Source organism: Diceros bicornis, chromosome 1 (assembly GCF_020826845.1).
Source record: "Diceros bicornis minor isolate mBicDic1 chromosome 1, mDicBic1.mat.cur, whole genome shotgun sequence".
Taxonomy (NCBI): Eukaryota; Metazoa; Chordata; class Mammalia; order Perissodactyla; family Rhinocerotidae; genus Diceros; species Diceros bicornis.
In genome coordinates this window covers 71,365,681-71,437,769 of record NC_080740.1, presented here as the reverse complement: position 1 = coordinate 71,437,769, position 72,089 = coordinate 71,365,681, and the positions used below count along the sequence as shown (strand labels likewise).

Below are 72,089 nucleotides of genomic sequence, written 5' to 3'. Positions count from 1 at the left end.
TACTCTACATCAAGAATCTAGGAAGCCTAGTAAGAAATAAGCAGCTTCAAAAGAATAGCATAACTTATTGGTTTATTGTATTGGGTGCCATAAAGGATTTTGTTTGAGAGGAAAAGGGAGTTTCTCAGATTTAGAAAAATTTGAAAACCGCCCTTCTAGATAATACCTCAGGCCCTTCCATTTCTAACCTACAATTATCCCATTTCCACTCAAGGACTCCAAGCTCTCCTTTCCCTATACCTTCCATGCTTGTAAAATAAATAGATAAATATATCTACAATGGAGCTCTGAGTCTTATTTACATAGATCTGTATATCCTTCAAAATGGAAATATAATAATAAATTATGCAGATTTCTATACTTTCATATCTTTCTTGATCTTTATGACAGACTTGTGAATTGTGTATGATAGACTATTTATCTTCCTTACCTCAAATTGGCGTTTGAGAAAACTGTAATGCTGAGGTTTGTCCAAAATCTCATAGTACATTACAGTTAAGCCAAGGTCAGACCCAATTCCTAATCTTGTAATCTTTGCACTGGTTGAGGATGGCAAATGAATGACACTCCTCCCTCTCTAACCCATGGTAGGCATTACTAATCAACCACTGCCCTCCTTCCCACTGTGCCTAGAGGCAACTTTATTTAGAAGCCACCACCAATCAATGGCAGGTTGAAACCTATTCGCGTTCACTTCACTAACCAAGTTCCCTCTGTAAATTAGGAAGCCTCTGGTGAAAAGCAATACAGAGTGAAACTGCTGCATACAACAGGAGAATGAGTATTAGAGGAATACAAGGAAGGTGAGCTAAGAGGACAGGAGACGGGATGAATTTTGAATTTTACATTCTATAGTTGCCTGAAAGTCATAAGACTTGGGTTTAATTTTCCTCTAGTTGCCGTAGGAAGCAGGGATGAATCATTGGTGCCACCATGAAATATTCAACTGTTACATGCAAATGGTTGTTAATTACATTCCCTGCTTTCATTAAAGAGGTAAGCGACTATTTCAACCTCTGTCTGGGTGACCGGTGTGTACATATTCTGCCCCTAATCCCTCCACGAAAACATTTAAATGGTGCTTTTTACAATCAACCCAGCTTTAAATGCAGCAGCTTTAGAGGTGATGTGCTAACTCGGAAACATCTTACATAAACTCAAATGATCCTCAGTTATGGGAAAGTAAACGTAGGTGCATCTCTTAGAATCTTTCTTCTTTCTTGGGTGATTCATTCTCATTCTTCATTTAGCAAAACTGCTAAATAATAATAAAACTGATAACATACTTGAGGAGGTGAGTCATTCAACACCAACAGATCATTTCCTCTTAGAATGCACTGACTGCATCTTTCGTATTTTTTCCCAATAAATAGCTTTAAAAGGAGGTGCTTCTTAAATTAGCACTTAGCAGAAATAAAAACCTATTTATTATTTGCTAAATAACTGGAACAAAAATAGAAATATGAGTGTATCCAAGGATTGATGACTTTCCCAGAATTCCAACCTAAACAAAGGTTGTTGAGATCATCTGTGTCTGAGAATATCCTCCTTTTGAGTTGTGCAAAGAAGTTCTCCCAAAAAAATTCTGTCAACTGGAAATAAACATTTTCACTGGCACTGCCTAATCCCTGTGCCTAAACTGAGCAGATGGGCCATCGAGGTGGGTCTACAACTCGAGATCGCTGAGTCTTTTCCTATTTAATTGAACTTTGAAAGCAGATTGTATTCTCAGGCACCTGTGGCCAGTTGGCATTTGAGAATTTGCCCATCTTGTTTGATGGATGTCATCCAAGCTGGAGGTCACCTACTGCAGCTTTTATTACGACCTCCTTCCCCCAGATTATCCTTGAAAGCACGTGTCTGGTACATCCTGGACATCAGCAAGCCTTGCATTTTAACTCTTCTGGTCAATCCTCAAACTCAAGTTTCTCTAACTCAGCCATAACAGCTACCATTTATTAACCACTATTATATGCTTAGCACTGCCCAAGAGCTTTATGGATGTCATCTCATAAGAACCCTCAGTATGAGGTAGGTGCTAAGGTCATCTCCGGTTTCCAGTTGAGGAAACCGGGCCTGGGAGAGATCAAATGATGGCTCCCAGATCACCTGGCTACTAAGTGATAAAGCCTGGATTAAAAGCCAGGATCCAGAGCCTTTGCACTAATACTCATGTAATACTCTGTGTAACCTTGTCTTGTAGCCAATGACATTTCATTCAGACACTCAAGGAAATGATAGAGATAGTGGATTGTCATGGTCCTTCATACACCCACGTGTTGTGTTGAGCCAGGATCTAAAACATCAAGGAGATGACTTTCTTACTATTACCAACAAAGGCTTAAAATGAAAATGTCATGGGCATTTATTTTGGCGACCCAGCAGATAAAATTCTTTTCTGTGTCTGGGGAATTCTCTCCACCTTAAACATCTTGTTAGGAGGCAGAGCCCAAAAATGTGATGCTTGCCTTCTCAGCCTGCCTTGAAGTTAGGGCATGAGACATGGCCTAGGCCATTTGCTCAGATGGTCCCACCCAGGACTTTGAAACAGCAGCTAGAGATGCAGAGAAGTGGGGACTGAAGAATCCATTCCGAGGGCAGGTGATGAAAAAAAATACCCCATTCCCAAGGGAAGCAGGGTCAGTGGTGTCCAGTGTACTAGCCACAGCCATACAGCTGTGGTGTCCAGGGTCAGTGCAGCAGCCATGGGGACCTTGCTGGTCTAGTTCTGTGGCTAGGGTTTGTCTGCAATTCTAGCCTTGGCCCTGGCTGCCCAGTTCCCCAACCTTTCAGGCCGTCCTAGAGGTTGCCCTGTGCTCTTTCAGCACATTCTTCTCTACTTGTAACAGTTAGTTTCTGTTGCTTGCTCTGCCTAGACCAGAGAGGCAGAAGTCTAGGATCACAAATGTCTCTGTTCTCCATAATTTCTTGCCAATCACTTCACTAAAGGGGGCAGGGGAGGGATGGGAGAATCTAATTTTATAATAAAGCCCAGAATCTGGAATTTCTGCACCCACAGATGAGATTATCTATCTAGGAGTAAAGGTCAACTCTGAAATAATTCGTTTGTACGTGGCCACTGCCACTAAATTTACCAGACCTGCAGATGCCCCAAACAGTTCAAGTGTCTTCTTGGAAGCATGGAGCTTGATCCCAGCAAAGACCATGGGGTTTGCAGAAATACGAAGTATCTGGGGGAGCAAGATAATGTGTCTCCAGATTAAAGGGAAAATATTTGACTAATACTAAACAAGGCGAGGAAATTTCATAGATGAAGAAGGCTTTTGTGAAAGAAAACATTCTTCAAACATCAAGTGAATAAAAGCTGAAGTAAGCAAGGGGCCTACGTCCCTGTGCTTTATTCTCGATGGATCTTTGCACTTTCAAAGCTGCATGCCTTCATGGAGAGGGTTTTAAACGTGCACATGCTAGAACATAATGTTTAAATGTTTTCTACCCAAAAAACTTACCCCTTAAAATTCCCAGCTGCTTATAATTGTGTTTCTGGTAAGGTACACATACTTGTTTCATCGAACTATAATTCATCAAAGGTTTTCTATGTGTTAAGCACTTTGCTAGGTCTAAGAATACAGACATGAATCAGGTCAGTCCTTGTCCCTGAGAACTCTCAGGCTATTTCAGAAATGGCCTCATGAATAGATACTCACAATACAGTGTGACAAGAGCTAACAAAGAGAAATACAGAGTGTGACCAGAACACTGATGATGGAAGAGCTGCCCGGGGAAACCTAGAGAGGCAAGGTATATTTAAACAAACCACAAGGGAAAAAATATTATAAAGTTGACTCTTAACTAACAAGTCATCAACCTTGCTGTTTTACATGCTAAAGGTGCCTACATCCATTTCCTCCATCCTAATAACACTCCGATTTCTTTTTAGGGATTTACCACCACACCGTCATGTATAATGGAGGGAGGGTAATTCCAGGTGCCCACATCCCAATACCAGAGTTTTCGTCTCCCTACTCTCAAAACAGCCAAGAAGCAGACCTGTGGCCTATGCTCAACTGGTTGGACCTGCTTGTGAGACTTTGAGTCTGGAATAAATACTGCAGAGAGAGAAGGAAATGTTGACGGTAGACCAACCAGTAGACAAGCCAGCCTCTTACAGCCATGAAGCCATTGCTGTGGTTCCTACTGTCCAGTCTTCCTGAGTCCTGTTTGGTTCCTGCCCTTTCCCAAACCTGGTCCTCCAGCCTGTCTTGTACTCTGAGAACCTCCTATAGTTTCTCCCTATGGGATCCAACTCCCATAACCTTCCATTAAATTCCCATTTGCTTAAGTAAGTAGCTAGAGTCTTTACAACCAAGGATCCTTTGTAGTGGGACTTCTCATGGCAGGCTGAGAACCAAAGCTCTCCTCAGTCCAGGTCACATCCTCCTTGCCAAAGATCACCAACCATTTTTCCTACCACTGCTACCTTCACACTCCTCTTATCTTTTGTCTTCCCTGTCGAGTGTTCAGCAGCTCAATTTCTCATTTGAAAATCCACAGCCTCAAAACCTAAGGAGTTATTTTACACGGGGATTTGGGGCCATATCTAGGCACTGGTAAAGATGAGCCACCCAAACACCCTCCTAAGCCTTAGAAAACCATTAAATGTAACGTTGCAGGGTTGGCCACATATAGATTACTGAGCTGGAAAATGATGTTAGACCTCAAGTATCCTTGCTTCAGTTTTACAGGTAATTAAGCTGAAAGTGCTGCCAGGGCTTGAGGAATCAATTAAACTGAATGTATGGAATAGAGTGTCCATCTCCACAACTTGTTCAGCAGGGTGTTGGAGGATCACTGTCCAGACAGAGTGGCCGCTGGAGCTTTATGCTCAGTCTCCATGCACAAAACAAATGGACTAAGAGCAGAGACTTATTGCTGAGAATAATAAGCAGCTACTACTACTATTTATCAAGTGTCCAAGAGGGCAGGGACCAAATCTACTTTGTTCATTGATGAATCCCTACAGCCTAACACATTGGAGCAAGTGCTCAGTATGTATTTTTGAATCAATGAACATCAGGCATAGGGCTAAGCACTTCATCTACATTACATCATTTAACTCTCTCAACACTGTAACAGGCATTATTCTCCATCTAGAGCAGATATGAAAATGGAGACTCTGAGAGATTAAGCAACTAGGAAGTAATGGAGTTAGGACTTGAATCCAGGCTCAAGCGACACCAAGGCTTACGTTCTTAAGTGCCATGCTGTGCTGACATGCCCTACACTGCCTAAGCACCAACACCAAGGAGCCAACTGTCCAGTGGAGGAGGCAGATAAGGACAGAACTATTATTGCAGGCAGTTGAGCAAGGATAGGATTGAGGAATGAGCCACAGGCGATGCCCACATGCCCACTGCCACTACCTTAGTTGACAAGTCTCACATGATTGCTCACATGACTGTCTACTGCCACCACCTCCTCACCTATTTCCATTGTTCAGGTTTGTTCACATAATAGCCATTTGTCATACTGCTGGAAGTGGGACCTTCCTACCACACAATTAGGTCATTTCATTCTTCTACCTGAAACCTTTCAGTGGTTTTGACATTGCCCCTAGCAGAGAGTCAAAAGCCTTGTTACTCAAAGTGTGGTCCATGGATCAGCAGCATCGTTATCACCTGGGAGCTTGTTAGAAACGCAGAATCTCAGGTTCCAGACAGACCTTCTGAATTCAAATCTGTATTTTAACATGATCTCCAAGTGACTCACAAAGTTTGAGAAGCATGGATCTAAAGTCTTTAATGAATCCTTCAATGTCATATGACCTGGCTACCTCTACAGCCAAATTTCCAACCTCTTTATACCTCACACTCAAGCCACTCTGAACATCTCCTTGTTCCTTGCATGTGCCAACTCGCTCCATGCTCCAGTCCTTCACATGTGCTGTTTCTTCCCTTCTATCCTACCCTCCTTTCACCTTGGCAACACCTTCCTCATTCCTTCAGCCTTAGCTTAAACATTACTCTTCTGCAGAAGCCATCTGTGCCCATCATCCTCTCACCCAGCCCTAGCTATGTTTGATGCCTCTGTTATGCATGCTCATAGCCCCATGCCAAACCCATTTGCAGTTGTGTGTTAAATTGTAACTCTCTCTACCAAAACAAGGAAAGAGATCCAGTCTGTCTTTGTTTTCATCATATCCCTGGTGCCTAGAGCAGTGCCTGGCATAAAGTAATTAATTAAATCAACCACTCTATTAAAAAACAACGTTCAATTTCCTAATTGTACTGTCATCCAGCCCACATTTCTACCTCTAATCCCCCAAGATTGAAAAAAAGATGCGTGAAACCTATTTAACAGCATTTCTTTCCCTATTGACTTTTGTGAGGAATCAATAGTAGGTGACTGATAGCTGACACCAACACACACACTCATGCATGCTCACCTACACAAAATAACAGCAATTATTCATTCAGATAAAAGGAGAAGGAATTTATACACTCGAATCAAAAGGGCTAGGTGAAGGAGAACTAGAGAAGAAAATTAAGTCCCTGCAACATGTGCTGAGTCATGAAGCTATTGTGGGAAGACCTATGAAGGTTCAAGAAGTAAGAGATGGGAAGGTAAGAAAATATTTAACAGACAGGGTATAAAAAAAAGAAGTGATATGGGTTTACCCAGTGCCATCTGTCTCTGATTTTCTTAAGAGCTCAGTTGGACTCTGAGGAATAAGTGAAAAATTAGAGAATCTTTTTTAAACTTGTGACAAAACCCAGCCAGAGAAATGTTACCTTAAAATGGCAGAGTATGGAAGATTCTTCATACCCATGGTGACAATCTAAATCATCTCTTTTTCCCAATTCCAATAAGGCCCTGTCTTTATACCATTTTGCATAAATCTATGCATGAATTAACATAAAGTTACTGGCACATTTCTATAACAGAAAGTAAAATTAAATTGGATTGTCATCAAATCTCCTAGGAAGGGTCACCAAGGAGGGATGAGAGAAGAGAAGCTAACTAACTTCAAAACTTAACAAAGATTTTACTTTCAGCAACTTCCAAGACACCAGCCCATGCCTTCAGGCTCAAGTCTGATATTGTCTCCCCCCAGCTCTGGGAGGAATGATAAGCACGTGGCCAGCATGCCGCAAGTCCCTCTTCCTCATGCCCATGGCAGGTACCACTAGTGATCTTGTCATTCTTACCAGGATGTGACTCCCAAAAGCTTATCCACAGCATGTGCCAGGCAGCCACCATTAACTGATCGGGACCAGCATCCAAAATGAACCTTCTTTGTCTTTATTCATTGAGAGCATGATGCCCTTCTTAAATGTGGAGCTGATTTTCTCCCTTCTTCCCATGTAACTGCACATTTGGCTCAACTCCCATGATCTATCAACCAAAGATTTTGATTTGAATCAAAGTAACCTTTCCATGCACATCTTTCCATGCACATAGAGGTCTTCTCTGAATCAAGTCAAATGTTAATCCATTTAATACCTTTCTTTTTATTGTGCTTTTAACTTTTTCAAAAGCTTTCTAAATTACATTACTATTTCATTCTCAGAAAATCCCTGTGAGCTAGGTTAAGCAAGTGGTATTATCTCCAACAGAACTAAGGCCCAGAGGGTTGAAATGAATCACAGATAATCATGCAGTGAGTTAAAGAAGAAACTGGGTTGAACATCCAGGTCAGCTAGCTGCCACTCCACACCCTTCATACAACACCATACTGCCTTATAGTCATTTACATCTCCCTAGGGGGATGCTTCCTCCTCTTAGCTCCACTTGAGCTCTACACACACACACATGCATGAGCACATATACACACATACTCAATGCAGACTGGGATACACATATGCACACAGAGAAAACTGCACACAGAAAGAGATACCCTCAGAGAAACAAATGTACCCACACATTCACACACACAGAGACACACATACCTAGAGAAAGAGAGAGAGAGAGAGACATACACAGAGATACAGAGGCATACACTCAGAAAGACACACAGAAAAACATAGACATACAGAGAGACACAAAGAGATGCACACACAGACACATATGCACAGATACACAAAGAAACACACATGGGGACATATATACACACAGCAACCCCCACACAGAAACATACAAACACAGATACAGAGGCACACACATACAGAGACACGCACACACAGAGGTAGACGTACACACACACATTCTAACAACTTTCATTTCATCAGCCCGGGATGGAAAATCCCATTTTCCTGTGGGACTTTACCAGTGTGAGTCATGGAGAACATTGCAACTCCTAACTCTGTTCCATAAAGAACAGGCCTCCCTCTGTGAGCTCAGTGATAAGAGCATGTTAGATGGGAGATTATGGCTCTTAGCATAACTAGCATGTGGCGATCTGTACAGCACTCATCCACTTATTAATCAATCATTCATAACCTAGTTTGTGTTGAGATATTCTCAGAGGCTGTTATGCTTATTATGAGGAATCAGGGATGCATTGTAGCTGTCACATTGCGTTCTGATGACCCCATCTGGGAGCCGAATCCCTACTGTAACTATTACATTTGCCTTAAGAACACGCTATTTGTGCCATCATCTGATTTCCCAAGAACAGAAGCATTTGCTCTTCGTACTAAAAATTGTAATAGATCTCAGTAGAGAGGTAAAGGGAGATAAGGACCAAATATAAGAGGGAGAAAATGTAAGAGTAATAAGAATTCAAACTGTGGTCTTAGGCTATGGAAATAACAAAAGCCATTTTATCTTCTTTCTTCAACACTTCCTAATTAGGCGAGACTCTCCTTATGGAAAGTTTATGCAGACACTGTTGGTCACCTACCCAAATCCATTCTCTGTTGAGGCGGTTCCATGGTGGCAGAGCTCCAGGTTAATGAGCATTTGCCTACCTCCTCCTTATGCTCGAGGCGAGTCATCCAATCTTCAGCCCAAGGAAGGTGTTTGATTGGGCTAAGCTGAGTACAGTTAATTACATTCTTTTTGCCAATGATTGACTTGAGAAAGGGCATATGACCCAATTCTGGCCATGAGATTTGAGGGGAACCCTGTTGGTGGAGCTTCTGGGAAATGTTTTCTTTTTCTAGCTCTGGACATTGACGTGTGAGATCATGATGCATAGAGCTGCTGCCACCTTCTTAACAGTCGTGAGAGGAACTAGTGCACATGCTGAGCAGGGAATGGCAATGCTCATTCAGAATTTTTAAATGGCTGAAAATTCTTTGATACTCCTCCCACAGAGATGGTATCTATGTCCCCTCCCCTGGAATCTGGGAGGGCTTTTGAATACTTCAGTCAACAGAATATGTCAGAAGTGACACTAGGTCATAAAAGGCCATGCAATTTCTGCCTGGTTCTCTTGGAACACTCACTCTTGGCATTCCTCATTCTGAGGAAAGCCCTCCACCATGTAAGACATCTGACTACCCTGAGACCAACATGCTGGAGAAGCAAGTAGATATTCTGGCTGACAGTCTCAGCAAAGGCCAGTCCTCTAGCATCCCAAGGTTCCAGATATGTAAAGTGAAGAAACCATCTCAGAAGTGGAACTTCCAGCCCCTGCTGTCCCAGTTCCATGCCATTTGATGACCTTCAGTTGTTCAAATCACCCCAGCCTTTCAAGGCATCCCAGCTGAGGGCCCAGAGTCATGAAGCAGAAACAAACCACCCCTGCTCTGCCCTGTCAAAAGTCCTGACCCTCAAAATCCATGAGTATGATGAAATAGATTTACACACCACTTATGTTTTTGTTTTTGTTTTGCAGGGAAATATTCACCCTGAGATAACATCTGTTGCCAGTCTTCCTCTTATTTTATTTTTTTCCTCCCCAAAACCCCAGTGCGTTGTTGTATATCCTAGTTGTAAGTCCTTCTAGTTCTTCTGTGTGAGCTGCCACCACAGCATGGCAACTGACAGACAGGTGGTGCAGTTCCGTGACCAGGAAGCGAACCCAGGCCACCAAAGCGGTGAGAGCACCGAACTTTAACCACTAGGCCATCAGGGCTGGCTCTACACACCACTGTGTTTTGAAGTGGTTTGTTTAGGCCGCAAAAGTAACTGGAACACATGACAAAGTAAAAAGATGGAAAAACCTGGCTCCTTGATGGCAACACTGAGTGGCTAAATTAACCAGCCTTGGAGCTGCCTCATCTCTGGGCTTCTGGTTATATGAGTTATGTGAGCTACTTAGTTCCTCTAGTGTTTAAGCCCTTTTGAAGTGGTGTATTAGTTTGCTAGGGCTGCCATAACAAAATACCACAGACTGGGTGTCTTAAACAATAGAAATTTATTTTCTCACAGTTCTACAGGCTGGAAGTCCAAGATCAAGGTGTCAGCAGGGTTAGTTTCTTCTAAGCCCTCTCTCCGCCTTCCTGCTTTGTCCTCATGTGGCCTTTCCCCTATACACACACTTCTCTGGTGTCTCTCTGTGCGTTCAAATTTTTCTTCTTATAAGGACACCAATCTCACTGGAGTAGGGCCCACCCCAATAGCCTCAATTTGACTTAATTGCCTCTTTAAAGACTCAATCTTGAAACATAGTCACGTGAGGAGGTACTGAGGGTTAGGCCTTCAACTTATGAATTTGGGGGGACACAATTCAGACCATAATAGATGGGTTCCTTGCTGCTGAAATCATTCTTAAAGATAAAATGAGAGAAGAAGAAATCAAACTAACTTAAGTAAATGCTAGAATAGCTCAAGAATTAAAGAAAGAGCAACAGGACAGAGCAACTCCAAGAATGTCAGTGGCTAGAACTGAGGGTTCAACACCCAAACACACATTTACTTCTCTCACTGTGACATCTCTGATTCTCTCTAGGGTTTGCCTTCATTCTCTCAAGAGGCACCACACTGGGCATTATCTTTTCACTCTCACACTGAAATACATCAATCTCCCAGTGAATTACGGGAAGTTTGAGAGCAATAAAGCTAGAACTTGCCAACTTCCACACATCTGCTTAGGGAGAGCAGTAGACACTTAGTGCTACATGAAAGGACTAAGCAAGGCTTCTTGGCTTCCTGGAGCTGCCTACCATATGCCTGCCCACCTTTTGTTTCAGCCTAAGACATGCTCACTTTATGATACAAAGAGAAAAATGAACCATGAACTAATCTGGTGAGAACAAAGATATATGGCAGCTTCCCTGTAACTCATGGGAGAAAATGAGTTGAAAACTACTGAAACTGAGGCTTCTGCTATTAATGAGCCTAAAAGCTCACCTCGCATATGGACTTTAAAATAATTCTCTCTCTTAAAAAAAACACAGGGAGCAAACTAAAACCTGAAATGTAAATAAATTATGATGTGTCCACAAAATAAATATTATGCAGTCCTTTAAAAAGAATGCAGCATCTCTATGTGGAAACATCTCTAAGTGCCCTCTAAAGAGAAATGAAAGTGCACAACAATATATATAGCGTGGTACTATGAGAGGAAGGGAGAGGATTATATGTGTCTATATGCTTTTAAATGTATGCATCATCACTGAAAAACTGCCCAATAAACTAGTAATCCTACTTGCTTCCATATAGGGGAATTGGAAGACTGGTGCACAGAGTTAGAAGAGAGATCACTATACACCATTTTGAAAGTAGGTTAGACTCTGCAGAAGAAAATATTCATGAACTTGAAGACATAGCAATAGAAACTATTCAAAATGAAACACAGACATACTATTGGGAAAACAAATGAACAGAGTATCAATGAACCGTGAGACAACTTTAAGCAGCCTAATATACGTGTATTTGGAGTCCCAGAAGGAGGGGGAGAAGAAAAGTTACTTAAAGAAAAAACAACCATAAGTTTCCCAAATATGAGGAAAACAATAAACCCACAGATCCAACAAGTTCAATGAACCCCAAACAAGAACACCAAGGCACATCATAATCAAATTGTCTAAAACTAGTGATAAGGAGAAAAACCTTAAGAGCAGCCAGAGAAAAAAAGACATATTAAGTACAATGGAAGGAAGATAAGAATGACAGCAGAGAGAAAGCCAGAAGACAGTGGAACAATATCATTCAAGCAATGAAAGAAGAAAAGTCACCCTAGAATTCTATACCCAGTAAGACATTTTTTGAAAATAGAGGTGAAATAAAGACTTTTTTAGATATAAAAAAAGCTGAAAGAATTCATCACCAGCGGTCACACACTATAAGAAATGTACAAGGAAGTCCATCAGGCAGAAGGAAGATGGTGCCTGATGGATATCATGATCTACACAAAGGAATGAAAAGTGCTGGGAATGGTAAATATGTGGGTAAATATATAATAATTTGTTATTTTTAAATCACTTTAAAATATTTAAATAATAAAAATAAAGTATGAGGATGCATTTTACTGTAAAAGTATTATGTGAATTCTTATACGACGGCAATACAGAAGTACTTTACTGATCAATCAACTGAAAACACATGCTAAAAAGCAACTGAAATCAGTAAAGTTTTCAATGGATGTTGTTTAATTTTTTTTTCTTTTTTTTTTCCTGCTGAGGAAGATTTGCCCTGAGCTAACATCTGTGCCAACCTTCCTCTATTTTGTATGTGGGTTGCCACCACAGCATGGCTGAAGAGTGATGTAGGTCCACACCCAGGATCCGAACCTGCAAACTGGGGCCACTGAAGTGCAGTGCATGGAACTTGAACCATTTGGCCATGGGGCCAACCCCAGATGTTTTTTAATTTTAATCGTAATATTATCTACATATGTTTAAAAATAGTCATGCATTTATGTTTAAACACATATGTGTAAATACATTTACGTATATCACTTATTCTTGGCGAACATATGGATTTGTGGACTTCTTGCAACAACCTGCTAACTGGAGTGCTCTACAAGCCACAGATAGGGAATCATAGGACTAAAATTCTTTTGTAAAGCAAACAAGAATCCTATGACAGTATAAACATTGATACTTCCCCTCTCATTAGCACCTTGATAATAGTCCATTTTACACACTTGGATTTCTAAAATCTACTCTAGTCATCATATCTACTGTACCATAAAGTAAAGATAAAACTCTGAGATACTGCAAGTTTGGTTCCAGACTGCCGCAATAAAGTGAATGTTGCAATAAAATGAGTCACACGAATTTCTTGGTTTCCTAGTGCACATAACAGTTATGTTTACACTATACTGTAGTCTATTAAGTATCTAATAACATTGTGTCTAAAAAAAACAATGTACATACCTTAATTAAAAATATTTTATTGCTAAAAGTGCTAACCATCATCTGAGCCTTCAGCAAGTTATAATCTTTTACCTGGGCAGGGTCTTGTAAAAAACGTAATATCTGTGAAGCACAATAAAACAACGTATGCTTGTAGAGCCTTGCACATAGCAGGCACTCAATAAATAATTGTCCAACAAATGCATGGCATCTCCAGTATCACCAATTCATGGCAACTATTTTCTGATGGCTACCAAAGAAACCTAAGTTCTGAGTCACAAATATCTGGACTAATATCTAAACTTGAATTTCTCTTCTCACTTATCTCTGCCTTTTCCACTGCATATCTTCAAGCTTTTCATGCCATGTCTCCAATGACTCCCGCCACATTCCCCGAGGCTACACAGCATTGGCAGGACCCACCACAGTAAATAAATCTTCAGAGGGAGACTCAAAAGGATACATTTAAATCACAGAAGAACGCAGGTCGGAGTTGCAATTATGATCAGTGAAGCAGGCCTCGGTGTGTTTTGCATAATTAAAATGACTGCGGGACTGCTCCATATATATCAGCTGGAAAACTACCTCTTTCTGTATGGGCATAAAAATGAGACATGAGCAGCCTGTTGTACCTAGGTGAAAACTTGAAGTTGAAATAACTTGACCATCTCTATACCCTGGTTATGAAGACTATACCCGCCTACCTGTTGACTTTGGCCTTGACAAGTTCAAGGTATTAGAACTGCTATGGTCATAAACCACTCACAGGGTCAAAGATTACGGCCTCGTCAGAATTCTCATTGTCAGACTTCCATAAAACCCAAAGGAGGTTGAAAAAGATCTTGCTTTTCCTCTGGGAAGTTCCCAATGCTTATAACAATTTAGAACATGCCTGCAATAAACAATGGATTCCCATCCAAGCTTTATCTCATTCACACCTATTTTACTTCCTGCCTATCAGTTTTCCTCAGTGGTGCCCCGCTCAGCCCCACCACCTGGCCGGAACTGAAGAAATTCTCACACCATTTGCTCAGTCAGCTTTAGGAGAACAAGGAAATATCCCTACACTGCCGAAAATGTTGGATTAGGCAGAGTGGGAGCAGTCAGCAAGCCTCATTTTCTTAATTTCATATTTGATTGAACATTATTAAAAGAACTCTTAGAGTTATGAAATTCTGTGCTCATATTAGGTTTGGAATGTGGCTAAGGACACATATAAAAGAGTTATTCTGCTCTTCTTTTCTTAGTAATAACATTTAGCACTCAGATATTGCTTCTCATCTCCATTGCTCTTTACAAACATTAACTATACAATTTCACTACGTTAACTGCAAGGGAAGAGCCAGAAACGGCCCTGTAATTTTGTAGTCACTTGGCAGCATTCACTGTCTCTCAAAATGGTATACTACATCCCAGAGTCTATGTTTTAACCTGGTCTAAGTTAGGAAGATATGAAAGGAAGGAAGGAGGGAAAAAGGCCATACTCTAAAATAACAGAGATCTCAGAAACCTACCCAGGATTCCAAGGATATATCCTGGGGGTTTAGACCGTGGACTTGGAACAGTTAGTGAGCTGAATGACATAACTAAATTTTGAATAGTAGTGTTATGTTAGGCATATGACAGTTAGTATTAAAAAACAAAACAAACAGCAAAAGTTTCCAAATTCCTCCTAGCAGAGAAAAGTTCCTCCAAATTAAAAAAATAAAATTGAGTATAGTGAGTATATGGATTTAACATAAACAAAAGGCATACTATCATTGTTGGTAATACTTTTGTAGCTCACCTCTCCCTTGAATCATTTTTTAAGGAAAGACCTTCCAAATAATAAAAGCAGCTACCATTTGTTGAATAAATACTACGTGTGAGGCACCATGTTATAAGTACTTCAAATACACTTATTTGACTCAGTTTCCCCACCTGTAAAATGAAGCAATTTATCCAGAGCAGGGATCAGCAAACTACAGCCCATGGGCTAAATCCAAACACTATTTTTATAACTGAGGCTTTATTAGAACATGGCCATGCCCACCCATTTACAAGGAGTCAATGACTGCTTCCCTGCTAACAGGGCAGAGTTGAGTAGCTGCAAAAAAAAAAAACCACGTGGCCTGCAAAGCTTAAAATATTTACTATATGTTCCTTTACAGAAAAAGTTTGCCATCTCTGATCTAGAAGATGGCCTCAAAGGACACTCGTGCGAATACTAGCATCCTATGCCTCTGACTGGGTGCGAGAACTCATTCTCTACTATGTCATTAGTAGTATCAAACAGCAAAAATGGTATATTGGCCTGAATTTGTCTATGTGTTGTTATGTAGGCTTCTATATCAGTGTCAGTTCTTTAGTTGTTTAGGAACATACTCTTTATGTTTCAAATTCTATAATAATTCACTTATCAGCCTGTTGGTGAGAGCTAACAACTTCAGTTAATCCAATTGTAAACTGTGTGCTGTTGATAACACCCATACCAACTATTAAAAATTATAGGACTCTAATAAACTACACCAATAAAAAAGAACATCAAATTCTGTCACTTCATCTCTTGCTCTCTGAATTCATTGCTTCTTTTCCATTTTCTCTGCCATCACCACTGCCTGTTGCCACTTCAACTCATACTTGAAATATATCCTGAGCAGCATTCAGCACAATCCTAGGCACAAAGTGGGAGTCTACACACCTGCAATCCAAGACTCACCTTTTGAAAGAATCAAAGCTAGGGATGGCAGATTTTTTCTTAAATGTTTTCATTTATTTCCACAACCAGAAACAAAGAAGAGCAACCCTATTTTTTCATATCTTCTCATATTCCTAATTGTCACATGGGGTGTAGGAGGTGACAATTTGATTGAATGCATGATTGGAATGGGAATTTACAAGGCTTTAAGCACCCTTTATCACCATAGTTGTTGTTTTAGAAAGCCCTGGGAATGCCACAAGTTCACAAATAATTTGGTTCCCTATACTAGCTTAGGTTCTGCAAAGAAAGATCATCCTAAAACAGCCAAAGCTGCAGTGTAGAAAGGATGTGAGCACAATGCATTACAGAAGGCTGCCAAGTGAGGGTCAGTATGCATGGGGCACTGTTTCAAAGACATATTTTTTAGCCTCAGTAAAAATCAAGTGCTGGATTTTAGTATTGTTCATGGGAACTTTTTTTCCTATTCCCTTTAAAATATTAATCATTCCTTCAATTGATTGAATCACTAACTTTTCCAGCCAATTTGTTAATAGCCTTCACTGGGTTCACTCTAAAATACTTTAGTACTGGCCCAGTAATCATCTAGATTCAGTTATTAATCACAGCGTAAGTATTATAAGAAAAAGAAATAAACACATCCTCTTTATCTCTTTGAATATCGATTTTTGATAGTATCATCAAAACATCAGTTAAATACCACCCCTACCCTTCTAAGTACAAGATTGGACATTAAAGAGAAATACTGTAAAAAATCCAAATTTAACCCATCTTGAAATCTTTTCATGGAATTAAAGTGATTTTATTCTATACTATTTCTATGCTTATTCTTCCTGAGAGTCTCCAGAAGTCAGCAACTGAACTGAAACAGCTTCTTTAATGAAGTAGTTACAGCCTCTGTCATAGTTCTCATGCTTCTTTTTTTTTTTTTTTTTTTTTTTTTTTGCCAACTGGTCCTGGATTTTTCTTTCTTGGGAGGTTTTGATTACTCATTCAATTTCCTTACTTGTTATTGCTCTGTTCAGATTTTCTATTTCTTCATGATTCAGTCTTAGTAGGTTGTATGTTTCTAGGAACTTAACCATTTCTTCTAAGTTATCCAATTTGTTGGTATATAATTGTTCACAGTAGTCTCTTATGATCCTCTGTATTTCTGTGGTATCAATTGTAATGTCTCCTCTTTCATTTATAATTTGATTTACTTGAGTCCTCTCTCTGTTTCTCTTGGTGAGTCTGCTAAAGATTTGTCAATTTTGTTTATCTTTTCAAAAAACCAACTCTTAGTTTCATTCATCTTTTCTTTCATTTTTCTATTCTCTATTTCATTTATTTCTGCTCTCATCTTTATAATTTCGTTCCTTCTGTTAACTTTGAGCTTAGTTAATTCTTCTTTTTCCAGTTTCTTAAGGTGTAAAGTTAAGCTGTTTATTTGAGATCTTTATTTTTTCTTAATGTAAGCATTTAACGCTATAAACGTGCCTCTTAGAACTGCTTCTGCTGCATCCCATAAGTTTTGGTATGTTGTGTTTTCATTTTCATTTATCTCAAAATACTTTTTGATTTCCCTTTTGATTTCTTCTTTGTCCCATGTGTTGTTCAGGAGTGTGTTGTTTAATTTCCACATATTTGTGAATTTTTCAATTTTCTTCCCGCTATTGATTTCCAGTTTCAGACTATTGTTGTTGGAAAAGATACTTGATATGATTTCAGTCTTCTTGAATTTGTTAAGACTTGTTTTGTGGTCTAAAACATGATCTATGCTAAAGAATATTCCATTTGCACTTAAAAATAATGTGTGTTCTGCTGCCGTGAATGGAATGTTGTGTATATGTCTGTTAGGTCCATTTGGTCTACTGTGTTGTTCAAAACCTGTTTCCTCATTGATTTTCTGTCTGCATCATCTATCCATTATTGAGAGTGAAGTATTAAAGTCCCCTATTGTTATTATATTGCTGTTTATTTCTCCTTTCAGTTTTATTAATATTTGCTTTATATATAAAGGTGCTCTGATGTTGAATATATAAATATTTACAATTATTATATCCTCTTGATGAATTGACCTTGTTGTCATTATATAATGACCTTCTTTGTCTCTTATGACAGTTTTTGATTTAAAATAATTTTGTCTGATAGAAGTATAGTCACCCCTTCTCTCTTTTGGTTACCACTTGCACGGAATATCTTTTTCTATCCCTTCACTTTCAGCCTATGCATGTCCTTAAAACTAAAGTGAGTCTCCTGTTGGCATCATAGAGTTACAGTGTATTTTTTTCATCCATTCAGCCACTCTATGGCTTTTGATTGGAAAACTTAATTCATTTATGTTCAAAGTAGTTATTGATAGGTAAGGACTTATCATTGCCATTTTGTTGATTGTTTTCTGACTGTTTATAGTTTCTTTCTTCCTCTCTTGCTGTTGTCCTTTGTGATTTGATGACTTTTTGTAGTGGTATGCTTTGATTCCTTTATTTTTTGTGTATCTACTGCAGGATTTCCTTTGTGATGATCATGAGGCTTATATAAAACATCTTAGAGTTATAATAGTCTATTTTAAGCTGATAACAATTTAACTTGATTGCATACAAAAACTCTACCCTTTACCCTCTCATATTTTATGTTTTTGATGTCATAATTCATCTCTTTTTATATTGTGTATCCATTAACAAATTATTGTAGTTATAGTTATTTTTAATACATTTATCTTTTAAATTTTATACTAGAGTTAAAAGTGATTTACCACCACCATTACAATATTAGAGAATTCTTTATTTGACTATATATTTACCTTCACCAGTAAGTTTCATACATTCATATGTTTTTACATTGTTATTAGCATCTTTTCATTTCAATTTTGAAGAACTCCTTTTAGCATTTCTTGTAGGGCAGGTCTAGTGGTGATAAATCTCCTTAGCTTTATTTGTTTGGGAAAGTCTTTATCTCCTTTTCATTTCTGAAGGACAGATTTACCACATATAGTATTCTTGGTTGGCAATTTTTTTCTTTCAGTGCTTTGAATATATCATCCCACTCTCTCCTGGCTGCAAGCTTTTGCTAAGAAATCCATTGATAACTTTATACGAGTTCTCTTTTATGTGACAAATCTCTTCTCTTACTGTTTTTAAAATTCTCTTTGTCTTTGATTTTTGACAGTTTGATTATAATGTGTCTCAGTGAAGTCCTTATTGGGTTGAATCTATTCAGGGACATTTGAGTTACATGTACCCGGATGTCCATAGCTCTCCCCAAATTTGGGGAATTTCAGCCCTTATTTCTTTAAGTAAACTTTCTTTCCCTTTCTCTCTCTCTTCTCCTTCTGTGTTTCACTGGATGGTTTCCCATAAGTCCTGTAGACTTTCTTCACTCTTTTTCTTTTTTTTTTTTTTTTTGCTCCTCTGACTGGATAATTTTAAATGACTTATCTTCAATTTCGTTGATTGTTTCTTCTGCTTGATCAAGTCTGCTGTTGAAGCTCTCTATTGAGTTTTTCAGTTCAGTCATGTTCTTCAGCTCTAGAATTTTTGTTTGGGTTTTTTTATGATTTCTGTTTCTTTGTTGAATTCTTATTTGTTCCTGTATTGTTTCTCTAATTTAGTTTAATTTTCTTCTAGTTCACTGAACTTCTTTAAGAGGATTTTTCTGAATTCTTAGTCAGTTCATAGATCTCCATTTCTTTAGGGTCAGTTATTGGAGCATTATTAGTTTCCTTTGGTGGTGTCATGTTTCTCTGATTATTCATGTTCCCTGTATCCTTGCTTTGGTGTCTGCACTTTTGAATAAGTGGTCACCTCTTCTAGTCTTTACGGGTTTACTTAGACAAGGAAAGACCTTCACCAGTCAGCCTGGGGTTCTATATGAGCCATTGGGAGCATCCACAGGCAGGCAGTGTTTGTTGCCAGGGTCTCCAGTTGGGCAGGCTGCTGCCCATGCTCCAAGGCCAGGTGGGGCCACTGGGATTCTATGGTTGGGAAGTTCTGCTGGCTGGGCTCCACAGTCAGGCAGATGTGCTGGTTGGGCTCCACAGTCAGGCAGGGCCACTGGCTGGACCCCCCAGCTAGGCAGGGCTATAGGCTGGGCTCCCTTGCTGGGCAGTGCCACTGGCTGAACTCTCCAGTCAGATGGAGCCACAGGCTGGGCTCTCCAACCAGCTGGGGCTGCTATCTGGGCTCTGCAATTGCATATGGTCAGATGGGGCCACACTGGCTGATCGGTGGCACTGGCTGGACTCCGTGACTGGGTGGCACCACAGGCTAGGCTCTGCAATCACCCCTGGTTGGGTGAGGCCACCAGCTGTACTCCATTGCTGGGGGGTACTACTGGCTGAATTCTGCATTCAGGTTGGGCCACAGGCTAAGCTCAACAATTCAGTAGGGCGGCTGGCTTGGCTTTCTGCTCAGTTGGGGCCACATGCTTACTGAGAACCACAGACAGACAGAACTACTGGCCATGTTCCCTGAACAGATGGGGCCATCGGCTTGGCTCCACAGGTGGGCAGAGTGACTGTCTGCACTGTCTGGTCAAGTGAAGTCACCAGCAGAGAGGTGGTGCCACCACCAGGATCTGAGCACTGGTTGATGTGAGTCCTGCCCTTCTTCTTTGATGCTAGCTGACCTCAGGTGGTCTAGCCCTGCCAATTCCCCCAGTGTTTCCTATGAGGCAAGACAGAAGTGGGCCTCCCAGGAAGTGTTCCAGAACACTGGGGAAGCTGGATGTCTGTCTCTGGATTCTTTTTTTCCCCCACCGGAGAAACTATAGGCCCAGGGAAACCCTCTCACTATAGTCCTGTGCCAGCCTGGTGTAGGGGTGACTGGACAAAATGAAACTGCTCTTCTTACCCTTTTAATGCAGCTTCTCTTGGTTTTTGTCCACAAAGGGGGTGTGTCAACTTCACCCCTAGGTTCTAGGATTTTTCACAAAGGCGTTCTTGTCTGTGAACACTTGCTAATTTATATTTTTCTGAGGGGAACTAGAACCAGAGACCTCCTATTCTTCCATCTTGCTGATGTCCCCCCGTGCTTATCTATTTTAAAATGTTACTCAAGAGACTTGCACGGTTCTTGTCTTAGACTATTTCTTGTCTTTCCCCTGGAACATATGTAGAATCTACACAACTGTAAGTGTCTTATCCTCTAATAGGTAGAGTCCTTTCAGAAGAGGTAGGTTCAAAGCAATACCTCTTCTATCAAAGTCAACCTGAAGGCCAAGAGCTCATACAAAAGACACTGGAGAAGATGAATACCTCCACATTAGAGGCAAGGGTCCCAGTGGCAGTCCAGCTCCTCCTAGCTAAAACCCCTTGTTATCTGGTGACGGAGGAGGTTGAAAGCAGGACAGCATTGAGAAAGGGCACAGTGGGAAGAGGCATTCTTGTCCTTTTTTACATAAGCCTTGTTTAGAATGTAATCATAAGAACTAGTTTGTTGAAATATCAATTGCTCTGCTATGTGCTTTACATATATTATCTCATTTAATCCTCTTAAGAGCCTTAGGCAGGTGGGAACTATCATCTCCATATTTACACATGAGGGAAATTAGATGAAGCACAGCAAGAAGTGGGGAACCAGACTTAAACTGTGGTCTGGCTGATTCTCTAAAATGGGCTTGAGATTCGCTTAGTTTTTACTTCCATGACATGTCCCAGATATCAAAGGTCAATAAAGCCTAAGATGCAAAAAAAATCAGATCAGTGTATGTCCTTTTTACGTTACTGCAGAAATCTAAAGCTCTCTGGCTATTTAAAATAGGGGTCCTTGACCTGGTAAAAACACATATTTTGCAAAAAGTGAGTAATCTACTGACATTTGACTTTTAAAAGTTACCAGAGATCAGAGACAAGCATATAACGCATTTCCCTTGTCCCTTCTCCATGTGTGTTAGATTTCATAGGTCCCAGCCACACCAACAACCTTTAAGAGCATTTATGTGTTGGCCAAACTCACATAGACTACACTGACCCATCTTCCTGACATCGGCCTTGAGGGATGCGGTGAAAGGAGAAAGAGCACAGTTTCCAGGCCTTTGGTTATGCAAAGGAAACTCTGAACCAAGCTTGGAAGCAGGAGCTAGAGAGGACCTAACTGCTCTGCATAATAAAGTGAAAGGAATTCTTTTCATTGTTGGAGGAGTAGTGGAGAGGAAGACAAAGAGGGGGCTGGAACTCCTGTGGACATACATGGCTTAGGGAATATTCTTAAGGAACAGGAATGTCCAATATTCACATAAAAATTATATGTAGTACTGCAATATTAAATTTTCCCATCTCCTCAATTCTTCAGGAAAGTTAGCTTAACCTCACTAAACCACTAAATCACTTTCCTTCCTTAGAGAAAAGTAAGTGAAGAGATTGGAAGAAAGGACAGAAACAGCATTCTTAACTCTTTCAAAATGGCGGAACTTCCTGTTTATAGTTTAGAATAAATGCAGGAAGAAGATAAGGATAGTGTCACCTCGGAAGCAAGGAAAGAAAAACAATATTAGAGCACCCTGGGCATCAATTAAGAAATCTTACAAACCTACGCCACTATTTTTTCATTCCTATGTAGGAAGTTACTGCCTATAGAAAAGGTAAAGAAGTGTGTTCCTGGAACTTTCCAGAACCTGACTAGCCAGTCCCCAGCTCTGACTACTTTACCGTCTATCCGAGAGGGCTCAGAGAGCAAGGAGCTCAGCCAGTAGATACCAGAGTTAAACTCTAGTGAACTTTCAGCACACATTTTCCACATGCCCACTCTCCTAATCTGATTCAGCATCAGGAGTCATGCAAAGCTCAATTCTTTAGAACTTATTTACAAGTTTTATCATTATACTTGCCCACATTATGCAAGCAGTTTGCAATCTCCCCTAATTCTCTGACTTTAATTATATAATTGAACAAGCCAAAAACTCATTTTTCCCAGGAAACATTAAACATTACCATCTTAATGAAATTCTTAATGAAATGGTCCACTATGCATGCAAATGACCAGTAGTGGCTGGGCCACTAGCTTATCACTGGGCAAGGCAATAGGACAAATGCTCTTTCTTTTGTCAGTCACTGGGAATGGCAGCTCTCACCCACACTTTTGGCTGGAATAATAATTCCACAAGACTAGAAGATGGGCCTCTGTGAGACACATGGATATAATTAAGATTGGATGAAAAGAGTTTAAATTAAGTAGGAACTGATCTTAACCTACACAAATCAAAACTTATTTTCAAAGGGGAAAGAGCTCACTTAAACTTTTCTTGCCAATTAAAAAAGAAGTTATCAATTGTCCTTCCTTTCCCCAGAGACTAGAAGTCTGAGAGATTAACATTTCTCTTCTCAACTTACTTTTCAGGACTGAAAGCAGGGAATGGCCAAAATATAAGAAACTTGGGGGACTTCTGAAATTTTCAGCATAATTAATGGATGACTCTTCAAATATCTGTTCCTTCCCAACTGCATTTTTCAACTGCCCTTGTCACATAAAACTCAAACTTTATATACATCACATGCTGTCCTCATGCCAAAGTCACTGCTTGCCAAAGGCTAAAATAGCGGGAAGGTAGACTTGTTCACACTTTTGTTCAAATAGCGTGGACAACAATGTCCTGTGCCAAGTAGACACCAAATTGAAGTACTTAATAACAGCTGCTATTTATATAACAAATTCCCAGTTCCCAAACCTTGTCACATCTTTACACTGCCAGAAACATGCCAAGATGCCCAAACTGTCCAACACAGAATCTTACCCTAAACATTTATGGTACTTTAGAGAAGAGAATGCAATTGCAGCACCTATCACAGTACCTAGATGAGTAAATATTATTTCTCTTCCTCTTAAGTTCTTTCATTTTCCCACAGAAGGAATTAAAGGCAAAGGAAAATTATGTTTGTAAATTTTCTAACAGCTTTATTGGATTATAATTCGCATATTATATAATTCATCCATTTAAAGTACACAATTCAAAGGTTTATGGTATATTACATTATTAATTTAATCGTGGAAAAATATATGTATCATAAAATTTGCCATTTTTAAGTGTACAATTCAGTGGCATTAATTACATTTAAAATGTTGTGCAACCTTTTATCTATTTCCAAAACTATTTCATCACTCCAACAGAAGCTCTGTAACCATTAATAACTCTCCATTCCTCTTCCCTGCAGCCCCAAGGCCCTCTAATCTAATTTCCATCTCTACGAATTTGCCCATTTTAGATATTTCACATAAGTGGAATCATATAATATTTGTCCTTTTGTGTCTGGTTTGTTTCACTTAGCATATTGTCTTCAAGGTTCATCCATGTTGTAGCATGTGTCAGAATTTCATTCCTTTTTATGGCTGAATAATATTCCATTATATGTCCATACCACATTTCGTTTATCTACTCATCTATTGATTATAGATTTTTCTTTTTTTTTTTTTTTTGGTGAGGAAATTGGCCCCTAAGCTAACATCCATTGCCAATCCTCCTCTTTTTGCTGAGGAAGATTAGCCCTGAGCTAACATCTGTGCCCATCTTCCTCCATTTTGTATGTGGGATGCCACCACAGCATAGCTTGATGGGCGGTGTGTATGTCTGCGTCTGGGATTTGAACCCGCGAACCCCGGGCTGCCGAAGCAGAGCAGGTGAACTTAACCACTACACCAATGGGCTGGCCCCTATAGATTTATTTTTTAAAATACTTTGAGTGCAGAGAATAGAGAAATCTCATACCTCAATTCATAGCACACTCTTGTCATCAGTCAAGATGTGCCTCTCTCGGGTTTTGTTAATTTCTTCATCCCCAGGAGCCTCTCCCATTCCCTCTCCTCCAACAAGCACACATGCTAATGTGTTTTATGTAGATCCTTAAATATGTAAGTTTATAAAACATAGCTTTGTGTTGTTTTAATTTATATAAATGCATTTAATTTAAGTAAATCTCATTCTGTTTCTTACTTTTTCACCCAACTCTATGTTTTTCAGATCTATACATATTACTATATCTAGTTAACTGTTCATTGTTTAATGTTTAGTCTGAAATATGGCATAAAGAGATTAAATGGTCTCACGTTGTTATAATTTTTCCACTGAGGAAGATGACTCCCAGGGCAATTGCTATACTTCTCGGTGAGCCATTGGTCAAATCTCTTAATCTCTCCACGTCTTTGTTTCTTTATCTGTATAATAAGGGGATTACACCAGATCAGAGATCCTTGGTAGGCAGTATGCATCAAATGACCTGGGAAACCTTTCCAAAATAATGTGCCCAACCCAACAGCAAAATCTAAGCCAGTAAAACCCCGACATATATAAGTGTTGGGGAAAAAACTCACCAAAAGATTCTGATGTGCACTCTTGGTTAAAACCCTGCACAAGATGGACCTCTGAAGTCTCTTCCCTTTAACATACTAGGATGCTGTGATGATAGGGAAAATCTCTTGGCAAAGGTCCTACAGCAAATTGAAGGCTAGAACCTGGCTATAAAAATGATGCCTTTGTCCCGGCTTTCTGTTTTCTGAATATAAAATCTATTTTAAAGCATTTATGCTATTTTATTGCTAACTTCTATAAGCATATTCCAAGGATTAACTGCTCCCTGGTTAACACACTCATCCACAACTCCTCGGGGCTCAATCCTTTCTTAGCTTCGATCATGCCCTCTGGTTCTTGTATTTGATAAAAGCTGAATGAGGCTGGGAACATCTTTCATTTCTATTCCCATCAGAAATTTGTGTGGCTCAATAGGGTCACCTCTGAGTCTCTGCTTTTGCAAGGAATACAGATCTGGTTTCTATAGTCTGGTTTAAAAAGAAAATTCCTGTAACATTCTACACATACAGTGCCACTCCTGCCTCATCCTCCATGTCTTGTTCTGAATTCAATAATCAGAACCAAGTTTCACGGTCTTCTCTTTCTTGCCCCTAAATATTATTGTTAAAAACTTGGAAATACACAAAATATGAAGAAGAAAATAAAAATTACTGTAATCCCACTGAGTGAAATCATTTTTCCACACAAATATGCCCCCTTCCCAATGGTCTTAGTTCAAGCTGTTGAAGTACTGTAGACCAGGGAGCTTATAAACAGACGTTTATTTTCTCACAGTTCTGGAGGCTGGAAGTCCAAGATCAGAGTGCCAGCATGGTCAGGTTCTGGTGAGGACCCTCTTCCGGGTTGCAGACTGCCAACTGCTTGCTGTAGCCTCACCTGGTGGAGAGCAGAGAGAAGAAGTAAGCTCTCTGGTGACACAAGGGCACTCATCTCACCATGAGGGCTGCACCTTCAGGGCCTCATCTAACCTAATCACCTCCCAAAGGCCCCACCTCCTAATACCATCACATTGGGATTTAGGGCTTCAACACATGAATTTGGAGGGGACGTAAACATTCAGTCCATAACATTCTTACCTATTTCAGTTTGTTGTACCATATTGGCCCCATTGCTCAGGCCCCAAACCTGGAATTATGTTGGTTCCTCTCTCTTCCTTACTACCTCCAAACCATCAGCCCAACCTCTAAATATGTCCTGAATCCATCCTTGTCTTTCTGTTTCCATTCCTACCACCTTAGGCCAAACTGCCATCATCTCTCACGCAGGCTCCTCGCTTAGTCTCCCTGGTAAATTGCTGAAGGAATGAAAAATATTGACTGACAGAACCAGAAAACAACAGTATCCAGACTGGCTTGAAGAATTAGGCCAAAACTAACAAGAGTAAATTTAATACAAATAAATGTAAGCCTCTGTCTGCATTTACTTTCCAAAATTCCATGGCACAAGTTACAAGATCTATAAAGGACTTGCGTGATTTGACTGCAAGCTCAATTAAGAAGACAATGTGATGTACCCGATCAAAAAAAACCTTCCCACTTCTTTGGCTGAATGAATGAATAAGAGTGTGGGATCCAGTACAAAGGGCATAATATAGTCCTTTTGTGCTGATCATACTCAATGTTCCATTCTGGCTGTCAAATTAAATGTTTGAGGAACTGATTGAGGATTCTGAGCAGAGCTAAGACCTATGGATGTTTGTCTGGAGAAGAGAAGACGGAGGGTCTAAAGGGCACACCCACACTTGCAAAAAACTTTAAGGTTTTGCTCCTGCCAGGAGGAGAAGTCTCCAACAGTCTAGCTCCAGAAGGAGGGACAGACTTTGGTTCAAAAGAAATCCTCACATCCTTCACAGGTCTGCTGAAATGCCCTTCCTCAGAGAAGCCTGCCCGGATTACCCCATCTAAATAGCACCAGTCATTCTCCACATTACCTTGTTTCATTCTCTTCCTTGCACTTATTGCCAGCTTGAGTTATCCCGGTTTTGGCTTAAGCATATACTGCCTCCTCAACTTTAATGCACCATGTGTGAGAGCTGGGAGCTTGTTTATCCTGTTCACCATAACATTCTGGGACCCAGGAAAGTATCTGGCACATAGTAGGAGCTCAATAAATACTTGCTGACTAAAAGAATGAATGGATAAATGAATGCCTCCCCATTTCCCCCACCCCACCGACAGCAGCTTCCAGCATTAGAGGGTCATGAAGAGCCATTCTCAAGGAGACCTGGTAAGGCATTTGGGGTTCCTGCTGGGAGAAGAGATTGCAGAGAGTTGAATTCATAATCTCCTCTCTCCTGGGGCTTTTCCTTCACTCAATATTTCTCATTCCAGGACTCAATCTGCAAACCCATGACTGCAGAGTCCACGGATGTCCTCTGGTCTCAGACTGTCCTGGGATCAGAACCTTATTTTGGGCTCTCCCCAGAGTGAGCTCCTGCTCTCCCTCTGGATTCAGCTGTGGCTTCTTGAAGTCCAGGACTTCGTGACCGTTGGCCTTCTTCATGCCAGACCACGTGGAGGCGTCTGGGGACCAGGATCCCACAGAAACCAAGAGGAAGGCTCCAAAACATTGCTCCCCATAGCCTGGCACATTCCTTCCTGAAAGGTGAACTGAATCCAGCAGGCAGATTTTGTCTCCAGTCACGTCTTTAGAAGGCTGCCTTAAATGTACAGCCATTAAAATAATAGTGAGTGATCTCTGCCTCTAGACATGAAAACCTACCAATGGTATATTCGTAAAACAATAGGTTGAATATAATCCCATTTTTGTTGTAAAATAAAATACATATAAGAAGTCTGGCAGAAAATATACCAAAATGTTAACTGTGTAATCACTGGGTAGGTGGGATGGGTATCTTTATTTACTTTTTTATAATTTTTTTTTGTGTGTGGTGAGGAAGATCAGCACGGAGCTAACATTTGTTGCCAATCCTCCTCTTCTTTCTGAGGAAAATGTGCCCTGGGCTAACATCCATGCCCATCTTCCTCTACTTTATAGGGGACACCGCCACAGCATGGCCTGATAAGAGATACGTCAGTGCGAGCCTGGGATCAGAACCTGTGAACCCCGGGCGGCTAAAGCGGAGCATGCGCACTTAAGCGCTACGCCACCTGGCCGGCCCTCCCTTTTTATAATTTTAAAAATTATTTTGGGGCCCGCCTGGTGGCATAGCGATTAAGTGCACATGCTCCACTGCAGCAGCCCCAGGTTCGGATCCCGGGTGCATGGAGGAGGATGGGCATGGATGTTAGCCCAGCGCCAGTCTTCCTCAGCAAAAAGAGGAGCATTGGCGACAGATGTTAGTTCAGGGCTGATCTTCCTCACTTACACCCAAAAATTAAAAATTAAAAAAAATTATTTTGCAATTATGCAAAAGCAATTTTTTAATTTTCATAACTTAAAAAATGGTAGATTGGGGTAAAAAGGTGGTTTGTTTACTAGAGAAGGTTGTTTGACCTTAGGCTTGAGACCGATGGGGAAGCAGGGAGAGGAGAGGAGCTCGTGTCTATGGAGCGTCCACTGCATACCTAGACTGCAGTAAGCACTCCTGCCTTCTCTCCTTTCATCCTCACAACCCTCCCATGAAGTGATGGCACCATTTCATAGTTTGGGAAACTGAGGCTCAGGGAAAGTTAGCAATTTGCTGAAGTCATACTATTTGGTAGAAATGAGATTTGAATCCAGCTCTGCTTAATCCTGTGCTGGTGGGTACAGTTAAGACATCTTTTCTCCCCCTAAGCTGGTAGGTCTGAGGCTGGGGCAAGAGATGCACCAGTCCTTGGGCTCTGGTAGATTTAACGTTTGATGAGTCTCATCAACGTTTGAGATCCCTCTGTCCACGATCACCTGTGTTACTCACGGAATGGTGCAGAGCAGCACTGGCATCACCGCGGAGCTCATTAGAAATGAAGGATCTCAGGCACCATCCCAGACCAGACACCGAGTCAGAATCTGCATGTTAACAAGATGCCCAGGTGATCCACCTGCACATTACAATTTAAGAAGTGCTCCTTTAAAAATGCCTCTCCAGCCCCACTCCCTGCCCAGGTTGCTATGGAAACCGCCATCCCTGGCCTCTGCTCCCAAAGTCCTTTCTCTTCCCCTAAAGCAAAGTGCTCTGTCAGACACTCACAGGAGCCTTGGGGCCCAAAAGGAAGAAAGCTATTACCAAAGACACTTCGTTAATCAAAATAATGCCTGGAACTTCATGGTTTATACATATAAGCCTCAAGGATAGCTGGACCTGGCTCCTCTACAACATTCAGAGCAGTGGTATGTTGGTAAATGTTTACCAACCAGCTTGGGGTGGAGCCCTGATTTGTAGCACTTGCCAATTTCTATGGAGTAAATACTCCCACCAGGACCAGTTCCAAGCCACTGAGGTGATGTCACTGAACGTGGAGTGGGAAGGGATGTATGCAACTGGCCCACATGAGCAGGCACCAGATCCAGCACACCACTCGGCCAGAGCCTCATTCTTCTGAGTCAAGGTCCTTCATACAAGAGGGGAAGCCACAGCACTATTTCGGCTAATGAGGACATAATGTTTTATTGTTGGCTTCCACAACCATTTAAATTTATCCATCTCTAATTAGTTTTGCAAAACAGAAAATGACTTGCCAAATATACTCCTCGACAGCCTGTTAGACCGTAAAATTGTCTGTACTGGCTGTTCTCTCTCAGAAACCAGAGGGAGTCTTGGGTTTGCGTTAGAGAAGGGTTGGGAAGCCCTGGCTCAACCTCATGAATAAAACATTTCCAGCATCTTCTAGGTGGGAGGAGAAAGGGGTTCAGGCAAAGCCTGTGCCATGTACTTTCCCCTAACTTTTCAGCATCTTACATCTCCTGTCATTCATTTCTCAACAGGGAAGTTTTCAGTTAGGAAGATAGAAAGTCCAGTTGGGAGTTCGAGGAGAAGCTGGATGGACAGAGAGCAGAAGATAGCATGGGTGATGGAAAACTGGAAGAAAGGAAGGAAACAGGAACTATTTGAAAAACATTGAGTAGGTTTGTGGCTGGAGGAGAAAGTGGTTCATTATTAGCCACCACTTAACTGAGCACTTAACATGTGCCAGCCTCTATGCTAAGCATTTTAAGTCAGTGATCTCATTGACTCTTCACAGAATTCCTATATCGTGATCATCATAATCATCATCATCTCCATTTTACAGGGGAGGAAACCGCTTTAAAAAGTTTAAGACATTTGCTCCAAGTCACACAGCTAGTAAGAAAAGAGGGCAGAACTCCAACCCAGGTCTATCAGATTCTGAAGCCCACGCTGTAAGCACTGCAATATGTCACCTCTAAATTTGTGCGAGTGGCGGAGGCATGGCTGGAAAGGGAGATGTCCCTCCCTGAGACAGGTTTCAAGAACATCTGGGCAGGCAGAAAGGCAGAAGGAATGGAGAAGATATGGACCACCAACACTCCCCCTGGGTCCTCAGTGCTCAGAGTGGAGGGCCTACGTTCCAACAGCCTCATCTACCAGTTCCGTCCTGCTCAGACCACTCCTGTGTGCCAGGCTCAGTTCCGGAAATGACATTTTCAGAGGAACATTGACAAATCAATGCATAAGCAGAAGAGAGTGACTAAAGAGTGAGAAAATTCAAAAGCTGCCCTTGTTGGAAAGGAATCAGGGCAGGAAGGATGAGTCTGAACCAACAAACACATTTGTCAGAGATTGCTGGCTGATCACAAAACATGTTCCTCCTCTTCTTGGACACACAGCTAGATCACATTTTCCAGTTGTCCATGCAGTTCAGTGTGGCCATAGACTACGTTCTAGCCAATAAAATACGAGTAGAAGTCATGTAACACACCTCCAGGCTTGGCCCTAAAAATCTCCCATGTGCAAGCGTTCGTGCTCTTTCTCCTTCCACAGTGACCCTGGAAGCCATTTGTTGAAGAAGGCAGAGCCACAGGATGCAAGGAGCCTGGTCTCTCAATTACTGCTTGGAGACAAGCCTCTCAACAATCAAAAACACCAAATTTAACTTTATGTAAGCAAGAAATAAACTCATATTTATTAAGGGTCTTCTTTTAAAAGACACCCTTGCCTGGAGAAAAGTCAGAGGTGGAGAGTGATCATGATGCCCAATGTCAGACGTCTGATGGGCCACCGTTAGTTAAAAGATGCTTGATGTTACTCCAAGGTAGAGAACTAAGACCAGGGGTGATATCTGTAAGGACTCTGATCATGACCCAGTGTAAGGAAAAAAAATTCCTAAGAATCAGAGATGTCCAAATATCTGGCTTCTGCCCACTCTCCAACCTCATCTCCCATCAGTCTCCCATGGGCTACCTACCTGTCCTTCTGTTCCATGAGCATCCTGAGCTCTTTCTCACCTCTGGCCTGTATGCATGCAGCTCCCTCTGCCGCAAACACTCTTCCTGACTCTTCACAGTCCTTATTCATATGTTCACTCAACAACTGTGCATCGCCTCATGCCCGCTCCATGCCAGGCACTGTTCTTGGTGCTTGGGATACAGCAGTGAACACAGCAGGCAAAAATCCCTGCCCTCGCGGAACTTAAGTTCTAGCCAGAAATAAATGCTATAAACAATGAGCATATAAATGAGTAAGAGCTAAGGAATAAAAAGAAAGGTATAACAACGAAAGGAGGACTGGGGGTTCCAGGGCAAGGGGGGATGGTGGTAATAGACGAGTTGTCATTTTAAGTAGGGTAGGCGTGGTGATGGTAGGACTCATTGAGAAGTTGATATTTGAGCCAATACTTGAGGGAGATGAGGAAATTAGTCAGAGAATACCCAGGGGGAGAGCATTCCAGGCCAAGAGAACAGCTAGAGCAAAGGCCCTGAGGTAGGAGTATCGCTGGTATGTTCAAAGAACAGCAAGGAAGTCAGTGTAGCTGGAGTGGAGTGAGCGAGAGGTGGTGTAGTAAGAGAGGGGCTGAGAGGGGCAACAGGAGGACCTCAGGCTCCAGATTAAACGCCACCTCCTCAGGTAGGCCTTTGTGAACCCCTAAATTGGAACTACATTTCCCTCCCTCAATCCCATTATTTTCTCACAGCACACTTCTCTTCTATGACATTGTATTAGTTTGCTAGGGCTGCCACAACAAAGTACCACCGAGTGGCTTAAACAACAGAAACTTATTGTCTCACAGTTCTGGAGACCAGAAGTCTGAGACCAAGGTGCCAGCAGGGTTGGTTCCTTCTGAGAACTGTGAGGACAGGATCTATTCCAGGCCTCTCTCCTTGGCTGGTGGGTGGCCGTCTTCTCTCTGCATCTCTTCACATCATCTTCCTTCTATGCATGTCTCTGTGTCCAGCTTTCCCCTTTGTATAAGGACACCATTCCTATTGGATTAGGGTCACCCTAATAACCTCACACTAACTTGATTACCTCTGTAAAGACCCTATCTGCAAATAAGGTCACATTCTGAAGTACTGGGGGTTAGGACATCAGCATATGAATTTTGGGGAAAACAATTCAACCCATAACAGACATTGTAAGTTATACTTATTTCACCCATGCATGTAATTGTTTAGTGCTTATAACCCCTGCTAAACTATTGGTGCCACCAGGGCAGGGACAAGTGGATTTCAGTCATCTCACTGCTCCCAGCACCTAGTCTCGTGCCTGACAGGTGCTCAACTGCTATTTGGAGATTGATTAACATTTGTTGACCAGATGAATGGCTGTCGTTAGAAGCTGCTTCCAGAGGCAGTGACTGCCTGACCCTGCAGCCACTGGGACAAAGGTTTGGTAGTCATTTGGTGGCGATTCAGCCATCACAGGGCATGCGTAGACAGAGCAAACTCTAAAACCCTTTCCCACCCTAAGAGCTGGTAATTCCCTGGCATTCCTGAAATGAAGCCCTAAGTTCATTTTGTTCTGCTGCAAATAAGCAGAGCAACCTCCTCTCGTCCTTCAATTCTGCTGCGTTCTTTCTTTCCGTTTAAAACCCTCTTCCCTCAGGGCTGCCCCTCAGGGCTGCGCTGGGTTCTGCTGACAAATTAGAAATCCTGCTGGGTTTCCAGCTTGACACTGCCCCTTTGGCCATCTGAAAGAACAATCAGGTAATCATTCCTGTAGTTTCAATGAAGCCGGGTTTACTCGACCCTCTTCTCTCCTTCGCCCCTCTTCAATCTCCTTAACACAGCCAGTGGCTATGGAAGGACACTGCACAGTGTGTAAGTATAAACCTTCTGGACAGCTACCAGCAAAGCAGCCAAAGTTTTATTTGGAGGAAAGAGCAGCAAAACAGCTAAGAGAGCAAAGGCGGAGTATAGACTTTGGTCTCCATGCCTTGTCCAGATGCTGATTTGTGGTGGAACTTCAGAGATGTCATTTAACCTGTCTGGGCCTCAGTTTCTTCACCTATGAATTAGAGATAATAACTAATGGGGCTTACATCACTACCACACAAGGATATCAACATACTATGAAGGCTTAAAAGTGTTATTCTAATGTAACCACGGGCCCATTTAGAGCCATTTCGAACAGACCCCATCTCTTATCAACAGAGTGATTAAGAAATTGTCTTTCAGGCCTAGCGGTTAATGTCGGCATGCTTCGCTTCAGTGGCCTGGGTGGTGTTCCCAGGTGTGCAACCATACCACTCGTCTGTCAGTAGCCATGTTGTGGTGGCGGCTCACACAGAAGAACTTACAAATATACACAACTATGTACTGGGGCTTTCAGGGAGAAAAAAGAAGAAAAAAGGAAGAAGATTGGCAACAGATATTAGCTTAGGGCCAATCTTCCTCTGGGAAAAAAAAAAGAAAGAAAGAAATTGTCTTTCAGAAAATTTGCAAAGTCATGTAGCCAGGGCATGCTCAGAAGAAGAAATCTTGGCCTGAAATGACCACAGAATCAGGTTCTCCTCCCCACAGAACCAAAGGACCGGGACACGTCCAGAACTTAAAAGTCAGGCTCTTATCAGAAGCAAGGGGTCTGTCATTCAGGAAGATTCGGTGTTAAAATTCCTTTCCCATGTTACCATAAAAGTTTAGAACCTCATCATAAACGTTTAGAACCTTACCAGAAATGCTTGAAGCCCACCAATCAAAACCTGTCCCACGAGTGTTTCCACGTGCCAGCCTGTTCTCCCTAACATTTTAAATTTTGCCCCAAATCCTGAACTGGGGAGACAGATCTGAGGGCACACACCCCCATCTTCCTTCAGATTGATCTCACAGAATAAAGCTTATTTCTTTTCCCTAAAGCCATAATTAACTGGCTTGTTTATGTGCATCGGGTAAGAGAACACCATTTTTGTGTGGTAACAATGTGAACTGTTTCACTATAATCTGATGATACAGATTTCTTATCATCACCCCAAAAGCCCTGCAGAACCTTGCCCCAGACTCTCCACACTCACCCGGAGCCCCTCTCCAGCTAGTTATGCATCAGTCCCCTAAACACACAAGTTCTTTCCTGCCCTAGGACTTCTTCCCTCTGCCAGGAGTAGTTTTATCTCCTAACATCCACCATGTTGAGATTCTTCTTGTTCTTTAGTTTTCAGTTCAAACATTGCTTTCGAAGAGAAGCTTTTCTTTTCTTGTCCCTCCTACCTAAAGTGGATGCCCGCCCCCCATTATGCTCACTCTCAGCCTTATGTGATTTCTTTACAGCACTTAGTATGTCATTCCATTCATTCTAGTCACTTGCCTGTCTGCCTCACCAGATCAAAGGACCATGTTGCCCTCACTCACAACCCTCACTGCCCAGCACAGGGTGTGTGTGGCCGTGAGAGTGGCTCAATAAAGATTTGTTTCTGACACTTGTTTCTGACAGTGGACAATTGAAAACAATACAAAGACCCAACCAAAGCAGGTTAAGGAACTCCAGGCACATGTGTGAGTTAGCAAAAACCCAGCCTTCCCTCCTGAGTTTCTCTCTACTCTCACGCTATCACCACACTCACAACACTTCTGATACCAGATGGGGGGGTGGGGGCTTCCCCCTCCAAGAAATTCTCTGTGACACCAGCTAGGTGTCCTACAATTTAACCCAATTCTGACACTATCTAGCTGGAGATACCATCAGATCCCACAGGTTAAGGGCTCAGTCCTACAAGACTGCCCCTCACTGCAGATGCCAATCGCAAGTAGTAGGTTCCCAGGTTACCCACAACTTCTGTCCGACTTGTAGCTTCTTGTAACTCCCCCTTGGATTTGACTATTTGCTAAAGCAGCTCACAGAACTCATGGAAACACTTACTTCCATTTACCTTTATTAAAAGAAATGATACAGGATACACTTGAACAGCCAGATGAGGAGAGATATAGGACAAGGTCTGGGAGGGTCCCAAGAGCAAGAGTTTCTGTCCCCGTGGAGTTGGGTATGTCACCCTCACAGTATGTGGATGTGTTCACCAACCCGGAAGCTCTCCGAACTCCATACTATTGGGATTTTTATGGAGGCTTCCTCACATAGGCATGATCAACTATTAACTCCATTTCCAGCCCCTCTCCCCTCTCCGGAGAATGGGGAGTGGGGCTAAAAATTCCAAGCTTCTAATCATGGGTTGGTCTTTCTGGTGACTAGTCCCCATCTGGGAGCCCAACCAGAGTTGCCTCATTAGAATAAAAGATGCTCCTAGCGCTCTTATCACTTAGGAAATTAGAAGCATTTCAGCAGCTCTGCATCAGGAACTGGGGCAGAGACCAAGATACATATTATCTCACAATGCACTTAATAAAATGCTCCAGAGCCATTCAAACTTATCACTGAGAAGACTATGTAGCAGCATAGGAAAATATTTAGAATATATTATTAGGTTAGCAAATGCTATTTACACTTTGATTGCAACTATGTAAAAATACAATGCCATATGGCCAGAAACTAGAAGTAAACAAATTTAGAATCAGTCAAATGACTCGCTGGGATGGTGAGACTATGGGTGCTCTTGGGTTCTTTCTCTTTTATTTCTGTTTCTGCTGCCATAATGCTGTTTGTTCAACGATCAGTTTGTTTAGTTTTCAGCACTAAACTAGGCACACTGCTGAGTGGCCCCAGAGCGGGTCAAACATTTTCTCACAGGTGTACGTGGAATGAACTTCTTTTTCACACATTTCTAGAGCCAGCTGGGGCATGGTGAAGTGGGGAGCAGCACACAACATGGCCTTTGAGCTTCTATCAACTTGGCCTTGTAGTTATGCATCAGGAGTGGGGTGGTTCCTCAGAGGGGAAGTCAGGATGTGGCTACCAATTCAGAAGGTAATGCCTGCTGCCCCGAAAAAATGACACCAAAAGCCACCACATCAGTCAAGATTTCTCTATAACGACAACTTACATGTGCACAGCGTTTTGCTGTTTTTAAGGCCGTGTCACATATGTAATCTCACTCAACCCTCAAAACTCCTCTTGTGAGGTCACTGGTTACCATGCACACATTCCAGAATACAAACTGATGCTTGCAGAGGTCGTCATCTTCATTCTTACCTTGCAGGCTAGTGATGCATCAATGAAGGTGGTGATATCTGTGGCATAGAATTATGCTCCCTGGGAAGAAAACTGCACCATAAATTTACTTAGCCAAGTAATCAGAAACAGATTCCATAACTACACAGCAATGTGAAGGCTAAACTGCCAGGTACGTGCACTGCCTTCTATGAAGCCCAGCAAGATGGTTCAAGAGTTCTCAAGCTTTTCCCCATTGTGACACAGATGATGGATGACACTCACACGTGTGATACATCTCCTTGGAAATCCTCAGGGTCACACACAGTTCCCAGTCACTACCTGACACGACCTTCTGACCTGGCCAGGAAAGCACCCAACAGCACAAATAAGCCAGAAGATCAGCAAATAAATCATTGGAATACTGCAACATTTTCACAATTATTAGCACGGGAAGCAGTTTTGCACAGTGGCTAAGAGCGTGGCCTTTAGTGACAGACAGAACATAGCTTCTAACTCTTTGTAGCTATGTGAATCTGAGCCAGTTTATTTACCTCGCTGAGCCTCAGTTTCCTCATCTTTAAATTGGGGATAATAACGCCCATCTCCTAGGGCCCGGGTAAGGACAAATAAGATAATTCGTACATAGCTCTTTGCAACAGTCTTGGTACATAGCATGCATAGGTACAAGTGTTAGCTAACAATAGCAGCAGCAGTGCTGTTAAAATTACTTGAGAAATCCTTCAAGAATGACCACAACACACTAGACAAGCTCTGGCTCTGAGTGACCTTGTTCCAAGAGCGTTGCCCACAAAGGGTTGAGAGATGGACAGTTGATATAATGAAGTTCAGGATGAAGCTGGACCATTCCAAAGGAAATCCTGCCAATTTCTGTGGGGTTCACTCATTGAGAATTAGACCCCATGGAGAGTGAAGAAGGAGAAAAGGTCAGAGAGCCCATAAAGAGATATGTTGATAAATCAGGGGAGAGAACTTGGCAGGCCCAGCAAACATTTACAAGTAAAATATACATTCAGATCTCTTTGGAAGTCTCCTGAAAGGAGGGAGGGGTTGGCCTAAAGTACAGGTGAGATTTGGGTGGGAGAGGAGGAGCAGGGCAGAGCCTGGTGTGCAAGAAAAGGAAGGACATGTAGCCAAAGCAGAGTTTGTGCCAGAAAGCAGAGATCGAAAGTCTCCTTGCCTTCTTCTCTTTGCCTCTTCCATCATCCTCTGCCCCTCCTGAAATAACTCAGCCCTTTGGCTAAGCTATCAGGATGTTCCAAGCTGGTTCTGCTCGCAGTATTTCCCCAGCTAGCTAATTAAACATAGCACATGTAATTGAATCATAGTGAAGCCCAGAGCTGATGCCTCTATACCCAGAGGGGAAAAGGTGGAGTGTGACGAGAACCAACTGCGTCTTACTAGTCCCAGCTAGAATTCTGTAGATATTTTCAAACCTCAGCACAAAAAGCATGATATTTGAGGCCATATCATGTAGAGATTAGAGTAATCCTCTCAACAAGAGAAGAGAAGATATCCCTTTTATGCAACAACAGTTCAGTAAATTTTGTTTAGCTTGTGTAGGATACAGTTAATTACAGTAATTTATCAAAGTGGCACAAAGTGGTATTCACACACACAAAGAGTATTATCCCACAGTTGAAAATCCTTAGTTTTATATAAGCTGAAGCTAGTACTAATTGAATTTTCACTTGGGTAGATAAAATCTTTAACAACTCTGGGATAACTAAATGCTCTCTGCTCAATGATGTGGATCGGATGATTTACAACACCTTTCACACAATCATGCTAATTTTGCTTTCATATGATTAATTAAAACAATATGTTCATTCTTCCTAAAGTGGAATTAGGGCACCCAAGGAGTTGGCTTTTATTACCAACTTCCCTATCCAGCAATAAAAGTAATTTTCACACATTGTCTTCAAGAAAGTGGTAAGTACTTGAGGCCCTGATGGAAAGACTTTGGCAAGCTCAACTTTGCTCTTTGGAAGGCAACGGAGGTGAGTCTGATGGGCAGATAGAGGTTTCTAGGACTTCAGAGCTGAAAAGGACTTTAGAGGCAATCTCATGAAAACCCCCTATTTTGCAGATGAGAAAACTGAGGCTTGGTGAGACCAATAAGTTATCCCCAACTTATAAGACCCCACTTTTGGCAGAACTGATATCAGTATCCAGCTACCCTGATTCTTAACTCAGTCTTCTGGAGAAAGAGCACTGGACTGGGAGTCAGCAAATCTGGACTTAGGAGCTGACTCTGCTGCTGACTCACTGCAGGACCTGACAAGCACTGAGTCTCTCTCACTTTCCTCTTCTGTAGAACTGGGATGATAGCACTTGCACCATCAATCTTCCAAAATAACAGGGCTAGGAGATAGATGAAGCCAGTTTGGGGCACTCCTCCATCCCTATCCCCCATTTTCTCCTGAATCTCCCAGACCCCTCTGCCTCAGTGCCTTATCACCCCCCACTCCTTAGAATCCTCAAAGGGGCCCTCTTGTTTTTTCCAGATGGGGAAGCTGAAGACTGGGAGACACCATGGCCCCAGAGCTAATCAGTAGCAAAGCTGGTTTGGAGCCCATTGTCACTGCTGCCTCTCTGTGCTGCTCCTCCCTGCGCCCATTCCCTCAGAACCCTGCCCTCTGCCGCGGTGACAGCAGATGGCAACTCTCTTGGGTGACAATCCTTAACCCTGAGGGAGCCCTACTCACCCTGACGCTTTGGCTCACCTAGTCGCCCCAAAAAGGAGACCATTTTTAATCAGCACCTCTGACATCAGACTCAAATTCTTAAGCAGTTAAAGGCAGAAAAGTCCTCAACCACCTTCACTTTACAGATGGGAAAACTGAGGTCCAGAGGGAAAAAAAGTACCATTTACGAAGCACCACTTACGGTGCTCTCTCAGGTGATCACATTTCATTCAAGGGCAGAAAGAACACTTGACTTGTCCGAGGTCATCCGGCTGCTAAGTGCTTGATCAGGGCTCCCCCAGGACTGCTCTGTTTCACACGCAAACATCAGCCCTCCCCAAAGCTTTCTCCCTAACATTCACGGAGCATAAATGTCAAGTGTGATCTAAGTGTTTCACATGTACTAATTCATTTTATACCTCACACAACCCTCTGCGGGGGGTGCTACTATCACCCACTTTACAGATGAGGAATGGAAGTAAAGAGGTGAAGCCACCTGCCTGAACTTACACGACAATTGAATCCAAAGGCTGACATTTGAATCCAGGCAGTGTGTCTCCGGAGTCCACACTCTGATCCTCTGCACTCGACTGCCACCTGCAAGGCACTGCCTCTCCTCAAACATCGGTGAGGTCTGCAAGGTCTTTGGACCTTAATGGAGCTGTGCTCTCCGTGCGAGCGTAAAATGAAATCAATTAGGAGGTGCCAAGGACAGGTGTCACGAGCCTTCAAACGGATACGCAAAGACTTCAAATGGACCTTCAAGAGTTCTCGCTTCCCTCACAGGGTCACTGGCTCCGGATCCACGGAAGCTATTAGCATAATGACAACCCTGCTTGAAACCTTAGCCCCGTGCTGCCTCCTTCGGCTTCCCCTCTGCTTCACGCTCCACTGGAGAGCGCAGACAGCTGCGTTCATCTACTGCAGAAGTCTTAACACCCACTCAGCCACTGCGTGCCCTTGCCCTTATGGCCAGTGCACCAGAAAGACCTGTGGATTTCTCCAGGCTGGCCTGACACACAAAAGGAGGGAAAGCAATAAAATAAAAACCATGGGCGACATGGGATAGTACAGAAGATAAAATGGGGGTTTTAACGAGATGAACACATTAATTCATTCATCCATAAATTACTCATTCTTATTATCACAATTTCTCACCTTTCCAAACTGAGTACTTCTTTTCTTTTTTTTTTTTAGAAAGGATAAAGTTATACGCTTCTTTTTTTTTTTTTCAGGCATACATCATTATATTTCTATTTCTGCATTGATTACATCATGTTCACCACCCAAAGACTAATTACAATCCATCACCCCACACATGTGCCTAATCATCCCTTTCGCCCTCCTCCCTCTCCTCCTCCCCTCTGGTAACCATCAATCCAATCTCTGTCTCTATGTGTTTGTTTGTTGTTCTTTTTATCTTCTACTTATGAGTGAGGTCATACAGTATTTGACCTTCTCCCTCTGACTTATTTCACTTAGCATAATACCCTCAACGTCCATCCATGTTGTCACAAATGGCTGGATTTCATCATTTCTTATGGCTGAGTAGTATTCCATTGTGTATATATACCACATCTTCTTCATCCATTCGCCCCTTGATGGGCACATAGGTTGCTTCCAAGTCTTGGCTGTCGTGAACAATGCTGCAATGAACACAGGGGTGCATGTATCTTTATGCATTGATGTTTTCATGTTCTTTGGATAAATACCCAGCAGTGGAATGACTGGATCGTATGGTAACCCAAACTGAGTACTTCTAAGCATAGATTCTAGAACTACACCAAATAATCAAATGTTTATTCTAGATTCTTTAAAAACGAAAAAGAAAATTACAAGGATTTGTACTTTACTTCTGCAAAACAGAAGGAATTATATGTACTCTACAAAACAGCCACAAATTATTTTGTCCTCCTTTGAAGATAATTTCAGACAGAGAAACAAAAAATGAAAACACTTTCTATAAACCTTGATATTAAGACTTGTGCTCACGTGGAGCTATGCTAAGACTGTGGGCTTGGAAGTCGGACTGCCTGGGTCTTATTCCTGTCCTACCACTTAGAAACTGTGTGACCTTGGCAAGTTACCTGTCTTGGCCTGGCCTTACTCACTCTCTCTGTAAAGTGGGGATGATGCTAATAAGTATACCAGTTTAGGGACTGTTAAAAGGATTAGATGAGATTATGTACGTAAAGCTTTCAATAAATGTCAGTGGTTATCAGCACGTGATTATTGTTCTCAAAAAATATAATATTTGTTATATTAATGGGAATTCTTTCTATTGGAAGAAACAGAAACCAAATGAAACTAGTGCAAAACAAAAGAGAAAGGGAATTTATTGGCTGAGGCATCTGTAGGCACACAGGTGTACTGGCCCCAGGCTAGTCGGAATCCAGGAGCTCAAACAGCGTGAGAATCAGTCTCTGTTTAACACTGTAGATTTCACCTCAGCTTTGGTCTAAGAGTTGTCCGAGTTATCTCAGGCTCCTCCGGGACATTATTTCTGGGATCAATTCCTATAGCTCATGACATGGGGGCAAGACAGAGCTACCACCTCGATCTTCAATTCAAAAAATTCCAGGGAAGTTATATGCTTCTTCCCATGGCCAGGGAAGTGGGGAGTATAATTGGCTACCCCATCCAAATCACACAGGGCAGGAGAGTTTCCCAAAGGAAGAAGGGAGGGACAGAGCAAGCAACGCTGGGCGAATGAGAACTATAGATGTTCATTATACCTGTTATTATGTGAACCAGTTTCTCACAACAAAGTCCTTTTAAAGAGTATACACTACCTATGTAGATCTATAATATTCAACATATACATGTTCTTCAACAAATAGAGATGAACCATAAGTTATGTAATACTTTGCAGACAGAGATTAAGTTTATTCTTTCTTCTATCCTCCACAGTGCCCAGCACAGAACAGGCACTCTGAGCAGTATTCATAAAGTGACTAACAGCTTAGCTCTGGAATCAAATTACGTCATTGTATTAGTTGGGATAAATTAGATTATGCTTCAATTTAAAAAAAAAATCTAAATCTTAGTGACTTAGCACAACATGTTTGTTTCTCACTCACATGAAGTCCATGCCGGTGCAGGTGACTCTCCAGGGCAACTGTCCTCAGGAGACGCGCAGAGACCCAGCTGACGGAGGCCCCACCACAGTGTACCATCTGTAACACCGGGCCTCCTGAGTTAACGTGCGGAACAGAGCTCTAGGGGGTTCTCATCTTGGCAATTAAGTCCTTCACTCCAGAAGTGACCCATATCCTTCTGCTCACAGCCCATTGGCCAGACCCAGTCACTGGCCCCACCTACGCAAAGAACTGAGGAATGTCATCTTCCCACATGCCTAGAAGGAGAGGGGAATCAGATATGTGTGAGCTCTAGCCGTCTCTACCAAAATCAGTTAAAATAAACATTCTGTAAAAATTACACCCCAATTTTAAATATTAAGAAGATCTGAAGAAAAGAAAATAGCCTAATACCTATTAATATGGCTTTCCTACTACTCCATCACTGAGCACCATTCCCCACATTTCTGACTAAACTCGTATTACAGCTCAGCAGAGACTAATTCCATTTGAAAGTTCAAAGTTTATTTATTTTTCACGCTCCACTATTAGACAGAAATGACCTTCAAAATCCAATTGAGCATACAATCTTACTACAGGCAATTGACAGTTCTTTGCAAAAGCCTTTTAAAAAATATGCCTACTCTTTGACCCTGTAATTCCACTTCTGTGATTTAACCTGAGGAAATCAGCACGGATGTGCACACAGATTTAGCTACAAGGATATTCCTTGCAGCCCGTTTGTAACAGGGAAAAGTAAGAATTAACCTAAATGCCAGCAAGAGTGTGTTGGTTAAATAAATTAAAGCGTGTCCTCACACCGAATAATATGCATCCCTTAATAATTACACTGGGAAGGTGTATTTATTAAAGTGAAAAGAGGTTTGTGATACATTAAGTGGGGAAAAAGATTCTAGAAGAAAATATACCAAGGAATGAGTAAGGTTTGCTCCTATGTGGGCGGGATTATGGGTGTTTTTATTTTCTCTTTTTTGCTAGACTATTATTTTCTGCTATTATGAGTATTGCCATTGAAATAAGAAAAACAGGGTAGTTCAAATTCTAAATAAATAATATCCTTGGGCCCATCACATACCCACTGCTCGTAATGGAGCTTTTATTTTAGAAATTCACTGCTGCGATTAGGTTCTCTTCAGTCTTTAATGCTCACGGTCACTACTGGTGACAATAATAGCAGGAGAAATTCTAGGAGACACCACTTCCCAGTTTATAAGACCTTTCACCTTCACGAGCCTCCCCACAACTGTAAGGGAAGGTAGTTCAGGCCTTGCTATCCTCGTTTTACCACTAAGGCTCAAAGCCACTAGGTGACTTGCCCAAGGGTGAAGACTACATGAGAATCCAGGACTCTTCCAGGCCACTGCACTGTCCAACTCCAGGAACAACACTGGGTTCTAAGAGGTCCATTCACATAGAAAATAATGTGAAAAGTGCCCCCTGGAGTTGTGCAGTCTCCAGTCCTGCTCAAACCCTTACTGGGTAGCCACAAGTCCTCTGACACTAATTAGCCAGCTGGTATCAATAGTGGGTTACAAATAAGTAAGCAAATTAGTATTCAACAGATATTTATGGAACACCCCTATAAGTTAATGCTGTTGGGGTCCCTGAAGCTAATAAGTCTGACCTTTATCGTTTAGGCAATGAGAAGATATTTGAGGGTCCTAAGAGGTAGAATGGTGTGATCAGAGCTGTGTTTTAGAAAGAAAAGAAATAAGAGTCAGTGGAGGTGAACAAGATCAGAGGAGGCAGGGAGACCAATGAGTCAGGAGGCTGTTGCAATCATCTAGGCAGGAGAAAATAAATGCCTAAACTAAGGCAGAGGTGCCTGAGTGAGGAGAGCATCAACATCATCACCATCATGATAATATTAGTAGTAGCTACCCTTTATTGAGCACTTCTTATGTGCCATATGCTATGCTGGTGATTTACATAGTGACTCCACTCAATCTTCAAACTAACCCAGTGAGGTAGGTACTATTGTAATCCCCATTCTGAGGTTAGGGTTCAGAAGGGTTAGGTCACCTGTCCAAAGTCACACAGCTACTATGTGGCAATGATTCCAACTTAGGCCCACATAACTTCAAAGCTTGTCCTCTGAGCCACCATGCTGAGAATTAGTGAAAGAAGGTAGATGGCTAATGGGTGACAATGATGACAGGAAGAGATGACAAGTTCAGTTTCAGAAATGTGGAATGCCATAGAATATCCAGATGGACAATCCAGTGGCCGTGGAGAAGGGCTAGGGCTGAAGATGAATCTTTGGAAGCCTCCGTGAGCGGATGAAAGCTGACGCCATGAGAACAAACAAGCTCACGGAGAGAATGCGTGCAGCAGACAGCCTTGAATGGAAGCCTGGCAAACCTCAATCTTTAAAGGCTAGGGAAGCTTCTTTAAAAAAATAAAATACAATCAAGGCAGGAGGAAAATCGAGAAAGAATAGGGCCAAGGAAACAATGAGTGAAAAAAGTTCCAAAAAGCAAAGAGTAGCTTTAGTGGTGTCAAATGCTACATATCCAATAATAGGGGCTAATATTTTTGAGGACTTATTAAATACCAGATATTGTTCCAAGGGCTTTGTGTATATTAGTTCATTTAATCCTGACAACAATCCCATGGGTAGACACTATCCCACTTTACAAATAAGAAAACTACCCTGTCCCAGGGCCCGTGGCATATAAGTGGTAGAACAGAGATTCAAAGCCAGGCAGTCTAACTCCAGAGCTGGCACTCATGGCCTCTACACTGTATTGCCTTCCTCAGGAATGTTTAACGTTTTCTGAGCACTCAGATTATGCCAGGCACTGTTCCACGTACTGACTCCTTCACTTCTCACAATAACCTTATTAAGTAGGTACCATTATTATCCCCACTGTACAAATGGGAAAACTAAATCACAGAGCAGTTGCCCAGGATCACACAGCTAGTAGAACCATAAAGGTATAGTAGATCTATTCATGAGGAAATTAAAGAATTATCAACCAGCACTTGGCGGATAAAGGTGCGTGGACAGGAATCTTAAAGTGAAATGTAGAAATGAAAATTCCGAGTTCAATGGAAAGTAAAGAATTATAAAACTTTGGTGTTGGACGAGGCCTGGAGCATTCATTAAGGCTGTTCACCAAATGTCAGGCACATAGGAGGACTGCACTTTCTGGCCCTTGTGCTCATGTGGGGCCACAAGACTAGGTCCATCCAATGACTTGTGAGAGGACATGACACATCACTTCTAGGCCAGTTGATTGCCAGTGAGAGACCTTCCAGAGCACTCTTTCCCTCTGCCCCAGCAATCTGCAGTAATGGAGACGGTGGCTTCATCAACCTGAGTCTCGGCACAGGGGGACATGGAAACAAGCCCTCAGCCTCCTCACAGGGACATGTGCGTGAATGAGAAGGAAACATGGCTGATACAAAGCCTTGAAAGTGAGTTGGATGGGGAAACTGAGGACCCGAAAGGAAAGAGATCTGCCCAACATCACAAAGCTGGCTACTGAGGGGCAAGAATCCAAGCCTCTGGCATCCCATTCGGTTATATTTCCTTCATACCTCATCGGGCATTTCGCACATCTTGCAAGTCACTGCCCCTTCTAACCTGAAGCATATTCTGATTCTGTAAATGGGTGCAAAAGCTGAATTAAACTAATCATTGCCTGATGTTCACAAACTGTCCCCTAGTGCAACACACTCAGAACTCACTTTTTTTGAGAGGTAGACGGAGAAGGCTCAGGGGTCTGGGGGGGTGAGGGAGGGAAACCCCGCTCTATTATTTATAGAATCGGGGCTAATTTAATTAAGTTTTGACAGAAAGTGCTCAATTTTGCAGACAGTTGCCACCCGTTCCTCCTGCAGTCTGGATCTCCTCGTAGTAACTGACTCGGCTCCATCTTCCTCTTTGATGTATGAGGCTATAAAACAGGGAGTGAGCAAGTCACCTTCAAAGAGGCCTTTCGTCATTGCAATAACTAGAAGTAATTTATGGGCACCTGGAATTTGGGTTCTCTGTCTCTGACTCGGCAACAGATTGAAATCACAATCTGGATGCTGGCAGCCAATTGGAAGGTCAAAGGGACTCTGAAATGTATCAGTCTTCTGGAATCTAGGATAAGGAAACATCACCGTCCACACTCAGCCATGAGACCCTCAGCAGGGGTTTTGGACAGAGGCTGCCTCTTGGGTATTTGGGATTTACTTCACCTTTGGAGGTTTCCTGGGACATCCTCCCCATCCCAACCACCATCCAAGTCCCTCCCATCCTTCAAGGCCCAGTTTAATTCCTGCCTCTTCTAGGAAGCCCTCCCTGACTACCCTAGCCCGTGATATGTATTGTATACCCTGACTTTACAATTCTTTTGACACTTGTCACATTCTCTTTGGTGCATGCTATTAACGTTTGCGTGTCTAGACTCTGTAGATCATGTTTCTGTCGAAATAGGTTTCAAATCATGTGCCAGTTCTGATCAATTAGTAGTGGCTGCCTGGAGTTCTATAGGGAGAACTCTGAGGCTGCATCTGGGCCCAATGGTAAAGAGTGTGGTTATTGATTGGCAAAGCCTGCAATGGGCATGGCAGGTAAAAAAGGAAAATGTATGGCATCTGTTTGCCCTCTATGCTGTACACAGTACATTCTTTAAAAATAGAGTCCATAACGTACACTTACTTATATTCCCAGGAACATTTGCATAGGCACGCCATGGATGCTCAAAAATTATTTCATGAATAAATATTTCCCATTTTAACAATGACCTAACTTTAATGCATTAATCAGATGTGTTCTAATTATGATTCTTTCAAATGGCCCTTAACACAAGTATGTGTAGACCTGACTCCTATCAGAAATTTATCCAAAACTAGATTTTATATGAGGGATGGCTTTGACACATCAGCCCCTAACGTTTCTGAATCTGAAAATATTAATACATTAATAACTCTTAGCATCTGTGCAGTTATTAATGATTTTCCAAGTTTTTGTATCTAGTACCTCATTTGATTATTACATGACTTTAATGAGGTAAAAGTTTATTCCCATTTTACAGATTTGAAACAACTTGTTTAGTAGTATAATGATTAGTTAGGACCAGAAGAGGTAACCAAATATTTACCAATCCCCAGCAAAGTAAAATAAACACTTAAGGTCTAGGCCAGTGTTTCCCATAGTTTTTTTCTCACAGAACATCAGGATTTTTGTAGGGCCACTACATAGGACCCTCGACATGAGCTATTTTCCAGCTATTTGACTCCAGAACCCCTTTCGACAAGAAGCATCTGAGTTCTACAAAACCTTCTGGGAAATGCTTGCCTGGGCTCATCAGACTCCTGTCCCAACACTCATCTAAAGTTGCCAGCAGGGGCACCAGAAGGGCTGCAGAGCCCTTCAGAGTTAAGAGCCTGGGCTCTAGAATCCAACCGGTTAAGTTCTGGCTCCAGCACTGACTGGCCATGACCTTGGATGAGTCGCTGAATCCCCAGCCGCACTTCCCGCCCGTAACAGTCGGATTCTAACAGGGCCTAGCTCCCAGGGTTGTCATGAGGATTGGGTGAGACAGAGCAGGTAGATAGCCTCACCCATGTAAGCACTCCATAAATGGTGACTGGTATTAGTGCCAATGAGGAAGAAGGGCAGAGTGGAATCTATTTAAAAACAGAACAAAATGTCACAGGCTGGGCTCCATAGGAAGCAGACTCCAAGATGGAGTTTAGCGTGCAGGAGGTTTATTGAGGAGTGCTCTTGAGTTCAACAGCTGTGGAAGGGAAGTGGGGGAAGGAAGAGAGAGAAGAGAAAGTCCAGCTGCAATGCAGCCCAACGACAGCCAACCCCACAGGGAAAGATCTAGAGCAAAACCTATCCTTCAGAAGTGTCCCCAGGTGGGCTGAGGACAGCCCTTTAAACCTCACATGGATCAGTCGTTCGATGTGGTTCACCCAGGAAGGGCTGACCTTGGGTCAAGCAGCTCTCTGCAACTCAGGCAGTCCCTCAAGGGGCCACCAGCACTCCGAGGAGCTGGGACAACAAGTCCTTCACCAGAGGAGCACCTGAGCAGTGCACACAATGCCCTGTACACTGTCTCCACCACCCAAAAACAAAAATCAGAAGACAAAACAAAGCAAAAGCTTCCTCTGACCCTCCAGGACAGAAAAAGGGCAGTCTGCAGACATCAACCAAATCTAGTCATTTATTCATTCATCAGTTATTAATGCCTACCATATGCCAGTCTCCAGGGCTTAGGGCTCATGAATCAGGGACTGATTCTATAGCAATAATCATAATAATGTTTTCTCTTGACTTTTTCAGGCATGAAAATAAAGATGGAGAAACAGAGAAGGAAGAGATATCAAATCACTTGAAGCCAGGATATATTCTCAGGTGATCAGTCACCTGTCAGACCAGTATGAAAAGGTGTTAATTTGAATGAAGAAAGGGACACGGCAATTTTTTTCCCCACAGCAATACATCAAGTTGTTCTCCCAGTGACTTAGCGTGCTTGGCAAACTGTGCGCGTTACACAAAATTGAATTCCCAGGTTTGGGGAAGCCTGGGCAGGCTCGAGCTACATGAGGATTTATTGCTTTAGGTACTTCAAATGCCTCCCACTGAAGTTGTGGTGACCTTCTCCCCCTGCCCGTGGCCCCAAGTTAACCACAGCCTGGGTCTGAGCAAAGGTCAACAGCACACTGAATCAAACAAAAGCAGCCCCAAAGAGACGGGTCCCTGGTTGGTAGGGAGAGAGAGCAACGTCCTCCATGTCCCTGGAAGGCCGGGCTGCATTCCCCTCTCCCCTGGAGCAGCTTCGGTCCTCAGTGTCCCCCCCACCCTCCAGACTCCTCTCATCCTCTCCATCTTCTCCTCACATCTTCTCCCCAGTGGTCCCTCAAGCATCCTCTACTCTAGCACAAGACAGCTCTCGCTTTTCCCACTGACCTTCTCACCTGTTTACGTCTTATCTTCTCAAGAAACCAGCAAGCACTCTGCAACTAACATTTCACATTTGCATAGCACAGTACAATTTACAACCTGCTCCTGGGCCTCACAACCAGCAGAGAGGCAGGCACTGCAGAAATGATTACTCCCACTCTGGAGATGAGGGCACTGAGGCACAGGGAGGCAAAGGACTTGCCCAAGGTCACAGAGCAAAAAGGCAGGATGTAAGCCAGGCCCTCTGTGCCACAAACTAGCCCCACTCACTGCCTCTCAGCCGCGGGGACCAGGCCATGCATTGGCAGTGTGCCTTACACTTAATAGAACAATTGATCCAGGTCATGGACTGCAGGAATTACATGGGAATCCAGTGAAGATGGCCAGTCTCCCAGAAGAAGCCCATGTCTACACTTAACGTGCAAATATAGTAACCAACTCAGCATACCTGGAGAAGCTGAGGGTTTTTTGGCTTTGTATTACTGTCAAGCCAAAGCAGCAGATTAAAATTTTGGAATAAAACAATATAGATTTTTTTTTACCTTCACTGTCCCATGAGAATTTAGGAAATTATGGTCCTCCAAGCCTGAATATTTTTCTCGTCTGTTAATGTTCTTGTTTTAAAATTTTCCCAGGCCCCTTCTAAGAATGAGCCCTTGGCAGGTATTCATACTACACCTTTTCTTTCATTCAACAAATACTGAGCACCTACAGTGGGCCAGGCACTTGCTAAATGCTGAGGATTCAGCCAGGGACCAGGCAGGCAGATTCCTGCCTTCAGGAGGTCATACAGTCTGGCAGGATAATACAATTATTAAACAAGTAAGTACAACGCAGAATTTAGAAACATCACTCTTTGTAACTCGGTTGGTTGGCGTTTAAAATAGTACAACCTTTATGAAGAGCAATTTGGCAGTAGCTATGAAAATTTCAAATATGTATAACTTAAGACCCAGCAGATGCAAAAATAAAAGAAGACCAACTAAACTAAAACAGCAGATACTAAAGCAAGGCATAAAGTTACAGGGATGAAGATATTCGTTTCATCGTTGTTAGTAATAGCAAGAAAAAGGAAGGAATGAGAGAGAGGAAGAAAGGGAAAACCTAAATGCCCATCCAGAGGAGTATGGCTAAAAAATTCTGACACATTCAGACCATAGGGTACTATGTAGTCAATAAATACATGAGATAGAGGTATCTGTATGACTTGGGAAAACGTTTATAAAATATGCTACGTGAAAATAAGCCAGTTGGAAAACGACGTGTGTATTATACATATGAATATATATGGGTACACCTACACAGGTACACACGGACATGGAAATGTACCTATTTAAAGTGACAGGAAAAAAATTAGGAAGGAATTAGACCAAACTGTTAGCAGGGAATATCTCTGAGCAGTGGAATGGGGATGGTTTAAACTGCTAAACTTCTGAACTGTTTGCAAAGTAACATTCCTTTCGTAATTGTGAAAACCCAGTTTGGCAAAATAAAGAGTATTAAGTGCTCTGACAGGGGAAGAAGAGAGTGCTCTTTCTGAGCACCAAGCAGGAGTTAGTCACCCTTCACTTCCTGTCATTTTAATCTACTTATCCTACAATCTCCCGCATGTCCCAACAACCCAAGCATCCTGCAATTTATAACCCCACCTCAGGGCAAACACAGGTGAATTTAAGACACCAAAACTATTAGTAGGGAAATATATTTTTTTGCAAAACAGAGGGCGAATATGATGGACTTCATAGCTAAATGCTGCAAAGTGATGTGGGGATCAGAATTTGCCACCCCAAAATGTGTCTCTTTGGCTTATTTTTAAGGACAAAAGACTTAAAGAAACTTTGACTTCTCCCAACTGCCTAAAAGAATTTAAGACAGAAGGCCTGTCCCAGGAAGGAGATATTACTATAGATAACTGGGTATGATAGACTGGGAGGATCCTTGCTAAGCCCATTTTTATCAATGTTCTCTCTCTTGGGTCACATTGTCTATAGATGGCCCAGCAAACATTAGTTTATCAAACATTTGCTTTTCCCTCTCCATGTAAATTGCTTTCCTCTCCTCCGAAGTCCCCAACCACTACCCCCAACACTCTCCTTTGTCTTTAGCTGAAGATAGTATTTAACGTGGTGGCTTCAGCCATTTTGGTGAGTTACTCAGTTTTCCTGGGTTTCTCCCATGTATACATGTTATTAAACTGTTTTTCTCCTGTTATTCTGTCTCATGTCAATTTCATTCTTAAATGAGCCAGAAGGACCTAGAGGGCAGAGGAATAGTTCTTCCTCCCCTACAGCGACTAGTGACACAAATGGCTCCTCAGGAGCCCCGCCCACCTCACAGGTAGTTGTGAGGAGGAGAAAATGAGCTAAGTGTGTGAAGAGGCTGATTCTCAGTTCACACACTCACTTGTGCAAGAAACACAGTTTCTCTTATTTTTTATGATTCAGCTAAACTTCTATTTTGAGCTCTTACTCTGCCAAGATGATAGAAACTTATTTTCAGTCAATACAGTACCACCAGCTCTACCCCCACCACCACTCCAAATATACACATTGTGGGAGATCAAGATTTGGCCACCCTGAAATATGTCTCTTTACCTTGATTATTTTCTCTGATGGCCATTTGACCTCCCCCAAACTGCCTAAAGAATTTAACATAGAAGACCTGTTCCAGGAAGGAGTTACTGTCATATGATGGCTGTAATATAATGTAAAATAGATGTTGCAACAGGAAAGGCACTAACAAGCCCCTCTTATCAAAAATTCTGTCTCTTCCTGGCCACATTCTCTAGGTGGCCCTGCAAGGAGTTGCCAGACAAACACTTACATTTATAAGGGAAATCTCCATTTGTAAAAGTATCTCCCTCTCTGGGGGGAAGTGGGGATGGCCTCTCTAGAAACTTATCAGTGTGGAAGATAAGGCCTCAAATCTACATACCCTTGATTACTGTGATTTCTGTCTCCCTCCCCACCCCCAACATCCTCCTTTGTCTTTAGCTGAAGATGGTATTTAAGACGAGAATCGCCGCTATTGTGTTGAGAAACTCAGTTTCCCTGGTTTCTCCCATGTACACATGTTATTAAACTTGGTATTATTTCCTCCTGCTAACCTGTCTTTTTAATTATTTTAATTAAATAAAATAATTAAAGGGGGATTCTCCCTCTTCCCCTACAGCATTTACACACATGTAACACCAGGATGGGTTTAGAGTTCACAGAGGTGGGGTCTCTGGGAGCCAATGTGTTGAGAATGGGGGTTTAGGTCTTCATGAGCTGCTGTAAGGGCCCCCTGTGCCTTTGGACTTGGCTCTTTCAGGTCCAGCAACCCTTGCTTCTGAGTGGGGAACTCTCTGCATGGCCATCCCTGCCTTTCTCCGCAACACATTTTTCTCCTGCTGCTCCCTCCCTGGTGCTGTGCCCAGGGGGCAGGACACAGGATGTCTCTCTCCTGGATCCACAGAGTTCACTGCTCTCATCACCTCCACCTTAGCCCTCCTCCCCACACCAGGGGGGATCTTCATTGAGTCTGGATAGGGCTTCGGGGAGTAGTAAATCCCTCTGTCTTCCAACACTCCAGAAGTCAGTTGATGGGAGCACAAAAAGCCTGGAAGCTCTGCCCCAACCTCCCCCGAGGTGAGGAAGCATGGTGCAGGGCAGAATAGGACAGGAAGAAGGAAAAATATATAGGGAAGAAAGAAAAGGCTAATGTGCCATATGCAAACACTGTAGCATTGTAGTTAAAAGCTAGGTTACTGGCATATAACTGTCTGGGTTTGAATCCCCACTCTACCACTTACCAGTAGTGATCAAACTATTTGACTTCTCTTCAAGGATAATAGTATCTACCTTAGGGGGCCATTGTGGAAATTCAGTGAGATAAAGGGATGCAGACACTGAATCAGTCTTTTCCTTCCCTTCCACTTACAAATAAAGGTGGAAATTTGACACTGGTCCATTGTAATTCAATTCAGAGTGCTTTACACACCACCCTCTGCCTGAAGGTGGGAAATGTCAATTGTCTGAGCATGAACCTCATGCTGACATCACTTAATTCTTCTGTGAGATGAAAGGCAGAGAGAAGTGTCACCTTCTATAGCTGAGCCTCTATAAGGAGTTTCCAGGCCAGCATCTCTTTAGGAATTATAACTTTTCCCAAGGCTGAGAGAAGCAATGGTTGGAGCTAATGGCAATATCTACTCAGTCAGAAAAGCCTTCACATAGATGTATCCTATGAAGCCTTGAACCAAGGGACATGCCTCTCTCTAAACAGATGAAGGCCGTGGTTTTCCCAACTTTAACAAGCATCAGAATCAGCAGGAGAGCTCCTGAAGAGCTGGGGGAGGGGCCATTAATTTGCGTTTCCAACAAGTTCCCAGGTAATGCTGATGGGGTTGGTGGGAGAACATTCTCTGAGAACCACTGGATTAGGGAAAAACACAGCTCAATAGGAAGGGCCATGAGGAACTGCATATGTAACTCCTTCTCCCTCAGGGTAAGGTTACAGATATCTTATAGGAAAGAGAGCAATGATCTTTGGCATATCTTGCTCAAGAACTAGGGTCCCATATTTATTAACACTCATTATTCCCATTAGAATGGAAAATGTTACATGGCTGGTGCACCATGCCCTGTTACATGCTGGTGCACCAGCCCAGGAAATTTCAGGCCTCAATGAGAAGAGCTGCCCTGTAAATCCCTCCAAATACCATTCCAATATAAGCCACTTGGACAGGACGAGGGAATCCATTAGTCCTGTAAATTCTACAAACGCATTTCCTCCCTCTCATACTCTGAAGATAAGAATTATGTCTCCAACTCATTCTCATCCCTTCTCTGGATTGGGCCCTTTCTTCCACAGACTCAGCAGGGCAAGGCAGCCACTGAACTAGATATCTGCCAGCTCACAAGTCCCTTCTATAGAAACTTTCCCCAATCCATGGGAGGAGATGAGAGCCATGCGACCCTACTTCCTACCATTTCTGATTAGACCAGGAATTACTAGACCTGACCCAACATCAGCCAATCAGATTCACTCCTGGGAATTTGCAATTGGGATTCAGAGACATCCAGTCAGTATCTGAAATTGGCTGGACTGATAATCATGAAGTGGTCAGAATTCACCAGATAGACTGAGGAGCAGAAGAAACTAATCTAGAAAACAAAAAGGACAAAGTAACCATGCATAGATGGAGAAATGGCGAGTGTGTCCCCATGGCATTCCAGTTCCCAGCTTATATCTCTTCCCGAGGCCTGGTCCTTCCTCATCCTCACTCTTGGGTTCCATGTGACATTTTATATCCTATTCCTTTTTTTTTTTTTTTTGTGAGGAAGATCAGCCCTGAGCTAACATCCATGCCAATCCTCCTCTTTTTTTGCTGAGGAAGACTGGCCTTGGGCTAACATCCATGCCAATCTTCCTCCACTTTATATGGGACACCGCCACAGCATGGCCTGACAAGCGGTACATCGGTGCTCACCTGGGATCCAAACCCGGGCTCCCAGCAGCAGAGCACGTGCACTTAACCGCTACGTCGTGGAGCCAGCCCCTATCCTATTCCTTATTTGTCCTTTTCTACTCAAGCTAGCTCCAGTCAGAATCACTCATTTATTCAGTCATCAGGTATTTATTTAGCACCCACTCTGAGCCTGGTGCTGTCCTTGGTTCTGGAGAATCATAGTGAACACAACACACCCATTTCTGATCCCACGGAGCTTACCTGCAACCACCTCTGTTATCTGCAACTCAGGACAACTAGTATAGTCCCTACCCCTGCCACAATATAGAGAAGTGCACACACAGAAAGAGAAGTTATACAAAAACATACAGTTTATTGAGCATCTGCTATGTGCCGGGCACCCTGCTAAGTGTTTCACGTTGTAGGGGAGGAAGACAAATCCTCTACCCTCTGGGTCCTTCTGGTTGGGCTATGAATTAAATTGACATGAGATAGAATAACAGTGTTACTGCACAAAGGGCACAATCTGCTCTCCACGAGACAAAATCCAATCGTCAAGAGGCAAGATGGTGGAAAAGAAAGGGCAATTTATTACAGCTTGCTAGCGAGGGGGAAGATGGCCGACTAATGTCTCAAAGACCCATCTTACAGAACAAAGACTACAGGCCAGTTATATTGAGGGGTGGTCTCAAGTGGAGGAGGCATCTGGTCCCAGGGTGGGGGCATCCATCTGATTACTGGGTGGAGGCCTCTGGTCTCAGGGTGGGGTCATCCATCTGGTCTCAGTTCCTGGCAGTCTTTTGTTTTACTTGATATGCATCAGAGACTGGAGCAAAGCCCTCTACCCTGATCTTTCAGCTGTCATTGATGATGGCTATCAGCATAGACTCTCTGCCCAGGGGTCATCACATTCCTAAGGAACTCAAAAGAACAAAGTTATCAACTTATAGCAGCCAGGAGGGGCCATAAAGTCCAGAGTTAGTCAGAGGTCATTCCAAGTCACAATATGGTTTCCCCTCTACAATATGGCTTCCCTTATGTCAACCCTGTATTGAGCCGGTATCAACAGGAGAAAATCAAACAAAGCTTTATAACATGTATACATGGGAGAGACCCTGGAAAACTGAGTAACTCACCAAACTGGTGGAGGTTCTCGTCTTAAATACCAACTTCAGCTAAAGACAAAGGAGGATGTTGGGGGTGGGGGGAGTCAGTTATGGGAGAATGCCAGAAAAGCACAGTAAACAAGAGTAAGGTTATTATGCAGATTTAAGTCCTTGCCTTCTGCATTGATAAGAGTTTCTAGAGATAAGGTCATCCCCTCTTCTTCCTGGTACAGAGATGGAGATACCTTTACAAATGGAGATTTCCCTTACAAATGTAAATGTCTCTTATAAAGGATAACTTCTACTTTTACTTTGTTTTCAGAGCTTTCCCTATGTTTGCAGTTTTTAAAAGTAACCAGCCCAAAATAATCCTCACACCAGAGACACATTTTGGGGTGGCCAATTCTGATCTCCTACAACATGCACCTTCTCTCACAACAATGCCATAAGGCAGGTACTATTATCATCCCCATTTGCTCAACAACACACAGAATTCACACCTAGGTGGTCTGAATGTTCAGAATCACTAAGAGAACAGAGAGAGTGAAAGGTCCAGAACAAAGGCAGACACTGAGAGAAGACACACACACATTTATACTCACACATATACACTCACACAGACACAGAATTCAGGCCCAGCTATATCAGCACAGCCTCAGGCATCCTCTTGTTCTTTGTCAGGTGCTGGGCTCTCTCTTCTTCTCCATCCTAAGGAGACAAAAATCAACCCCTCCCTCTATAGAAATAACCTTGAGGAGCAATTGGGCTTGGTAATACTTTAATTGGACAGGAGCCTTCCTAATGTGGCCTCCTGAGAACAGCAGGGATGCATTTCTTCCTACCTTTTAGAAAATGTACCCTCCCTAGATTGCATATGAATGCTCTTAGGGAAATGCCAAAGAATCACTTTAAATGCTTTCCACCAGCAGGTCAGCACTTACCCACTGGACAGCTCCCCAGGAGCCCCATTCAGGTTCCCTTTCAGTTCCGTCTGGGTCTGCTCCCTGCCAGGCCCGGGAGAGCAGGGAGCAGTGCTGATCTAGGTGGACAGAGGTGTGGACAGTCCCTGCCAGCAGCCCCTCCCCACTCAAGGTGGGCAAGCAAAGCACTCAAGGCTGGCTGAGGCTTCTAGCCTGCAGAGTCTGGGAGGGACGCAGGATTCTAAGAGGCGGGGGACATTCCAGCAAGAAAGAACGGGGGAAGCAGGGTGCAGAGACCCACTGTGAATCTCAGCTTCCTCATCTGTAAAGGTGGGAGTCTCAGCTCTGCCTCTCCAAGAAACAGATAACATGTACTGAGCACAGGCACTGGGCTGAACACGTTTACACATTATTTTAAAGAACACTAGTAGGTAGGGATGACTGTCCCCACTTTATAAGTGACACAACTGAGGTTTCAAAAGATAAAGCTGGTTCATATAACTAGTCCTGTTCACATAACTAGCAGAACTATCACTTTCCAAATTCCGTGCTCTTAGCCACTAACTGGCTTCCCTTGACTTGTGACTTGTGCTTGGGAGGATAGAATCGGCAGTGGGGAGAGAAGGGCAGAGCCAGAAGCGTGTCTTCATAATTCGGAAGCAGTCAACCCAATCTAGCTGGAATTCTGCGGCCTGACCGCCCCCAGCCCACCCCTGAATTGTCTCCTAACCCAGCTGCAGACTTCTCAGAACCATTTGCAGGATCCTAAGACAGGAGGCTTAACCCCCGAAGGCCTCGGGTACCATCAGCCCAGCAAGTTCACAGAGCTCTGGAACAAATGTGCTGACAAATCCATAACCCATGATCATGGCTAGAGATTCTTAAAAACAGAAATCTGATGCTGAGGTAATTGGTAAGTAGAAAGTGGTATCAGAGTTTAGGCTTCAAATGCTTCTCTAAAGAATAATAGGAAACACCTGCCTTAAAGCCCCATCGAGTGGAGCTTTACGATAAATTTGGGAAAACCTCTTTGAAACCCTTTCTGTCTCCCCATCCTCTCTGCTGGTAAGAATCACTCACACTCTCCATTTGGTATTTTCTGCTTTGCCCTCATACAAGCATCAAGGTGAGCTCTCTCTCTCTCCATTTGTCCTTCCTGAATTCTCAAGGTTCTCAGCAGAAGAACACAAAAACAGCCATATATCCAGTCCTCTGTGGGAAAAGAAATCCTCATGCACACGTCTCAGAAACAGAAAGCTACGCTTTTTCTTACATTAGATCAGGTATGTTTCCAGTTACAGAAGAGAACAACCAATATCTTAGAGCTAATTGTAAGTCCAATGTCAGCTGGGTTCTCTCTGTCCTTGTCATCCAGAGAAGATAGAATGTAAGCTCCATTAGGGAAGACAGTTTTGCCATTTCTTTCCCCACTGCTGTATTGCCAGTGCCTAGGATAGTGCATAACACATTGTAGGTATTCAATAAATTTTTTTAAGTCTTTCAGGCTCCATCCAGACCTATGAATCAGAAACTCTGGGAGTAGGGCCTAGCACTGCGTGTTATAACAAGCCTTCCACACGATCCTGATACACTCTGATGTTTAAAAACCACTGAACTATGATATAGGTCTGCGCTGTTCAGTATGGCAGCCACTAGACACACGTGGCTATTTTGTTTTTATTGAGATATACTTGATATATAACATATTAGTTTTGGGTGTACAACATAATGATTTGATATATGGATATACTGCAAAATAATCACAATTTAGTTTAGTTAATATCTACCACCACACATAGTAACAAAAAATTTTTTTCTTGTTATGAGAACTTTTAAGATCTAGTCTCTTAGCAACTTTCAAATACATAATGCAGCGTTAACTATAGTCACCATAAAGTACTTTTTAATAAATAAACAAAATTGCCTCAGCACGCACACACAGACGCACACATACACACATATACACACACACCCTCTGAGGTAGGCAGACTTATAAGACGGCTCCCAGTGATTCCCACTTGCTAGTATTCCTGCCCTTATACAAATACCCCTCTCCTTGAGTATGGGCTATGCCTAGGGACTTGCTTCTAACCAAAAGAATATGGCAAAGATGATGGGATGTTGCTTTCATGATTCGATGTCACTTTCATGAGTAGGTTACAAAAGATGGTGCTTTCTGTCTTACTAGTAAACTCTCTCTCTCTGGTTAGCTTTGATGAAGCAAGCTACCATGTTAGAAAAGTCCACACGGGGGGCCAGCCCCATGGCTTAGTGGTTAAGTGCGCGCGCTCTGCGACTGGCGGCCTGGGTTCGGATCCCGGGCGCGCACCGAGTCACCACTTGTCCAGCCATGCTGAGGCGGCATCGCACATACAGTAACTAGAAGGATGTGCAACTATGACATACAACTATCTACTGGGGCTTTGGGGAGAAAAAGGGAAAAAAAAAGGAGGAGGATTGGCAATAGACGTTAGCTCAGGGCTGGTCTTCCTCAGCAAAAAGAGGAGGATTGGCATGGATGTTAGCTTAGGGCTGATCTTCCTCACAAAAAAAAAAAAAAGAAAGAAAGAAAAGTCCACATGGCAAGAAAACAAGGGAAACCTTCAGCTAACTGCCAGTGAGGAAACGCAATCCTTAGTTCAACAGCCCTCGGGGAACTAAATTTTGCCAACAATCACATAAGTGATCTTGGAAGCCTAACCTTCCTCAGTTGAGCCTTCAGATGCGACCTCCACAATGGCTGACACTGTGGCTGGAACCCTGTGAGAGATCCTGAAGCAGTACACCCAGATAAGCAATGCCTGGATTCCTGCCCCCCAGAAATGGGAGATGATAAACACGTGTTGCCTTAAGTTTTAGAACAATTTGTTACATAACAACAGATAACTAACATACCCTAACAGTGTGAAAATCCAAAACCTTCCCTGAGATTTTTGAGCGAATCACAGACTGCTTACATTCTCCTGTTCCTTCTGGATTTCAACTCCGGGTTTAGGTCTGATTTATGGACCATCTCACTCTTCCACATCCACAATCCCTAATCCATACTCCCTCAATCGAGCCATGAATCTCAGTCTCTTCCTTATTTCCCAGTTCTCAGAGAGCAGCTACAGTTCAGCAGGGCAAGCCACTTCAAACTGAATATTAGACGTTTATAGCTGACAGTTGGTGCCGCACCCAAATCTCATCAGGCCCTACATTGTACTGCAAGACGGTCCAACTTCCTCCAACCACACAGGCCAGAAATGCTAGACAATTAACAGTTCCTGGAAGCAGTCTTCAACCAATAATTGATAGATTTGGTGTCTAAATGCCCAGATCCTTCCCTTCTCAGGTGGAATAATTCTGAGGCACCTCTTCTACAATGATTTCCAGAGTTAACCAGTGGAATTAAGTTCCAATTACTCACAGTGGTAAAAGAAACTTTAAAATGTACCTTATGTCTGAGAATCTAATGTAAAACATAGTGACTATAGTTGATAACACTATCGTACCACTGAAATTTGCTAAGAGAGTAGAACTTATAATGTTCTCACCAAAAAAAAAAGATAAATATGTAACGTGAAAGATGTATGGGGGGAATCCTTTCACAATGTATATGTATATCAAATCACCACAGCCTAAACTTGAAATATCTTACAATTTTATATGTCAATTATATCTCAATAAAGCTAAAATACACAAATTTTTAAATTTTACATTCTAAAATTAAAAAAAAAACCACAGCTTATATTGGCTGTCCTCCCTCCGTTGCCTTACTTCCCCACTCCTCTACTGGTGCTTCATAGAATCACCTCCCAAATAAACTACCTGCCCTCAAATCCTTGTCTCAAGGCCTATTTTGGGGGGAATCCAACTTAAGACATCTTTGTTCTTAAAAGTCCCTGTGCACTCCACTTCTAGGAAATTCATGCCAGCTCCTCTACTCCAGCTTCATGCCATCTCATAGCCTCCTTTCCCTCTTCCACCTGTGCCAGAGACTGCTAGTTGGCCTCAATATTTGTTCTCCCCTGCTTCCTCACTTATAGAATCCCTGGTTTTTACGGGCACATGATCTGAATAAAGACTACATTTTTCAGTCTCCCTCGCAATAAGGTGTGACCATTTACATTCTGGCCAATGGGATATAAGAGGAAATAGTTTGTGTTCATGGTTCCTGGGAAATGTCCTTAATGGGCAGGATGTGTTCTCTTCTGCCCTTCCTACCTCCTGCTGGCTAGAATGTGGATGTAATGGCTGGAACTCCAGCAGTCCCTTGGAACAAGAGGTGATCCTGGAACAGGATGGAAGTAGCATAGATCCCTGCCAACACCAGCTAACTGTAGCCATTTACACACGAAAGAAATACCTTTCTAGCTTACTTAAGCTGCTGTTGCTTTTATTTTCTGTTACATGCTGCAAATTCTACCCCAACCTGCTATAGCCTCTGATCTCTCACCACACAATCCTATTTAATTTAAATGTAAAGCACTTTCTCCATCTTTTTTTGGTGACCCATAACCTTAGAATCTCATCTCCTCTGCCAAGTGGCTTTTCAGGTTTTTTCCCTAAGGTAATATGAGAAACTATGATGCCAACTAATAAGATAATATTTCCCTACCCTACATAATCATAATGATTTTACCACTCTGCATGACATTTACGCCAGACACTACACCCAATGCTTACATGATTAACTCATCTTTACGAAATCATATTTTTATTTTGTAAAAATAGCAATTTATTATGCCTTTTCTTTGTAGACTGTATCTCAATATATTGAACTAGTCAATGAAAAAACAGTTTCATTATATAAGAATTTCAGTTATTAAACTATAAAGAAATGGTAGAATTGGAATATTACTATTTTGCACCCCCTAATGAATTATGAATCTATGTAATGACCTTCAGAGGTTACTGAAATCATTAAAAAAAGAGAGAGAGAGACACCACACTTAAGTGCCTCCCAATGGATGAACACAACACCTATAAAGTAGTCTTGCAAAAACAAATCAAATATGCATGTAATCATGCCTCTCACTCCCAATTCACAGGAAACACAGGGACAGAGAAACATGTTACATGACCCCACAGGGATGCACTCAGCAAAATACAGACTGTATACAGAAAATAATGTGGTTTCATCAACAAAAATATTTCAAATTAGGAGGAAGATAGGCACAGATGTTAGCCCAGGGCCAGTCTTTCTCAGCAAAAAGAGGAGGACTGGCATAGATGTTAGCTCAAGGTTGATCTTCCTCCCAAAAAAAGAAAAAGAATATTTCAAATTAAAAGCATGATGATGGAGGAACCTATAGATAAAAAGAAACTTAAGAAGGAGCTAATGTCAGTGAAGTGCAGAGTACAGACCGCCAAAAATCTTCTCCATAAAAGCAATGAGAACAGTGGCAAAAATTGTCCAAGTCAACTGCAAATTAGCCAAAAGCTTACAACAGTCTGGTGAGCATTTATTCAGGATAAATCATTAAATCTCAGTAAGAACAGTGAGCTTCATAGTATTTTAATTTCCCCTAGTCTCATCCTCTCTCCCCAGCTCAGTGGTGCCTGGAAACCGATAGCTTATAATCGTGGTGAAAAACAGCAACCTAGCAGCAATAGAAGAGGGCAAATGGGGTTGGAGCTCCTTCAAAGCCCCATTCCCAGAGAATTATCATTATCTGACTTATCTTCTGGGTCCCTGGATGACCCCATTTCAAAGTATGTTTTTTGACCTGAATTGGTGCTTGACCAGTTCGAACAAACTTATCCCCAAGGGCATCTGTTGAACACAATTGTTTTTTAGTATCACAGCTGTTGTAGGGGGCGGGTTGTGGAGATAACACTTGGAGCAAACAATAGGCTAACCACAAAGCTTAAAAGAGAAAATATGGAAAGATGTGTCCATAGTTGACTTTGAAAAGCTCTGAAATATTGCTGCAAATCTAGAAGGCCACATGTACGCATATACAGAATTGTGTGCATGCTGAGAAAAGATTTGAGAAGGTCCTAAGTTCTCATCTCTGGATAACATTGAGGCTCCATTAAAGCAGGAAGTTAGGCTAAGGAAAGTTGTAAACTGCCTGGCTGAGCATTGAACACATGCCCCAAAACAAACACAGAGTTCCTCAGCAAAGATTGGGAGACTTATTGGTTCCAGACACTTAAGAAAATCTCTATCCAATCATAAGCTAACCAAACAGAGACTTCAGTGGCCACATATCGCAAATAATACAAACTGTACAGAATTTGTTCCCCCCAAAATTACTAAACAAACAACAACAACAAATGGCAGTAACAACAAATCTTCCTCTGGGAAGGAGAGATAATCTGATTTCCAGAGTTGCCACATTATATTATTTTAAATGTCCAGCTTTCAACAAAAACAAAATTAAGAAACATGCAAATAAACAAGAAAATATGGCCCATACACAGGAAAAAAGCAACCAATAAAAACTGTCCCCAAGGTATCCCAGATATTGGATTTACTAGACAAAAATGTTAAATCTGGTATTCTAAATATTCAAAGAACTAAAGGAAATTACATTTAAAAAACTAAAGAAGAGTAAGAGGACGTCTCACCAAATAGAGAGTATCAATAAAGAGATAGAAACTATTTTTTTTTATAATTTTATTTATTTTTTCCCCCAAAGCCCCAGTAGATAGTTGTATGTCATAGCTGCACATCCTTCCAGTTGCTGTATGTGGGACACGGCCTCAGCATGGCCGGAGAAGTGGTGCGTCGGTGCATGCCTGGGATCCGAACCCGGGCCGCCAGCAGCGGAGCATGTGTACTTAACCGCTAAGCCACGGGGCCGGCCCAGAAATTATTTTTTAAAAGAAGCAAATATAAATTCTGCAGTTGAAAATACAATAACTTAAAAGAAAAATTCACTAGAGGACTCAATAGCAAATGTGAGCAGACAAAAGAAATCATCAGTGAACTTGAAGATAGGTAATTGAGACTAATCAGTTTGAAGAATAGAGAGAAAAAAGAAAGAGGAAAAATGAAGACTCAGAGAACTGTAGGACACCATCAAACGTACCAACATATGCATAATGGGAGTCTCAGAAGAAGAGGAGAGAGAAAAAGGAGCAAAATGATTATTTGAAAAAATAATGCCCAAAAACTTCCCAAATTTTATGAAAAACATTAGTCTACCCTTCCAAAAAGCTCAACAAACTCCAAATAGGATAAATCAAAGAGATTCATAACTAGATACATTATGATCAAAACATCAAAACACAAAGACAAAGAAAGAATCTTTGAAAGCAGCAAGAAGGAAGCAACTTGAATGTATAAAGGATCCTCACTCAGATGAACAGCTGGTCTTTCACCAGAAACCATGGAGGCCAGAAAGCAGTAGGGTGACATATGCAAAGTGCTGAAAGAAAGACAATTAACCAAGAATTCTATATTTAGCAAATCCATCCTCCAAAAATGAAGGAGAAATGAAGAAATTCCCAGATAAACAGAAACAGAAAATTTGTTACTAGCAGACCCACCTTATAGGAAATACTAAAGGGAATCTTTCAGGCTGAAATGACACTAGACAGTAACTCAAATTCACATGAAGAAATAAAGAGCATCAGTAAAAGTAACTACATAGGTAAGTATAAAAGACAGCATAAAAGTACTTTTTGCCTGTAATTGTTTCTTTCTCCTATTTGACTTAAAATGCAACTGCAAAAAGTAATAATTATAAAACTTTGTTGATGAGCATACAATGTATAAAGATTTAAATTGTATGACATTAATAGCACAAAGGAGGACAAAGGAAACGGAACTACATCAGAGCAAAGTTTTTGTATATCATCCAAATTAAGTTGGTATTAATTCAAACGAGATTGTTATAAATTAAGATGTTAATTGTAATCTCTAGAGAAACCACTAAGAAAATAACTCAAAAATATAACAGAAGAAACAACAAAGGAAATACAATGGTACTTCGGAAAATATCTATATTTAACAAAAGAAGGCAGTAATGGAGGAACACAGGAACAAAAAATATACGTAGGAAACAAATAGTAAAGTTGCAGACTTAAATCACACCTTCTCAGTTATTATATTAAATGCAAATGGATTAAACATTCCAATTAAAAGGCAGAGATTGGTAGAATGGATTTTTTAAAAATGATCCGACTACATGCTATCTACATAAGAGCTACACTTCAGATTCAAAAACACAAAAAGGATGAAAGTAAAGGATTGAAAAAGATATACCATGCAAATAGTAACAAAAGAGAGCTGGAGTGTCTATACTAATATCAGACAAAATAGACCTTAAGACAAAAATTGTTACTAGAAACAAAGAAGGACATTTTAAAATTTCTAGTTTAATCAATCAAGAATATATAACAATTATAAAAATGTAGGGGCCGGCCCCGTGGCTTAGCAGTTAAGTGTGCGCGCTCCGCTACTGGCGGCCCAGGTTTGGATCCCGGGCGCGCACCAACGCACCGCTTCTCCGGCCATGCTGAGGCCGCGTCCCACATACAGCAACTGGAAGGATGTGCAACTATGACATACAACTATCTACTGGGGCTTTGGGGAAAAAAAAAAAGAAAAAAGGAGGAGGATTGGCAATAGATGTTAGCTCAGAGCCGGTCTTCCTCAGCAAAAAGAGGAGGATTAGCATGGATGTTAGCTCAGAGCTGATCTTCCTCACACAAAAAAAAAAAAACAAAAAAAGAATCAACATGCTCTGGGTGGATTCAGACAGTTAAAAAAAATAATAAATGTATACACCTAACAACAGAATCCCAAAATACAAGAAAGAATGACTGACAGAATTGAAGAAAGAAATAGACAGTTCAAAAGAGACTTAAGAGACACATCAGTCAAATGTAATACTTGTACCTCATTTGGGTCCTGATTCAGACAAATTGTAACTATATCTATTTACACATACACATGCATGAAAATCAGGGAAATGTGAACATTGATTGATATATGATGATATCAAGGAATTATTGTCAATTTTTTAGGTATGATAAGAGTATTGTAGTTACACCTAAAAAAGAAAGACTCCTTTTCTATTAGAGGTGCTCTCTGAAATCTTTTTACATAACTTTATATGAATGTCTGCAATTTGCTTCAAAATATCTAGAGGGAGGGAGTGGAATGTGAGGAATAGATAAAGCAAGATTACTCATGAGTTGATAATAAATGTTGCTGGGTGATGTGTCCATGGCAGTTCATTTTATTATTCTCTTTTCTTATTATTATTATTTATTTTCTCTTGTCTCATGCATATATTCAAAATTTTCCATAATAAAAGGTTTTTAAAAAGGCACAACATAGTTACCTGACCATCCACTCTGAGAGATGCACTAGGACCAGGAAGACTAATATTTGTCCATCCACTCAACAAACACTTGTTAAGCATTTACTATGAGCAAGTCACTGGGATAAACATGCTCTCCAGTAGGCACAGATAAAAATAATTATAAACAAAGAGTGGAAGACATGTCTTAAGAGAGGCCCAAATGCAAGACTATAAGGAGTTAGGTAGGGAGAAATAATTACTGACGGGAGACAAGGGCAAGCCTGAAATCATAGAGTATTCAAGTAGGATGAGTCTTTACCACAACCATTTTATTTACAACTGAAAAATCTGAGCTCCAGAGAGAGCAAGTAGCTTTCCCCAGTTACCACAGAAACATTCTGACAGAACTGGGATTTATTTTGTTCTGTAACTAACATTCATTGAGAGCTTATCATGTCCTGACAACTTGCCAAGAACTTCACACATATTATTTCATTTAATCCTCACAAAGTATTCCATTATTACCCCATTTTACAAGGGAGGAAACAGAGGCTCAGAGAAGTTAAGTGACTCACCCAAGTTGACACAGCCAGGAAGTGGTAGAGCTGGGTCTCAAACCTAGACTGTTTGTCTCCAGAACCTTCTCTCTTCCCACTATACTGGGATTTAATCCAAGGTTCCTTCTACCACTCTGTGCTAGGTCATGCTATAACAGGATGTACAGAGAGAGAGAACAATGGATATTTCAGGCAGAGGAAATGGAGGAGATTAAACGAACACTAATACTTTGTCCTACAGGGCTTTCTAGGACTGACAAATGAGCACTTCCAGAGAAGAAGCCTATCATATTAATAATTTTATGTAGCTGAACAAAGGTTGCATTCATATAAATGCACAAAATTTGCCCACTGTAACCATTTTCTAGACAGTGCTGACTCCTCGCTCTGGTTTTCTGCACTTGACAATACAAAGCCAGTTCGCTCGACCCTGTTGAGAGTCACTGAGCCTCCTCAGGCAGTTCTTCCCGGCTCCCAGCCAGACTGCAGTGCAGAAGGCTGCCGGGGCCAAGGCCCTCAGCCCTTTCCTCCTCCCAGAGGGCCTCTGTGGCATCACGGAAAACTGGGTCTCATCCCCAGCTCCAGCCCTACTCACCAAGTGACCTTGAGCAAGTCATCAACCTGGGCCTCAGTTTCCCCATATGTCACAGAAAAGGGGTTAAACCACATGAGCTTTATAAAGGCACATTCTTCTCTGACAAGGCATAATTCCATGAAATCAAAAAAGATCTTTCTGTGTTATATCAGTGAGGTCAGGGAGGAAGAAAGACACTTTAAAAAAAAATTTTCTATTAACAGAAACAGGAAACTTTATAAACCAAATATAGAACTGAAAATTAAATATATATATAACATACATAACAAAATGAATATACATACGTTTATTTCACTATAGAGTGTTGGAGTACAGCATTATTTTATGCCATTTTTGGACTCAGAATATCAGACAGACTAGGGTTCATAGCCCAGCTTTGCCAATCACTAGGTATGTGACCTCACTGATTATAATAATAACAGTAATAATAGTTAATAGTCATTGAATACTGCCTACATGTCACAAACACAGCACTCCTCCTCCCTCTGGGGCAAACCACTTAAGCCTCATTACCACATCTATAAGGACAAATGGGAACACACATCACACAGTAGCTGTAACATTACAAATTCTCAGCAAACACTTTTTAAAGTCATATCATGTTATTTTGAACACTGTGTAAGCTTGTTCAGAACAATTACTCCATTAATTGTTCTGAACAATTTTTAGCCACCTACTGTGGAAAAAATCTATTCAAATATGTTTGTCTTTACTTTTATTGAAAACTACTATTTTTAAATGTCATCTTATATCTTCTGGGTTGTTCATTCCAACAGCAATAACAATAATAAATGCATTTCCCATTATAATTCCAAAATAATTTCTAACAAATTCAGGTAGCTTATCATGAGATGTCACAAAAAGCAGATGAGAAAAATTAAAACATTTGTGAAAGGGGTATGCTCCATTGAAAGCTAGAGCCAAAAACTGAGGAATTTATAACCACGTGTATCATAACTGATGCTCAGTTGCTCTTACCACGCACCTAAGCGTCAATGAGACTATTTCCATCACTACGTGGCTATGCTTTTTCAATTGGATTATATTATTTTAGTGATTCAATTACAGAATCAGAAGAGCGCTTAGAGAGCGACCAGTTCAATCCCCCTCCTGTTCCAATCTCTATGTTCAGAAGAGAAAAATGAGAGCCCAAAGAACCAGGCAATCAGTCAACTATTACCTCTTGTGCATTTAGCATTATTTGCTAGGCTCCGTCTAGCTTCTTGGGATACCTCACAAACAAAAGAACGCCAAAGAGAATCCCTCATGGCACTCACATTCTGGTGGGGAGAGGTGACCTGTCCAGGCAACACTTCAGGCCAGTGGCAAAGCTAGGTCACCCAACTCCCAGGCCTAAGCTAGAACCTCTACACCCAACTACCAGATACCTTGGTTTATCTCAAAGTTTGAATCATACCTGTGGTTAGGATTATTCTTCCCACATTTTGCCAACAAGACTTTCAAAGCTTTCCTTCAATTCCAACTCTTTGGCAGAGATGTAAATTTCTGATTGCCAAATCCATCTGGGTTGACTACCGTAGGCTTTAGCCTATCTAAGGAAACTAGATAATATAATGTCATGGACCATAATAATTGTGCCTTATAGCATGTGTAATGCTGTAAAGTTCACAAAGTTTTTTGGAATCATTTGGGAGTTGGGTATCCATGCTAGCTACTTTCATAGTACCCTGTGCTTCCAGTGTAGTATTTCTCATATTGTATTTTGTAAATGCTTATTTTGTATCTCCCAATCTAAACTCCAAGTTCCATGATGGGCCAGGGGCATACATGTTCCCATTAGATCAATATATAGCCCTAAGCCTGACACATGATTGGTACTTGATACATATTTATAGGTTGAATGAATGAATGATCTATTTTCTCTCTGAATCCTCTCAATGAGCCTTTGAAGTTAGTAGAGATTACTATTCCATTTTACTGGCCTGAGAACTGAGACAAAGAAAGTTCAGGTCACATCTCCAAGGTGACACAGATGGTCATGATAAATCTGATCTCCTGACAATTACCCAACGCTTTGTGTTCCTCAAAGACTAGAACCACATTTATTCCATCTCTGGGCCCTTTACAGAGTTGATCACAGTGTCCGGCCCCTAAGCAGGCAGTAGTAAATGTAATTATTAAAAATTATTATTGACAAAACAGACTTTAGTCAAAAACTGTCATAAGAGACAAAGAAAGACCTTATATAATAATAAAAGGAAGATATAACACCAGGAAGATATAACAATTATATGAACTCAACATCAGAGCACTTAAAATGTATAAAGCAAACATTGACAAAACTGAAGGGTGAAATAGACAGCAATACAATAATAGTAGGGGACTTCAACACCCTACTTTCAATAATGGATAGGACATCCAGACAGAAGATCAATAAAGAAACAGAAGGCTTTAACTATACCATAGACCAAATGGACCTAAAAGACATACATAGAACATTCTACCAAATAACAGAATACACATTCTTCTCAAGTGTACACAGAACTTTCTCTGGGAAAGACCACACGCTAGGTCACAGAAGAAGTCTTAACAAATTTAAGAAGATTAAAATCATACCAAGTATCTTTTCTGACCACAATGGAATGAAACTAGAAGAAACGGATAAATTTCTAGAAACATACAACCTACCAAGACTGAACCATGAAGAAATAGCAAATCTGAATGGATCGATAACTAGGATGGAGATTGACTCAGTAATCAAAAACCTCCCAAAGTCCAGGACCAAATGGCTTCACTGGCAAATTCTAGAAAACATTTAAAGAAGGATTAATGCCAATCCTCAAACTCTTTCAAAAAATTGAAGAGGAGGGAACACTTCCAAACTCATTTTAGGAGGCCAGCGTTAATTCTGATACCAAAGCCAGACAAAGACACCACAAAAAAATAAAATAAAAAAAAACACAGGCCAGTATCCCTGACGAATATAGATATAAAAATCCTCAACAAAATACTAGCAATCCAAATCCAACAGCACATTAAAAAGATCATACACCATGACCATTTGGGATTCGTCCCTGCAAGGCAAGGATGGTTCAACATACAAAAATCAGTATGATACACCACATTAACTGAATAAAGGATAAAAATCACTTTATCATCTCAATAGATACAGAAAAGGCATTTGACAAAATTCAACACTCTTTCATGATAAAAACTCCCAACAAACTAGTAATGAAAGGTACCTCAACAAAATAAAGGCCATATACGAAAAGCCCACAGCTAACATCATCCTCAATGGTAAAAAACTGAAAGCTTTTCCTCAAAGATCAGGAACAACACAAGGATGCCCACTCTCACCACTTCTATTCAACATAGGACTAGAAGTCCTAGCCAAAGCAATTAGGAAAGAATAAGAAATAAATGGCATCCAAATGGGAAAGGAAGTTAAATTGTCCTTGTTTGCAGATGACAAAGTCCCTGAAAGGCTTCTTCCAAGTCTCTGCTCAGTTCAAAGTCTGCTTGTCAACTTCCACAGGTTCCTGCAGCTTCATTCCATTTTGGACACTCTTTTCTGGTGGCTTGTGTATGAAAAACTCAAGCTGCTGCTAATCCTCTGTTTGCAGACGAACAAAGGAAATGCTTTTTGTTCAGACTAAAACTTCTGAAGAAACAAGCCAGGGGCTGACATGGGAGAGCAGCCTGACAGTCAACACAGGCCAAGTAAACAGCCTAACTATTAACAGAACTATGAGAACTATGGGAGGCACCAGAACTCTCCCACATGCCAGAAAACAAAGCCCCAAACCAAGAGCACCACAGCCTGGTGACAGAGTGTTGGAAAATGCTGCCTACAAATCAATCCCCAGTCTTTGTTCTGTTTTCCAAATCATTTAGCACAGGAACTTCTGCTACATTGGACCTTCCATTATGAAAGCCAATTCCAAATAGTTCTGACAATTTGTGAGTGCTATTTATTGCAGTTTATGACCTCTACAAGGGAAAAGTTTGGAGCTGCTCTTTAAAATCCAACACTTTGTGTGTGTGTGTGTGTGTGTGTGTGTGTGTGAGGAAGAGCAGCCTTGAGCTATCATCTGCTGCCAATCTTCCTCTTTTTGCTGAGGACGATTAGCCCTGAGCTAACATCTGTGCCCATATTCCTCTATTTTGTATATGGGACACTGCCACAGCGTGGCTTGACGAGCGGTGTGTAGGTCCGTGCCCAAGATCCAAACCTGCGAACCCCAGGCCACCAAAGCAGAGTACACGAACTTAACCAGTATGCCACCAGACTAGCCTCGCCAATACTTTTTTTGAATCTTCATTCATTTAGCAAATATTTACTGGACACTGACTCCACGTTAGTCACTGAGCTAGATTCTGGAGATAAAGCAACAAACAAAACAGAAATGGTTCCCGCGCTCAGGAAATTATAATGTAGTGGCACAGACAGACAAAAGCAAGTAGACAAAGAAATAAAATAATTACTAATTGCAGTAAGCTCTACAAAGGAAACAAATGAGGAGATGACATGGAGAATAATAGTTAAGTTTGAGGAGAGAAGAGGCAACATTTTAGCTGAGACTAACAAGGAAGGAAAGCCATTAAAAGAGATGCGGCATTGTATAATTCCATTTATATAAAATGCCCAGAAAGGCTAATCTATAGATACAGAAAGTAGATTAGTGGTTGCCTAGGGCTGGGAGTAGGAATGGGGAGTGAATGTAAGTGAGCATGAGGTTTCTTTTTCGGGTGATGGGAATGTTCTAAAATTAGATGTGGTTGGTCGTTGCATAACTCTGTAAATATGTTAAAGTCATTGAATAGTATATTTAAAACAGGTGAACATTATGCTATAAAATCATCTCAATAAAGTGATAGATGGATGGATAGATGATGGATAAATGGATGGATGAATGATGGATGGATAGATAGATAGATAGATAGATAGATAGATAGATAGAAATAGACAGACAGATGAATGGATGGATGAATAGGTAGATGATACAAATAGAGAGAAAAAAAATAAAGAGACAGAGAGACCAAG

The 72,089-nt window shown here is 41.7% G+C and overlaps 1 long non-coding RNA gene across 1 annotated transcript; it reads right to left on the bottom strand.

The window, feature by feature from the left end:
• Positions 1 to 40,461: 40,461 nt before the first annotated feature.
• LOC131408164 (uncharacterized) lies at positions 40,462 to 66,739 on the bottom strand. Its single transcript, XR_009220702.1, has 3 exons — positions 66,508 to 66,739; positions 42,285 to 42,559; positions 40,462 to 40,850 (listed from the first exon to the last, which is right to left on the bottom strand). It is a non-coding gene; the product is annotated as an uncharacterized LOC131408164 (long non-coding RNA).
• Positions 66,740 to 72,089: the final 5,350 nt, after the last annotated feature.